The sequence below is a fragment of the Pelodiscus sinensis genome, chromosome 7 (assembly GCF_052426305.1).
Source record: "Pelodiscus sinensis isolate ZL-2025 chromosome 7, ASM5242630v1, whole genome shotgun sequence".
NCBI classification, from domain to species: Eukaryota; Metazoa; Chordata; order Testudines; family Trionychidae; genus Pelodiscus; species Pelodiscus sinensis.
Genome location: NC_143058.1, coordinates 6,085,620 through 6,157,708, shown reverse-complemented (window position 1 = coordinate 6,157,708; position 72,089 = coordinate 6,085,620).

Genomic DNA, 72,089 nt, shown 5'->3' with positions numbered 1-72,089 from the left:
AAACGATAAGCATTTTCCACCCTGCAATGGGCAGAGTTATACAAATATTATGCCTTTATAGTCACCACAGGTAGATATTTGCTTCCATTTTTGAGCAGTGTCACCTGGTTTATCCAGATCCGACATTTCAGCTGTAAGGAAAACTGACAAACCTGGAAGAACATTTGGGAACAGAATATTATCTTTGGTACCACCCCTCTCCTGAAGAGGGGAGCAAAGAGATATATAGACAGAAGGTATATCTACAGTATGCTACTGTACGCATTCTGATTAGAGTGGTTTCAAAATAGATCCAAACAATAACATTTCCGTCTAAAGAAAAGTGTGGGGTGAGGTCGCATTGTGTTATCACAATACTTGGTATGACAGGAGGTTGTATGTGCAGGTTCTGGAATTTACCTTTGTGTTCATGCGTGTTTTTTATTTACATTTTTCAGGAGCTGGTTTTTTTTTTTGTCTAGTAAGTCTTTGAAGGGCCAAAATTAAGGGCTCATTCCTTTCACTGCCTTTCAGTTAGTGGGTGGGAAAAGCGGAGAACTCTTGCCCTCTGAATCTTACAACAGATCAGCCCCGCAAATGGTTCCCTGACACCCAAATGCCCATGCGGAACAGGGCGCAAGCAAGCAATGAGAAGAATATGCTTGGCACAGGAGGCGCTTGTTCACCCTGGGTAGTTTGATTTTCCCAGTCTGGGTATGAGCAAATGCAGTGTGGTTCAAAGATACGTAGACGTGTATTTCCGTGTCACATGTGGCCTTGTGTGTGAGGGGGAATAGGGGTGCCCCCCTCTGTCCAGTGCAGAGTTGATATATGCACATCACACACACATCCACACCTCCCATTGGATGAGACACATTTCATCGGGGACTGACTGAAGGCCCCTGATGGGGATTTGGCAAACACTTTGTTTAGGCCTCCCAAGCCTAGACTGGAGTAAACTCACAATGGGTGGCTCTGAACATCCCGCCAATAGTCTGCAGCCCCTGAGCAAGGCAAAGCTGGCAGCCCAGCCCTCTCCCTGCTGCTGCTCTGCCTCGCCTCTTCCATCAGTCCACATCTACAGTGTTTAAAGGCCCCTTTACAATATGACACACTAGTAAAATGGCCGAGTTTACGTCTAAATCAGGCCCCAATGCTTCGTGTGGGTGTGCTAGAGGTGGCCATAGAACACCCCCTATAACTCTGAGCTAGAAGAATAGGAAACTAAATTGGCTTGGTCCTAGATTCTGGAACAAAGTCAAAAGCTAGTGATGAATCATCACCAGTTTTGTCAAACTGAATTCTTCAGGAACTCTGAGCCAAGTTTTTAGGGTTTGGTATGTAACACATAGAATCAGAGAACACCAGAACTGGAAGGGGCCTCAAGAGGCCATCAAGTTCAGTCTTCTGCCCTCACAGCAGGACCAAACACCATCTAAATCATCCCTGATAGGTGTCTGTCTAACCTGCTCTTAAATATCTCCAGTGATGGACATTCCACAACCTCCCTAGGCAATTTATCCCAGTGTTTAATCACTCTGACGGTTAGCAAGTTTTTTCTGAATGTCCAACCTAAACCTTCCTTGCTACAATTTAAGTCCATTGCTTCTTGTTACACTGTTGACTCATATTTAACTTGTGGTCCACTATAACCCCTAGATCCCTCTCCACTGTACTCCTTCCTAGACAGTCACTTCCCATTCTGTATGTGTGAAACTGATTGTTCCCTCCTAAGTGGAGCACTTTGCATTTGTCCTAATTAACTTTCATCCTATTAGACTCACACTTAAACCTGTCCAACACATTATCAATAAACTACAGCCTATATTGGAACAGGATACTAAACTCCCAGAGGTTCTGGGAGACAGACCCATAGTCTCCTATAGACAACCACCTAGCCTCAAGATGATACTTACCAACAACCACAGGACATACCACACTAATACCAACACTGGTACCTTCCCTTGCAACAAACCTCGGTGCCAGCTTTGTCCACATATTCACTCTGCTGATACTATTATTGGACCTAACCAAGTTAGTTATAAGATCAAGAACACATATTCCTGTGCATCCAGAAATGTAATTTATGCTATCATGTGCCGACAATGTCCGTCTGCTATGTACATTGGACAAACGTGTCAGACACTTCGCCAAAGGATCAATGCCCACAAAACAGATATCAGACAGGATCACAAAGAAAAAACAGTTTCTTGCCATTTCAACCAGAAAGAACATTGTCTCAATGACTTGATTACCTGCATCCTGCTTCAAAGACCGTTTAAGACTACACTTGAAAGAGAATCCTCTGAACTGTTATTCATACTTAAATTCAATACTTTACGCCTTAGTTTAAGCAAAGACATTAATTATCTTACCCATTACAAAGATAGCGTCCCCAATTATCACCTCTAATATCATTAGCTCACAGACATTTACCTCCCCCCCCCCCCCAATCCCGCTTCTGTTCTGAAATTTGATTTGTCCTTTCAATGTGTGTTCATTTTTTAATTGTATCCTTTGGTATATATGGTTGTGACAATTTTCTTCCACTATTTGATCTGAGGAAGTGGGTCTGGCCCACGAAAGCTCATCACTTAATAAACCATCTTGTTAGTCTTTAAAGTGCTACATAGTCCTGTTTTTGGTTTCAGCTACACCAGACTAACACGGCTACATTTCTATCACCATTTCTCCAGTTTGCCCACATCATTTTGAATTATGGTCCTATTCTACGAAGCAGTTGCAACTTCTCCCAGCTTGGTATCATCTGCAAACTCAATAAGCTCACTCTCTATGCTATCATCTAAATTGTTGATGAAGATATTGAACAGAACCCGTCCCATGAGTGATCCCTATGGAACCCAATTTGTTATGCTTTTCCAGCATGACTCTGAGCCATTAATAACTACTCTCATTATTACTACCACATGGTGGGTTTCCATTTTGGAATTCGATTGAACTGTGAACCCAAAACTCAGCAAGAGACCTGATTAAATCTGCAGTGAAGATGTACCCTGACTAAACAATGGCCTCTTAACCCTTAACCAAAATGTTACTGTCTCGTCTATCCTAGAGCTCTCATAAAAGGGATGTCGTTGTGAAATCATTTTGGCCTCAACACGCTTAAGCAAATGCTTATCTTTCACTATGTGCTCAAGTCCTTGAAGAATCAATGGAACTCAAGCATATGCTTACATTTTAGACTGCATTGGGAACGTTAAGAGCATACATTATTACTAACAGCAATGATACATGGTGCGTCCTCTTTTCACCCTATAAAACACCAATCTGCAGGTTAACCTGCTCCTAATTTACAGCTGCCGCCATCCCTTGCTGCCTTAAATATTATCCAAATTTACTTTTCAAACACTCTGAAGCAAATATATGCCTAGTGGGGAATATTTTATCAGATGGACTTTTCAATGAAATATTTTATTCCTAAGGTGGGACAAATGGAAAGCAGCAAAAGAAATATGGGGGTAATAAAACATGCCGTCAGTGAGAGCACTTTGATAGCATCAGCAGCTGCATGGAGGACTCCTGGAAAAGAATAAATCGTGTTTATAAATAAGTGCCAGGAGGATCGCATTAAGAGATTTATTTAATTGAAAACTGTAAAGCATGAGAGGTTTTTTTTATCTTCTGCGGTTTAGCACGTTTTGTTCTTGTAAAGAAGGCAAGGGATAAGGCGGGGGGCAGTAGAAGACATGCAAACCTTGTGGTTCAAGTGCATTGTTAAAATAGAGGTAAAATCCAACCTGTCTTTTGTCCATCTGCTTCTGGCCTCAGTGGAATATGTCTACATCTAGAAGAACTCCACAGAAGTAAATGGAATGGTACATAATTTACACACGTGCAAATGGGACCACAGTCTTGCCTGGACTCTCCATGGACCAGGGTTTCGGGAACACTTGCCGTGCCCCTGGACAAGATGGGAGGGACCCAGCTCTGGGCCTCTGGAAGGGTCGGGACATTGGGTGGAAGGTCTGGGGGCTAGCTTCCCTCAGCCAGCACTTCAGGCATGTTGTCCATGTACTTAACAATGCACTTGAGTCTTGCCCACATGCTCAGGGTTTAGCTGATCGCCATATTTGGGGTCGGGAAGGAATTTTCCTCCAGGGTAGATTGGCAGAGGCCCTGGAGGTTTTTCACCTTCCTCTGTAGCATAGGGTACAGATCACAGCTAGAGGATTCTCTGCATCTTGGGGTCTTCAAAGTATTTGAAGGCTTCAATATCTGAGATATAGGTGAAAGGATTATTCTAGGAGGGGTGGGTGAGATTCTGTGGCCTGCACTGTGCAGGGGGTCAGATTAGATGATCATAATGGTCCCTTCTGACCTTAAAGTCTATGAGTCTATGAGTCTATATACCCGACAGCGATTTAAAGCAGTGGTGAGCAACCCATGGGACCCCCGAGGGCAGTGGTTCTTAAACTGTGTTCCATGGCACACCAGTGTGCCGCGAGGCAGTCGGAGGTGCACCGTGGAGAACAACAGAATTCAAAATGTCCGCCTTTTTTTTTTTTGGCTCACTAACTTTCCCCGGACCTTTCCCTTCCACTCTACTTTGCTCATCAAAAAAATCCTTGGTGTTCCTCATTAAAAAAAAATTGTTTGGTGTTCCTCGGTCTTAAAAAGTTTAAGAAACACTGCCCAAGCTGTCTTCCTGGAGGGGTCGCTGCGCCATGCCAGATCAGCCGCCATTTTGTTTTTTCGGCTTGGTGCCTGTGGGAGGGGCATGGTAGGGGAGTGGACCAGTGCTTTAAATTAAAGAGGCCTCAACAAAATGTTCCCAGCACCTTTTTTTGTTGTTGTTGAACCAAAATTTTCCCGTCCCTGGGGGTCACAAATTAAAAAAGTTTGAGGGGCCCAGGGCTCCTGCTGATGCCATAGTAACGGTGGCGGCCACCAGCAGCACCAGATCTTTTCAATTAATGGGCCCTACATCAATTTCTCTCTTTAACACCCCCGTTCCCACAAACACACACATTGGTGGCCTTGCCATGGACTATTGAGAGGCACCATGGTCTGGTGATTAGAAGACTCTTCTGGAACTCAGGTGAGCTAAGGTCCATTCTCATCTCTGTGGCCTGACCTTGGGTTTATGCTCCCTCCTCCCACTTCTTGTCTGTTTGGACTGTAAGATCTTTGAGCTCAAGCACAGCCTCGCACTGTGCATGTAAAGTCCATGCTACCACGTAGCCCTTATCTGGGGTGGGTCTGGTAGGTGCTACTCCAACACATGGATTGCTAGTAATCTATCTCCACTTCAGCTCTGGGTAGTGATTGGAAATCCTCACCAATGAAGAGCTTCTCGATGAGCAGTGAGAATTGAATGAGCGGTCTCGGTGACATGCTTTGTGGGCAAAGGTCTACATCATAACACTCCCCATTACAGATGGCGTTCACCGGTGATCCACTAAGCTTTGGAGTTGAGGAGCTGTTGAGTCACAACAGATTATCTTCCATCAAGGCCAGTTCTTTGAGTCATTTTCAGAGTCTTCGAGAAATAAAACTGAACAACAATGAATTGGACACTGCGCCTAATCTGGGATTAGTCTCGGCAAATATTACTCTTCTGAATGGGGGGATATGATGGAAAATATAGGAGTTTCTGCCTATTTTTTCTATACCATTCCTTTTTTGGTGTATTTCCCATCTTACAAATCGAGAATAAGGGCATTTTCAATTACATTAAAAGGTGGGAAGTTAAAAACCAGTAAGAGGCAGTACTTGTTCCACACAATGTTAATCTGTGGAACACCTTTCTGTAGGAAACTATGGAGCAAGTTTCAGAAAGGATTGGACATTTAAATTAATAACACAAATATCCAAAGATGTGATTATTTATATAAAATATTGTGGAAGGGATATTAAACATCATGTTTCCGGATTAAGCCAATCTTTAACCATTACAGAACAGGATTAGACGTAATGAGGGGGAAGAGATTATGCTACATCTCTCCTGTGGGATTCTTACCCATCTCTGCAGTACCTAGTGCTGTTCACTGTTGGAGGCAGGATATTGGTGGCCAGGAACAGGCTGTGGATGGTCTTGCTGAATGGGCAGAGATGAACAAGTCTAAAGCCCAAACCAGAAGCCAAGTTATCAGATCCAGGGCATGTGGGAGAGCCAGAGTGTCAGCTGCAGCTGGGCAGAAGCCAGGCAAAAGGGGTGGGGACAAGGAAGGAGCTCACAGTGGAAGCAGAAAGATAGCTGCAGACCTGACACACTGCAGGGTATGTATATATATGGGCCTGCTGCAGTAGTCAGCCAATCAGGGACCAGACTCATTAGCTGACTCACCTGAGGGTAATGAGCATGTGGATTTGCTATGGTTTATGGCGCTCGGTCCACTGGGCTCAAAAACCACTATGTAATCATTCATTCTCAGGCTGGGGACCAAGCTCAGGAACCCTCCAGGGGCACCTCATCTCCCTTATATAGCAGCACAAGAGACACCATGTCCTGGGTAATGCATGAGCTACTTGGCTGCCTGTGAACAGGACTTCGAGAGGGACAAGGAGCAGGGTGGGAAGGAGGCAGGGTCATCAGACTCCTTTTCACTCCAATAGGTCCACAGAGATGGGTGAGTGCACTGGAGAGAGCAACCACTAAGGGGCAGAGTTAAGGAGGTTTGAGATCTTAACTGTACAGGTTAAAAAGCTTCAGAAGTCTTAGTCCGGCACTCTCTGGTCTGGCAACACTCAGGCTGGCACGATTTTAGTGAGCCAGGTGTCCACTCATCATAGGTGTGGCCAAGTTTCCCGTGGTCCCATACAGTTTGTTTACAGCCACCAGTTCTGGCTCAGTGTTCTATGCTGTTATTTCACTCTAAGGTACCTGTAAATGTCTTCTCAGAGCCCACTAAGCAATGGAAGTATTGGTAATGCTGCTAGACAATATTGACCTCCCATAGTTTGGCAAATTTTCTTGTTCAGCACTGGTCAGGTCCTGGTACTGGACTAGAGAGGTTCAACCCATATATTTCTATACCTTAACATGCTTAGGTTTCTTTTCAATTTGACTAATTCTGACATTTGTGATTTTTATTGTGGCATTAATTGCATCCTCCCTGTAACGGTATAAGCCTTTAAATCGTAATTCTCCTAAATCTTAAGCTTAACATATTTATGCTTCTAGATAAAAACTGATACATAATCATCAGCTGCCTGAAATCTATAATAATGATGTTTTTTAATAAACACACAGTGTGCAAGTGTCCAGTTGGAGCTATAAATTAAATCGGCTTAATCACTATCAGGCGGTGGAGTGTGTGTCTCTCTCAGATCCATCATAAACCTACATCACCCCTTAGGGGTGACATGCTGACTAGAAATGCTATATGCATTCACTCCTCTAGTGCTACTTGAGGAAATTTATACTGAACCTAGCCGAAAATGTTTTATCAGATGGTCAGCGCGGTAAAATATTTTATTTCTAAGAAGGGTGAAAAGCAGGCAGCAAAAGAAATACAGCAGTAATAAAAGAAGCAGGCAGTGAAAAGGCTGTGGTATAATCAGCATAAATGTCACCCTTAACAGAATAAATTTTGTTTATAAATAAATACTGAGAGAATAACATTAATATATTTACCAGCAAAGGGGGAAGTGTGGTAATGGGGAAAACTGTACTTCCGCCACATTAGCACACTTTGCTCTTGAAAAGCAGAGGATGTGGGATTAGGCTGGAGTTTTTTAGCACCGGCTTGTTAAAAGAGGGAGGTAAAAAAGAATGACAAGGAATGTAATGCTATAGCTAAAGGAGAGACAGCATAAAGGCTAGGCCAGGAGACAAGACACATGGGTTTTAGTCTTGGCTTTGCTGCTGAAATACACCTGGGCTATGTCTAGACTACATCCCTTTTTCGTAAAAGGGATGTAAATTAGACGTATCGCAATTGCTAATGAAGCAGAGATTTAAATCTCCCCTGCTTCATTAGCATAAAAATGGCTGCCACTTTTTTTCCGCACGGGATAAGAGATCTTTCGGAAAAGGCTTCATTTTCCGCAAGATCAGCGTCTAGACTGGCGCTTTTTTCCGGCAACACTCCGTGCAGAAAAAAAGCGGCAGCCATTTTTATGCTAATGAAGTGGGGGAGGTTTAAATCCCCGCTTCATTTGCAATTGCGATATGTCGAATTTGCATCCCTTTTACGAATGCATTTTGAAGCAGTTGGAATAGAGGAAAGTGATCAGAATAGTCAACATGGATTCACCAAGTGCAAATCATGACTGACCAACCTGATTTCCTTCTATGATGAGGTAACTGGCTCTGAGGACATATGCAAGGTGATACATCTTGATGTTAGCAAAACCTCTGATACCGTCTCCCACAGAATTCTTACCAGAAAGTTAAGGAAGTATGGATTGGAAAAGTGGACTGTAAGGTGACTCTAAAGCTGGTTAGATTGCCAGGCTAACAGGTAGTGATCCACAGCTCGATGTCAGGTTGGCAGTCAATTTCTAGCGGAGTGCCCCAAGGATCAGTTCTAGAGCCAGTTTTGTTCAACATCTTTATAAATGATCTGGATGAGCGGAGGGATTAAACCCACAGCAAGTTTGCAGATGACACTAAGCTAGGGGGAGGAGGTAGATATGTTGGAAGGCGGGGTTGACCTAGACAAATTAGACGATTGGGCCAAAAAAAATCTGATGAGGTTCAACAAGGACAAGTGCAGAGTCCTGCACTTGGGGCAGAAGAATCCCAAGCATTGTTACAGGCTGGGGACTGACTGACTAAGGAGCAGTTCAGCACAGTGTGGTAGTCTGGATGCTCCACGGGAAGCCCTTGTCGACCGCCCTGGTAAACCTCATTCCATGAGGCATAACGGGGTTGTCGACAAGGGCTTCGCTTCCAGACTGCCCCGCTGTGCCGCCAAACAGCTGATCGGCACAGCGCAGTAGCCATTTTGATGTAAATGAAGTGGTGATTATTTAAATCGCCGCTTCATTTCCCTATGTCTAGAAACCTCATCTACATGGCTCCGTCAATGGAGCCATGTAGTCTAGACATACCCCAGGATATTATTTTGAAATACCTAAATTCAAAATATTAACCCCCAAAATAACAAAACCGAAATAGTGTGTCCACACTACAGAGAGCCTCAAAATTAGCCCAAAGCAGGCTCCATTCATGTAGATGGGCTGCCTCAATTGAGATCCCCAGGAAGTAGTTATTTCAAAATAGCAGCACCGGAGTTATAGTTATCCACACTAACACTATTTCAAAATGAGTGTTATTCCCTGAAAAAAACAGGAGTACAAATTTCAAAATAATCAGCCCACTATTTCGAAAAAAAACTGGCTTGGTAGTGTGGATGATCCACTTATGATTTCAAAATAACTCTCTAGGGTAGACCCAGCCTTAGGGACTAACATGTTTTGTTAATCTTTAAAGTGCTACCAAACTATTTGTTGTTTTTTAAGTTTATCCTGTACAGACTAACTCAGCTACCTCTCTGAAGCTTTTGAACATGCAAGGCACGGAATTTAGGTGTATGGAGTGGAAATCCATGAACTACACAAAGAAACTCACACAGATCCAAACAGACGTCCTCTTTCTTTATGATACCATCTACGGGTGTGTCTAGACTACATGCCTCCTTCGACGGAGGCATGTAGATTAGCCAGATCGGAAGAGGGAAATGAAGCCGCGATTAAAATAATCGCGGCTTCATTTAAATTTAAATGGCTGCCCCGATCTGCCGATCAGCTGTTTGTCGGCAGATCGGGGCAGTCTGGACGCGACGCGCCGACAAAGAAGCCTTTCTTCATCGGCACAGGTAAACCTGGTTTCACGAGGCTTACCTGTGCCGATGAAGAAAGGCTTCTTTGTCGGCGCGTTGCGTCCAGACTGCCCCGATCTGCCGACAAACAGCTGATCGGCAGATCGGGGCAGCCATTTAAATTTAAATGAAGCCGCGATTATTTTAATCGCGGCTTCATTTCCCTCTTCCGATCTGGCTAATCTACATGCCTCCGTCGAAGGAGGCATGTAGTCTAGACACACCCTACATGTTTTGTTAGTCTTAAAAAACAACAAATGGTCTGGTAGTCTGTACAGGATAAACTTTAAAGTGCTAACTCCTCCCCTTCTGAAGCTTTGTAAAAATATATGTAGATGAGCTCATGAGCTTTCGTGGGAACAACCCACTCCTTCAGATGACAAATATGGAACAAACATGGTTGTAAGACTTCTTTTTTAAAAAAATTTAACACAAAGCATTTCCACCAACCTCATTCTGAAAAATCCCTGAACATTTTATTTTGCTGATGCTTTCCAAGCCAATTCAGCCTGAGGCAGATAGTCCGGGTGGAAAATTTCAGCCTGAATTCTTGAAGCTTGGACAAAGTTATAAGCTGCTACAGACAAGATCATAAAACAGTGTTAGGCAAACCATAACTGCAGGAATTTTCCACCCGCTCCACATATAATGTTAAAATATCTTGATCTCCTGTGCACAGAAGAGAAACTCTAGTTTAGTGCAGATGGATGTACAGGATCAAAGAGCTAGATGTTACACACTCTCTTAGTCTCTGTGTCCATATTCCCCCTTTCTGATTCCTTCCTTCCCTGGTTCCCTCTTTGCCTGAAGATATATAATATGAAGGAGCAAACAGGAGGCATCTAAAGTAACCGGTGTCTGTTGTGAACATGTTGTATCATGTCTCCAACATGCAGAATAATATAAAATGGCCTCCCAGTCTAAAATGTTGTAGATCACACCTGACTTCTACTGTATCTCTCATCTGCTTCTGCATGTCTTAAACCGGAAAGTTAACACCAAAAGTTAATATTTAAAACAGGGGTGTCCAAACTTTTTTCAAAGAGGGCCAGATTTGATGAAGTGAACATGCGTGAGGGCCGACCATTTTGCCTGACATTCTTTGAACCATTAAAATTAAATGCAAATTAACTATTTTATGCAAAGTTTATTGCAAACGGCATACTTTTCATTTCGTCACATGGATGACAAATCTAAACAGGTGTTAAATCACTCTGCCTTTCATATCTGAAGGCCAGATGAAAAAAAAAATCCAGGAAGCTGAAATATATTTCAGGAACATTGTAAAGTACATTACATATTATTGGTAATAAAGGTTGTCTGTCAACTTTTAAGTTCAAAAAATATGAACAGGAACATAACACCAAGTATACATGTTGTGTCCAAATATATTTATAACTGATTTAGACCAACTGAAATTAACTGAGATTTTACAATGTATTCATCTCAATACATATGGATTCGTTGGGGGCCATAAAAGATAGATATTGCCAAATTACCTGGGGAGCCATATTAAACCGGAACACGGGCCGCAATTGGCCCGTGGGCCGGACTTTGGACATGCCTGATTTAAAGTAAAGGCATGACTGAATATACATATCAATTCAGATAGCAAGCCACCGTTCTGAAAAGAAGACAATAATGGGAACAGGAGCAGACAGGACACTTCAGAGAACATGGTTACTTCACAGCTATCTGTGTGACGGTACCCTCTCTCCCCTTTTCTTTATGAAAATTAGCTTATGAATATGAATATGCATAACTCAAAGATGTTTTAGACAAATACTTCATGTAACCTATCAATTTTAATGTTACAGTCTGCTGGATCTGTATGTCCTATTTTGGTGTGTGCAGTGAATTTTTTTGACAGTACTGCTCTGTACGCAGTACCAGCACTTCCAGTCAGAGCTTACCTGGAAAGAAACAGACATTTGCGCTCAAAGGAGCCGGTACGCTCTAACAGTTGGCTGGGCTGCGTGTCTTAAAGGGGCTGCATCTCTTAAAAGAGCAATGCCGGCACCACCCCGGCTTTTTTTTTTCTCAATGACTTTTCCCCTGGAATACCGGCACCATTTTTTTTTTTACAAAAAAAGCACTGGGTGTGTGTATCATGCTTAGATGTGAAGTTAAAAATATAAAGTGTGAGTCTGTTTACAGATTTAAATGTGATAGTGAGTCAATACTGGTGCACAGGAAGCATAATGGCTTGGTGATCAACTCAACATCTTGTACACAGCCTTGTTTGCCCTGGAAGTTGACAAGGTGGTTGGTCTACTCTAGAAAGACACGTGACCATACCACCTGGTGCTGGAATCCATTTTGAACCTAGTATTTTTTCACAAAAGGGGGAAGGTGTGTAAAACAAAGGTTTCTTGCCCTGGGAAGCAATCCCCTTTTGTCTTCCACTCAGGCCCGGCCCTAGGGCAAGGTACGCAAGGCAAATGCCTTGGACCCCGTGTTTTTGGGGCCCCGCGCTGCTGAGTATTCATCATCCAACGGCTGGGCCCAAAGCCCCGCTCCCAGCGTCCTGCCTTCGGCCCCGCAAACCCTTTGGCAGGGCCTGCTTCAACTGGCCTGGAAAGTTGCCAGGCACAGTCTAAAAAGAGGGCTGGAGACCCCAGTCAGACTAAAAGAGTTTGTTTCTGACGTGTTTATGCCAGAAATAAGAACAACTGTTTAGGGCAAGAACATGCATGTGGTAAGTTTCATAGGGTATGTCTAGACTACATGGCTCTGTCGACGGAGCCATGTAGATGAGTTTACTAGACATAGGAAAAGTTAAATAATCGCTGCTTCATTTACATCAAAATGGCCACCATGCTGTGCTGATCAGCTGTTTGAGGGCACAATGGGGCAGTCTGGATGTGCCACGGTTGACAAAGGAAGCCTTTGTTCACCGCTCACATACATCTCATTTAACGAGGCATACATGAGCGGTCGACAAAGGCTTCCCTTGTTGACCGCGGCACATTCAGACTGCCCCGCTGTGCTGCCAAACAGCTGATTGGCACAGCGCGGTGGCCATTTTGATGTAAATAAAGCAGCGATTATTTAAATTGCTGCTTCATTTTCCCATGTCTAATAAACTCATCTACATGGCTCCGTCGACAGAGCCATGTAGTCTAGACATACCTTTAATGAATTAGAACTAGCTATGCATTTTCTATAGTTTTAATAATTTACTTTGATCTGTCTGTTTTCACTTGCAAGCACTTGCCTTAAATTCTGCTGTTTGTACTTAATAAAAACACTTTTATTTACTATCAGTGTAAAAAATTGTTACCTTGGGGAGCAACCACTGTGCATATCTCTCTTTCATTGAGAAAAGGAGCTTACCTGATAAGTTTTCCCTGCGTAAAACATTTACACAGAGGAAGACAGATTTATTTGGGCAGTTTTGGTCCCACTTGCGGATTGGTTTCCTTGGTGTTGAGCTCTATAACTGCCTTCTCCCAGAGCTATACTGGTTCAGTGTCTGCACTGGATTTCCTAATCCTCTGCATTAAAGTGCTGGTGTCATTTTTGTTTCTCTACTTCCAGATGTGCTTGTCTGAATCCGCCTAACTTGTGTCATAAACGTATCTTAGGTCTAGTCTGATGGGGAGGTGATCGCTGTGATCATTAATCCTCCCTTCTGTCCTTCTCTGCACAGTGCAGAGAGAGTTTTACAGAAAAAAATACCATTCCAATCAGCAGCTGCATTACTTGAGTCTTGTCATCTGACTGAATCAGGAGACATTTTTCCCCCTTTGACCTTGAACAGCTACATTCTTATTCAGAAATGTCTGCTATCCAAGGGATATCAAGCCAAGCAGGTAAATGGGGCTTCTATTTTTCAGCGTGTAATAATTTCATTTTGAGGGAGTTATTTTTAATAATTATTGAGCTTTATGTAGCTACCCAGAACATAAGAACATAAAAATGGCCGTACTGAGTCAGACCAAAGGTCCATCTAGCCCAGTAGCCTGTCTGCCAACAGTGGCCAGTGCCAGGTGCCCCAGAAGGTGTGGACCAAAAACAATGATCAAGTGATTTGTCTCCTGCCATCCTTCTCCAGCCTCTGACAAACAGAGGCCAGGGACACCATTTCTATCCCCTGGCTAATAGCCTTTTATGGACCTAACCTCCATGAAATTATCTAGCTTCTCTTTAAACTCTGTTATAGTTCTAGCCTTCACAGCCTCCTCTGGCAAGGGGTTCCACAGGTTGACTATGCGCGGTGTGAAGAAGAACTTTCGCTTATTAGTTTTAAACCTGCTACCCTTTAATTTCATTTGGTGTCCTCTAGTTCTTCTATTTAGGGAACTAATAAATAACTTTTCTTTATCCACTCTCTCCACACAACTCATGATTTTATAGACCTCTATTCCTTCTATTATGGGAACTAATAAATAACTTTTCTTTATTCACCCTCTCCACACCACTCATGATTTTATATACCTCTATCATATCACCCCTCAGTCTTCTCTTTTCCAAACTAAAAAGTCCCAGTCGCTTTAGCCTCTCCTCATATGGGACCTGGAAATGTTGTTTTTCCAGAGCTTATCCTTTGTACATTCCGTCATGAATAATCTCTCTAGCGCACTTTAACATGGTGCTGTTTGAAATGATATTTCACTGAAGCACACTAGAGAAGCTTTAGTGCGCACCAAGAGGGCTAGTCCACTTTAGAAATCATGTGACTGTAGTTCCCAGTACTGCACCATGTAGACAAGCCTTTACATACAAGTCACCATTTCCAAGTGTGGACTTTTTGGTGTTTATTGGATAAATGTCGATTTCAGAGCGATACAGAAAAAGGGGAGCGTGCGTGTGATCAGTTCCAGCCAAAAATCAATAGCCTTCAAGATAAATCACAATCCAGTCCTTCTCACGTGTATGCTACTGAGCCCAGCTAAGTGCAGGTGCAAAAGTATGCAGTTCCCCATGTTTTCAAAGAGTATTTGCTCCCTAGCTATTCGCAAGCCACCCTATTTAGACAAACTTACACTTGAATACTTTTATATTGCTGCTGTAGTCAATGAGCATCAGCTAAATCCACACACACAACATCCCATTGATTTCAATGTGCCTCCTGATTTACACCATCTGTTCACTGTCTCCTGCTTGGTTACATCACTCTTTGCTGGTGTCAGATGATCTGTTCCAGAAGAGTGTGACTTTAGCAAAGGTTCTTTAAAGTTCCATAGGGTATGTCTACACTGCATCCCTAGTTCGAACTAGGGATGCAAATGGAGACAATCGAAGTAGTTAATGAAGCGGGGATTTAAATATCCCGCGCTCCATTAACATGATCTCGCCGGCGCGCTAGTTCGAATCACAGCTGATTCGAACCAGGAAGTGCGCGCCGGGACGCGTTAGTTCGGACTAAAGCCCTTAGTCCGAACTAATGTTACTCCTCATTTTTTGAGGAGTAACATTAGTTCGGACTAAGGGCTTTAGTCCGAACTAACGCGTCCCGGCGCGCACTTCCTGGTTCGAATCTGCTGTGATTCGAACTAGCGCGCCGGCGAGATCATGTTAATGGAGCGCGGGATATTTAAATCCCCGCTTCATTAACTACTTCGATTGTCTCCATTTACATCCCTAGTTCGAACTAGGGATGCAGTGTAGATGTACCCATAGAGAGGATTCTGTTCATTTTTTGCAAAGGGGTGAGCAATAGGCACAAAGACCCTCTAACACCTTTGCCCAGTCTGTTTTAAAAAGTACTCCTGCGAGACCTGGTGTGTCCATCTTTTGTACGTTAAATATGGAAGCAACAGATGGTCCACGATGTCAGTTCTGTCACTTTAAATGGGCACCCGCAAAAAAAACCAACTCAACAGGGTTTGATTATCCTGCTGATGTTTATCTTTAACTCCCAGTGTATTGAATGGATGCCGTTAGCCTCCAACAGTAGGAGATTGGGCCCCAGTGGGAAAACAACAATATCCCATCTGCCATTTTGGCACTGCATCATCCAAGGAATTAAGTCCCTTTGGCTATTAAAACAAAATAAAACAAACACGTTTTTATATTTTTCATTTCAAAAGGCAAACCAGAAACAGACTGAGTTCCCATATAGCCTTCACAAGTTACAATAATTAGGAGCGTGCTTCATTAGCAATTAATGGTGCAGTTAGCAGGCAGAGTAATAAGAAACAAATGTCATGTCTTCACGAGGGGGAAAGATGGACACTGTCAAAATCGATCTTCCAGAGTTCTATTTAGCAGGTCTAGCAAAGACCTGCTAAATTGAACTCAGAGCACACCCCCTTTGAATCCAGTACTCCTGCTCTTGGAAAGGTGTAAGGGAAGCCAACGGGAGAGTTTGCTCCCATCAGTCTCCTGCTGTGGTGCAGCGGGGAAACTTGACTTAAGGTACATTGACTCTAGCTACAAAATCAACTTAGTTGGAGTTGCATATCTTAATTTGACCTTCCCCTTCAGTATAGACCAGGACTAGGGTTCATTATGACTGCCAGGATACCAGGGTTACATAGTCCTGAGCTTCTGGTCCCTCAGCAATCAGAGTCCTTTCTGAAACATGATCCTCTGCCTCCAGTTCCACTCATTACACTACCAAGTGCATATCAAAGTTTGCTCTTCAACTTCAGGAACAACCACTCTGATGGCCTCGAACATGAAATTCAATCACCCTGTGCTGTATTCCATCTCTGTAATTTGTTTTCCCGTCTACATTGTGTTTGTTAAATTGGCTTCCTGTGAAGTAACAATAGTTCTAAAAGGCTTCCTTTGATATGGAAAGTGTTTATACAACATTTGCTCCCACTTGGCTGGTTGAAATGCTAGAGTGTTTCTTCCCTCATTCAGGTCATCTACCCAGGGATGGCTAGTGGCTCCCACATGCACATTTGCAAATCCCTGGGTGATCAAACTTTGTTTTGTTTCATTTTTTATGGAATCGACCTTTGAAATTCACTTCCAAAGCCTATTATGAGTCATACAGTCCCAGCTGGGGGGTTCTAAAGTTACGACATAAGATTTATCTGTATTACAAACATTCATTTTGTTTGCTTTGCCTTCTCTTTGATAACTTGTTCTCTAGAGTTTTGCTTTGTGCAGCATTATGTTATTTGTTACCGTGCACCATTTTTTGATGTCTCCTAACTAAATTGTTTTACTGTACACAGTGCCCTGCTATTATACCCAGCCATTTGCTGGTTAGACTATAACGATAAGAGATAACAATGAAAGAGATATATTGTCTCCCTCAATCTAAGGGTACGTCTACACTACAGCGCTAGTTCGAACTAACTTAGTTCGAATTAGTTAATTCGAACTAAGCTAGTTCGAACTAACGCATCTAGAACTAAAAACTAGTTCGAACTAGCGTTTTGCTAGTTCGAACTAGTAAGTCCACATTGAGTGGACTCTGAACAGGGCTTAAGGATGGCCGGAAGCAGTGCCGGCAGGGCATAAAAGGAGGACTTAGAGCATGGAGATGCTGTCTCAGGCTAGCCGAGGGCTGCGCTTAAAGGGTCCCGACCCCCACCCCGGACACACAGTTCTAAGGGGTGCCCCGCTTGCAAAGAAGTTCTGGCTTGGAGTGCCCTGAGTGCCCACACTGGGCACATCACACCACTCGGCCATCAGCCCGGCTGCACTTGCCGCAGGCTGCCATCTGGGGAGAGGGGGCAATTGGGGGGCTGCAGGAGAGCTTCCACCCCCAGAAGCCTGCAGAGCCAGCCCAGTCCTCCCCATCGGGGGCTCGTACCCCATTCCTCCCTCACCTCCTTCCACTTACCCTTCCCTAGCCCCCCTTCTTATTGATGTACAAAATAAAGATAACGTTTCTTCCAACATTGACTCTGTCTTTATTGAACAAAACTGGGGGAGACTGGGAAAAGGAGGTGGGAGAGGGGAAGAGAAAGGCTGGGAGAGGGGAGGGCAACTAACATGATCAGGGGTTGGGAACAGGTCCCAGATGAAGAAAGGCTACAGAGACTGGGACTGTTCAGCTTAGAAAAGAGGAGACGGAGGGGGGACAGGATAGAGGTCTCTAAAAGCAGGGGTTGGGTGGAGAGGGTGCATTCAGAAAAGTTCTTCCTGAGTTCCCATAAAGAAGGACTAGAGGACACCAAAGGAAAGGACTGGGTAGCAGGCTTCAACCTAGTAAGAGAAAGTTGTTCTTCAGAAAGCAAATAGTTAACCTGTGGAACTCCTTGCTGCAGGAGGCTGTGAAGGCTAGAACTAGAACAGAGTTGAAAGGGAAGTGAGATCAAGTGATGGAGGTTGGGTCCATGGAGTCCTATTAGCCAGAGGGTAGGAGTGGTGTCCCTGCCCAAAGTTTGTGGAAGGCTGGAGAGGGATGGCACGAGACAAATGGCTTGGTCATTGTCTTCGGTCCATCCCCTCCAGGGTCCCTAGGGTTGGCCGCTGTTGGCAGACAGGCTACTGGGCTAGATGGACCTTTGGTCTGACCCAGGACGGCCATTGTAAGCTCAGGGCTCAGTGTCGGGGGTCTCAGTGGACCCCCTTGATTTTCATGCACACCTGGTCCTGGGTGGCCAGGCTGGCAGCTCTCCTGCCCTAGCCGGCCACTTTCCTGTGCCTAGTGCGGAGATCGTGGACGAGGTCCACGATGTCCGCACTAGCCCAGGAAGGTGCCCGCCTCTTGCGGTCCAGGGCAAGCTCCCGGGAGCCGCCAGCCTGGTCCCGGCAAGAGGGGGTGGGCTGGGGGGCATCGGGTGGGTGGCTCTGTGCCGTGCCAGGTGCAGGGTCTGCTAGCTGGGTGCTGGCAGGCTTGCACCTGGCACGGGCACCGTAGCCAGCCCGTGCCCCTTTAAGGGGTCCGGGGCCGGGAGGGGGGCATAGAGTTTCCCTGGTGTTGGCCAGAGTGGCCACCAGGGAAACCTGGGGAGGGCTAGCCTCCCACTAGTTCGAACTAAAGGGCTACACAGCCCTTAGTTCGAACTAGCTAGTTCGAACTAGGCGTTAGTCCTCGTAAAATGAGGTTTTCCTAGTTCGAACTAAGCGCTCCGCTAGTTCGATTCAAATTCGAACTAGCGGAGCGCTAGTGTAGCACCTATTAAAGTTAGTTCGAACTAACGTCCGTTAGTTCGAACTAACTTTGTAGTGTAGACATACCCTGACTTCCCTAAGGAATCTCAGAGGGGTAGCTGTGTTACTCTGTGACTTTAGTCTCTGATGCCTTAAAGACTAACCAAAATACATAGAATTGTGAGCTTTTATAGGTAAAACCCACTTCATCAGATGAATTGGAGTGGAATTAACAGAAACCAAAAGAGATATCTATAACAACAGAAGAAGTATCTGTCAACTGTAGGACCTGTGTTAATGAGGCAAATTAAGTGGGCAGGATGTGTCCCACACATAGCTTTTGATGCGGAAATGCAGATGTTAATGGCAGGAGAAATTGGCTTTATTCTATAAGGAAGGCAAGGAGCTGGTCCTTCCATAGGAAAACGTGTATGTTTATTAGAGTGTTTGTGAGATTTATGACAGATTGAATCTCTCTAGTCCGGCACCCTCAGGACCTGACCGGTGCCAAACCAGAGAATTCACCAAACCATGGGAGTCTAGCAGCATTACCAACACTTCCACTGCTTGCTGGGCTCTGAGAAGACAGTTAGGGGTCAATTAGAGTTAAATAAACAGCACAGAATACTGAGAGCCAGGACTAGTGGCTGCAAAAAAACTTTATGGGATCCTGGGAAATTTGGCCACACCCATGATAAGTGGACATCCAGCTCACTAAAATCATGCCGGACCACGGATGTTGCCAGACCAGAGAGTCTCAATCTGAGATGGTTGTCATGGGAAGCCTAATCTACTCACCAGAAATACATTTTAGCCCTGCGCCTGCACTACTAAAACAAATGGGTGTAAACAGTCAATACTTTCTTACATCCTGTAGTGGGTTGGAGTGGCCACCCACTGACCCCGAAGAGGAGACGCCCCTCCCAGAGCCTTGGTGGGCTATTCCTAGCCCTAATGAGCCATCTGGCCGGAAGCCAAGGGGCAGGGCCAGAGAGGTGAAAAGCCGCCAGCCAGGCCAGTGAGGCGCTGACCACTGAAGAGGCCAGAGGACTCCTCTACACCGCGAGGAAGGGAGCGAAGCCATGGTGAGGCGGAGAGCTGGCATGGACCACCGGTCCCCCTGCTGCACAGCAGCCCAGAGGAACAGCAGAGGCCAGAAGGCTCCCCTGTACGCCGCGGAGTGGAGCAAATGCCTGGGGAGCAGTGAGCTGGTGTGGGCCACCGGGCCCCCTGCTGCAGAGTGGCCTGGAGGAACAACAGACTCCCCCAGACTCCCCAAACACCCTGTCAGATGCTGAGGAGTGGCCAATGGACCTGGATCCCGGTGACTCCGCGGGAGACCTACGAGACTGCCAGGTATGTGCTGAGGGGGAGGAGGGAAGTGGCCCAGGACGTAGCCATGCCCGGATCAGCATGTTTCGGGCTGGAGCCCCCACTGATCCAGCAGCAGTAAACAGGGCCGAGGCACAGTGGAGTGGGTGAGCCTGTGCCACCGTCACCACCCACCGCTTGGGTGGTCGCCTCCCCCTCTCTGCCATTGCCGGCGAGCTGCCTGCCACCCTCCTGAGCACGGAGAGCTCAATTGTGTAGATTGCCTTACAAACCGCTTTCCTGCGGCCCCGCCCTGAACCGGGGCTGGGCCTTGATAAACTGTTGGGCCTTATAAACTGTTTTGCCTGTTGCCCTGCCCTGACCCAGGGCTGGGCTCATGATGGGTTACCTGCTGCCCCGCCCTGACCAAAGGCCGGGCTACAAATGTTTACCAGTGACCCCGTCCTGAATTAGGGCTGGGCCCACCTAACTATAGACTTGGCTGCCCGCCCGGGACTAGGCCGGGCCTCTGACTATCATTTGCCGCTGTGGTTATTGTTTACTTCGGTCGCCATACCCTGTCCCCTCAGAGACTGATCAGGGCGTAGTGGGTTACAGTGGCCACCCACTGACCCCAAAGGGGAGGCGCACCTCCCAGAGCTGACCCGCTTTCACGTGCCTAATGCCTATCTTGAGCAAAATGAGCCGGTTTGGTTTCTAGCAATGAGTGTATCAGTTCTTAGCTCACGCCTGCAACCTCGGATGAAGCTGGCATTTGGGTTACCCGTATCACAACTGTTGTCCAGTCCTAACAGCGCATCTTGATTTCATCTCTTTCCTTTCTCCCAGGGTTAGGTACAGTTTTTCTTCATCACTTCTGGATAAGATGTCATCTAATTGTGGATAATGAAAAGAGAGATCTTTCTTGTGCTTCTTGAATTTGACATAGCAACATAAAAGCTCATATTTACAGTCCATTTGCATCTAGATATAAACACACAATAAACACCCGTGTGGGGCTGTAGTGGTGTGTGTGTGTAGAGAGAAGAATTCAACATACTTTATGCCAAGAATCTGCATACTTTTATTTTCCAGTTGCTGAGAAATCAAACTCTATATACTACAGAACAGCTATTTCAGCAAAGAAAAAAAAAAGTCCAGATAAATCACAAGAAGAGAACCTACCATTCAGTTTTTAACTCCTCATTAATAAAGTAATGTCAGATGAAGTGATTTATCTGGAAATCTTTCTTCACCCAAATGACATTACGGTAACGTCTACAGCTTTGGTTGCCATTGATTAAGCAATGCACTTCTTCTGGTTCACACTGACCAGAAAATAAAATTCTACAATAGGATTGTAATAACTGCTGAAACACCTGGAGGTTCCTTGCTGGATATTGAAGGAATAGCACTTGGAGATCTATTTGTCAGCACTGTCTTTGTAGACATGAGAGAAGCATGCATTTATTGTATTATAATATTGTAGGGCCTATGGGGGCAAACATTCCAAAGATGTTGCTAGGAGACTGATTTAACTATTTAAATGGTAAATCCTTCCAAAGATACATTGATCTCAACATCTGAAATATTTACATGAACTCTGGTTGCAGGTGGTCAATCTCCCACTACACCGCCCCGGTCAATCTTCCGGGGTTTGATTTAGTGGGTCTAGTGAAGACACACTAAATCAAACTCTGGGGGTGCCCCCATCAACACAGTTAGTCCCATTCATTAAGAGGAGGAAGGGAAGCCAACAGGAATGTTAGCTCCTGTCAACTTCCCCTGTGGGAATGGAGATTTAAGATATGTCGACTCCAGCTATGGAATTAACGTAGCTAGAGTTGCGTATCTTAGGTGGACCTTCCGCACTAGTGTAGACCTGGCCATACATGTATTGGAAAGGATTTGAAGATTCTAGTGACATGATTTGATTTCCCTCTGATTCATGCCCATTTTATAGTTCTGGTATTAGCAAGTACTCAATACGGTTTCCCTTAAACTCACACTCTCATTTCAATGGGGAAGGCAATTTCTATTTGCTGGACAGACAGAATTTGGAATAAATTTTACAAAATGTGTATATTTTATTTCCTACCAGGGGGAGGAGGGGGCATTGTGCCCAGAAAGCATAGTCATGAACAGGAATCAGAAGCATCACAGAAACTCTCTCTTTCTTTTAGGTGGGAAGAGATGGTTTTGAAGCTTTCTTCTGTTGTAACGAAGGGTTACAATACAGAAAGTACTGACAGCCACTGGTCCTTTTGGGTCATGCTTTAAGAAATCATACCAGTGAAAAAATCAGGAATAGAAGTTTTAAGTCAATGGACCAGATCTTCAGCTGATGTTAAGTCAAGTCCTTTATCAAAGTAAAATGGTCTATTTCCTATGTCTCTGGTTTCTATTTCTGGCTCTGACATTGACCTAACAGTGGGCTTGGGCACACAGTCCATTTCCCGTCTCTTTACCTCAGTTTCCACTCCCAACTTTTGTCCTCCTAGACTGTAATCTTTCTGGAGTAAGGACGTTTTCTACTGAGTGTTTGTACAATGCAAAGCACAACTGAGCCCTGATCTCCTGTGGGATACAAACAAAAGTTGCATGCTTGATTTTTCTATTTAATTCGTTATCTGCTTCTTTTGCCTGTAAACAACAAAAAAAAGTTTCATTCCTCTCCTGCAACTTAGCCAGACTTTTAATAACATTTATTTCAACAAAAATGCTGCCATGGCAGGTTGCTCTTGTGTGCGCACGTGATGAAAATTAGTCATTAATCAACGGAATCCCCCTAGAACCACTTTAACTTAATGAACACAAACGAATGATGGAAGGAAAAACAAATGCGTCTGAATTAGACAAAGCGGAAAGACTGCCAACGGAATAAGCACTCAGAAGAGACAACAAACTTTACAGCCTTTTTTTTTGGTGAGTTCCTTGTTTTTGGTTTATTATTCAGACTATTAATACTAATGATTTCAGGGAGAGGACTTCCATCTTGTGCAGAAACTGAATATTGTATGACCCAGAAATAAATGGGCTGTTTCGGATGCTATTTTCTCTCCCAGGAAGTAGTGCTGAAGAGCAATTCCTTATGCTTCTACGTCTTTGCTCACAATAGACCTACTTAAAAACTGCTCAAGGGGGTGCAGCAGCAACCCACTACTCAGGGGCATGGCCCTTAGCTTCCCACTTCTAAGGATGAAAAATGGACCAAGAGAAAAAGAGTTATGGGAGGTGGGTTAAGCAGCACAGTTCAAGGCACAAGTCCATCTACAGATCTCACAGTTAGAAAGAAACTTTTCCTGCGGGTAGGTTATTCCATAATGTTCTACTTTAGAGGGTCTTCCTCCTCTTCTGGAGAAGAATGGCACTGGCCAACGTTGGAGCCAGAATATGAGCCTGGATGCAGGATGACAATGCCTATGTTTCTCTCGGCATTGGGAAGCTGGGGAAATGAGTTGCATTCCTGGGGAGAGGTTTGTGACAATTCTGCAGCATGAAGGATCATTCACTCCAGCTTTGGGATACTAAGATATCGAGATGAGTATGAATCCCGGGTCCTGTCGTGCTTAGCGTGTACAGTCCTCAACTCCTCATGAAGTGAGAGGCTAAGGAACATCAAGATGGAACGTTCCCTAAAACTTCACAGAAGCTCAGCATCTCTGGCTTTCATAGGGCCTGATCCTACTGCATCCTCAGCATCCTCGATGCCCATTGGCTTCCATAGAAGAGGAGGGGCATATTCTGAGGAATCGCTCTGGCTACAGCAGGGGTCTCCAAACTTTTCTGCCCGAGGGCCGCATTAACTATCAAACAGCAGTTCGGGGGCCGACTACACACTTGAGGTCCAAATAAAAACCAATCAAAAAATGGATGTTGTTTTTAATTATTTATTTAATATTATTTTATTCAGTTATTATTTAATAACACATTGATACACTACACATGAACACCTGTATTAGTGTGAATGGTGAAATTGTTTCCTGGATGCCAAAATAGCAGACATTTCTGGCTTTAGAAATCACTGTTTGAAATTGGGGGTGGTTCAATATGTTCAGCCTAAGACACTCACACTTGAAGAGATGTGATCGCTCTCCTATCATGCAGGGAATGAGGTGACAATTTGTAACATAGCCTCATGGAACAAGGGGCATGCATTTTAATGGGAAAAGCTGGTTTGAAAGCAGACACGTAATCACTGTGCCACAGCAACCAGACCGCCTCCTGCAATGGGCACCAGCTCCTCAGCCCCGCCCCCGGAGAAGTAGCCCCTCGCTCCTAGCCCCTGAGAAACCACCGTCGGGTTTCCTCCCCTCCGTCCAGCCTCCCGCGATCCTCTGCCGCCGGGTCTGATCCGGAGCCCGCCTTCGAGACCCCCCTTTTTCGCCCGCCCGGCCAAGCGGCACGCGGAGCCGTCCTTGACCTGGGCTACCTGCTGTCCCGTGCGCGCGCTGGGGCCTCGCGCAGCCGCCTGCGAATCCGTTTCTCCCGCTGATGCCAATGCTCGGACTCAAGCGCCTCAGGGATAATCTCGCCGGCACGCGGAAGAAGGCGGGGCCAGACAAAAAGGTCTCCACAGGCCGGATGAGAGGGCCTCGCGGGCTGCATCCGGCCCGCGGGCCGTAGTTTGGAGACCCCTGGGCTACAGCATTGGTGTAGTAAAGTGGGTGGCCTTAGGTACATAAGACTGGGTCAGACAAAAGTAGCCCAGTATCCTGTCTGCTGACAGTGGCCAATATCAGATACCCAAGAGGGAGTGAACACAATAGGTAATCATCATGTGATCTCTCTCATGTCATCCATTTCCAGACAAACAGAGGCTAAGGACACTATTCCTATCCATCCTGGCTAATAGCCATGGATGGAACTAACCTCCATGAATTTATCTAGCTCTTTTTTGAACCCTGTTAAAATCCTAGTCTTCACAATATCCTCTGGCAAGGAGTTCCACAGGTTGACTGTGCTAACACTGGGCCTGGCTTTTTTTGTATGAAGAAAACCGTTATTGTGGAACAGGAAGAGTTTTTATAGTATGTTGCGGGGGGAGACGGCTCAGAAAGAAAAAGGCTGAGAATCCCGGTTTAAACTGAGTTGTTTGCTTTATATGAGCTAAGGACAATAATCCCCAGAATTAAAATGGGCTTCATTAGCCATAACTTTTTTATTTTTTTCCTTATGTTCTGTGAGGCGGAGCAGTGAATGACTCTAGTTCTAGCACACTAAGAACTGGAGAGAAAAGACCGGTAACTGCCCCACAGGAGAATTTGAGCAAAAGATCCAAATTCCTTGGCTTTTTATAATCCTGTGTACACTGGTGTGTTCTTACGCGGAAATGGCTGCTCTTGCTCAAAAACATGCCGCCTGTCTACACTGACCGCATGTTCTTGCACAAGTTAACTGACGTTATACTTTAGAAAATCAGGGCTTCTTGCACGAGAACTCTGACGCTCCCTCTCAGGAAGAAGCCCTCTTGCGCAAGAGCTCTTCCAGAAGAGGCCAGTGTAGACAGGCAACATGAATTTCTTGTGCAAGAAGCCCCTCTGGTTAAAATGGCCATCAGAGCTTTCTTGCGCAAGAGAGCGTCTACACTGGCATGGATGCTCTTGCGCAAAAGCACATGCCAGTGTAGACGCACCCTTGTGGAAGACTATTTGTGCAAGAACTCTTCCACAAAAGAGTTCTTGAGCAAGAAGCTGCCAGTGTAGACGTAGCCTTGGAGTTTGCAGCTGAAGAGCTTTTACCCACCAGCATCCTCTCCCGAGGACAGAGAACTTTGCCAGCTTCTAAAGGCCTTGGACACATTGCTCCAGTTGGTATCAAATGCCCTTTCCAGCTGGATTTGCACTGAGCCTTTCAGCTCTAGCTGCAACAGAAAGGGAGGAACTTTTTAAGTGCCTTTCTGTGCTCCTTTGTCTCCGGGAGCATTTTCAACACATCTTGTATTTTAACTTCTCCCTCCGATTTCTCTCGGCATATGCCAAATATGAAGCCACCCACTGCCTACCAGAGCCAAGGAGACAGACACGGGAACAGGCCAGTTGATTCAGGTGACAGACAGAAAGCGAGGGTTGGTACACAGGACCGGATTCAGTTCAAATCTAGACACTCTCCCTCTATCAGCAAATGGAGAATTTGGCTCTACGTGCCTCATTATATTCCAACATGCCACATGTCTCCTCTCAGCTATGGCACATCTGTGTGAGCAAGCGAAATCTGTTTACCCTACATTAACAGCATAACCTTTCCATTGATTTCCTGAGGTAAATGTTAATATACACCTGAAATTAACACTAGCTTCCAATGCCCTCCCTGTGGAGCAAACAGCAATTTACGAGATGTGTCAATAACAGGTGCCCTTAGAACAACATCCCTGACCCTTGCCTCTCTCCTTGTTCGTACACCCCTGCCAGCCTGTTCCACTAAAAGAGGGTCCTTTTGCTGACCGGCTTTTTGAGCTGTGTCCCGTTACTGGCCTTGGTTCCACAGATCCTTATGTGGGATACTGTGAATTTAAGTAGAACAAGAGCATTGTAATAGGATGGTTTTCCCTGTGGGCTGAATAGATGCAGGTTAAGCCAACCTTGATGATAATATGAGCTCCACCTGAGAGGAATCAGGTGATTGTAGGGTGTGGGTTTTTTTCAACAAGGGAACAGGAGGGTGTGGTGAAAAGGGGAACACTGGACTGGAGTTTGCAGAGACTGGAGAAAATACTCCAGGTAAGAAAGTCTTGGAGAGACCTTGTCCAAGCAAGGTGGGTCCTAGAAAGCACTTGGACGACAAACAGGATTCTTGGATTGTGGAGAATTATGAATGGTCCTTGCCTTGGAAGGGTGGAGGAGGGTGAATTTTATTTACACTTCATTGTATATTAATGAACCCATCCCCTAAGGGGGAACTGATTATTTGACCAAGAAAATGCCTGAAGTGAAGCATATATGTATGGTCCCACAGGGGAAACTGAGGCAGGCTGCCTGTATTGTGACCCTAGCAGGAGGATGCACAGGAGCTGGCCTGGATATAAGTATCAGGTGTGGGGAAAAAATATCTCGGCCCTTTGTGGGGGTTGCTAGTTTCTACTACCCCATTAATTTCTACTATCTACTAGTTTATACTATTCCTTTAATTTCACAAGTTCCATATAATCATCCAACCTTTGCTTCAGTACATTAAAATGACTTGATTATGCCAATTCAGATGGAAAAAAAATCCACTCATCCTATTCAAAACTCTATCAACTTATGTGACATGCAATTTCTTTCTTCAAATCTGTCCCCCCTTCTTCTAATCTCTCCAACGCTTTCAACCATATCCCCAAGGTTAATTTCACAGAATAATTGCTAAATATTTCAGTTAGGTCACCTCTTCCTAGTTTTATTTGCCAGGCTAAACAGTCCTATTTTGTCAGTCTAGTTCTAGAGTTTCACAATATTTGCTGTGCGTCTTTAAGCCCGAACTCCTGGACTCTGTTGATTACAATCCAGCTTTAAAAAATTTCTTTAAAAAGAAATTAAAAATTCTCAAAAAAAGTTAATTTTATTTTTCACAGAGAAAACCTGGAAGCATGAACCCTCAGGGCTCAAAAGCCAGAAGGACCCTTAATTTTATTTATAAATATGCTTTCAAGTCAGTCTTCAGATTTTTGGAGGCTTTGGGGTTAAGGGTATTGAAAATGCTCAGTGCACTGATTTATATTATTTAGGCCCTGAATATATAGGTCTCCACTCAAGTTGCCCCAACTTCAGTATTTTGTTGTTTTCCCGTCCCTTGATTGTCGACAAAGAGCCAGTGTGGACTCTGCTCTTTGTTTTGTTGAGAGAACTGGCTTCCGTCAGTATTCCACAATGCCTGCCCTGATGGCTCTGCTCAGTGTTTTGTGAGCTCTGCTGCCCTGCAGGCATGTCCCCTTCCCCTTTCAAGTATCTGACAGCTGAGTGAGTTGCTCCACTTGGAGAACGAAGAACAGCTGATCTTTGGAATGCTCCTGTTCTGCCCTGTGCTAGGAACACCACAGCAGGCAGACGGCTACTACATGGGGAGGGGACAGGCTGATGTGCTGCTTTGGCATTCCTCAACACAGAAATCTCACAACGCTACGTATGATGCTGCTCCCAGCAGCTGAGGAGGCTGTGGGAGAACTCACAAGATCAGCTCTGCCTACCCACAACACTGCACTGAGGGATACAGACCCACAGTGCATTGCTCTCACTGTCGATAATGGTGCCACCAATGTGGACATGATCTACTGACAGAGGGAGCAAGCATGAACACCACATGGTGATTTCTGTTTTGTGGACTTTGGGTGTCAATGTAAGTTGTGTTGACAAAACTTGGAAGTGTAGACAAGGCCATAAGCACTTACTGATTTCCATTTCCACAAAAACCAAAAGGTGAACGCAATAACTGCAGGCAAGGCTACGTTGATTAAAACATCGTAATATCACAACTGCACCTTGTCCCCCCCCTGCAATTTAACGATCTAGATATGGAAAGCTCCATCAAATGCAATATCACAGGGACCATCCTCTAAGCTATGACAACCAGGATCCTTCAAACAAATGTCAGCAGAAACCACCAGTGTGTCAGAATGGACAAAAAGGCATAGCTTGGTGGGAGACCGATTGGTGCATGGTTCCATGGGTCTGTGCCCATCATTAATTTTTGAGTTGCTGGCTGAACACAAACACACCACCACAAAAATGCCACCAACACTCACACACAATTTTGTTCTTTATGACAGCTCACCCTTTTGTTCTGTCCAGGTCTCTCAGAGTCACCACCGCCAAAACAAATTGTTTCAACTTCCGCTTTTAAACGAGTTTTTATTAATGATTAGAATCATAGAATCATAGAATCATAGGACTGGAAGGGACCTCGAGAGGTCATCGAGTCCAGCCCCCCGCCCTCAAGGCAGGATCAAGCTCCGTCTACACCATCCCTGACAGATGTCTATCCAACCTGTTCTTAAATATCTCCAGAGAGGGAGATTCCACCACCTCCCTTGGCAATTTATTCCAATATTTGACCACCCTGACAGTTAGGAATTTTTTCCTAATGTCCAATCTAAACCTCCCCTGCTGCACTTTAAGCCCATTACTCCTTGTCCTGTCCTCAGAAACCAAGAGGAACAAATTTTCTCCTTCCTCCTTGTGACACCCTTTTAGATATTTGAAAGCCGCTATCATGTCCCCCCTTAATCTTCTTTTTTCCAAACTAAACAAGCCCAGTTCATGAAGCCTGGCTTCATAGGTCATGTTCTCTAAACCTTTAATCATTCTTGTCGCTCTTCTCTGTACCCTTTCCAATTTCTCCACATCTTTCTTGAAATGTGGCGCCCAGAACTGGACACAGTACTCCAGCTGAGGCCTAACTAGTGCAGAGTAGAGCGGCAGAATGACTTCACGAGTTTTGCTTACAATTATTAATTTATTATTATTTGCAAAGAACATTTGGAAATGCCAGATGAGATGTGATGACCCTCTAATGCTCCCTCAGTTGGAACACTGTTCTAGGATGTTGGAAACCCAGGCTCATACTGCCTCATTCAGAATTTGAGTCTTAAATTTCACAACTTCAAATCCCTACTCTGAATTTGGCGAAGTGGGGACTTGGACCAACAGCACCCACCCTCTATAGGAGCACTCCAAATCTAGGCTGTAGAAGGCTCAGGCATAGGTCTCTCAATCTCTCCATCTGAAGTGGGTACCTCTTGCAACAAAACTTTTTTTTTTTGTGACAAGACTAGAGGGGTTTTTTTAAATGAAAGTGAAATTTCTGATCCCATACTGTAGCTCCGGGCATTGAGGTCCTGGATACAGACTAACTGCTCTTACCTTAATCCAGTGCATAGGGCAGGAATAAAAACAGTTTTACAAGCAACAATTTGTCATCATCAAGTTGTAATAATGGACACGATCCTAAGTAGAAAGTGACGATTTTTCTCTCCATTAGTTAATACCCTTTAACACCAGTATCCTTCCGGTAACCCTGTATGGCTGCAAAACCTGGAACACGACGCTTATAGAAGTATTAAAGCTGCAAACCACTCAAAGAGAAATTTGAAAGACTCATGGTGGATATAAGTAGGCTACAGCATGTTACTATGGACGATTTGCACACAAGAGGCAGTTTCAATGATATCGTCCAAGTTATGTATGATCCGAAAGGAAGATAGGCTGGCCATGTAGCAAAACTGAGTATATCCCATTGGTATCCGGAAGACATTCACAGAAGGAAGGCTTCCAGCACTTTGTGTGGATCCTTTATGGAGGATTCATGGAAGGTCATGGATGAGCACTGCACAAGACAGGATGATGTGGAAAAGTTACGATCTGCATCGGTGGCAAGACAATCCGCATCGACAAAATCATGGACCTTCCAAGTATTCCAAGTAAGTTAAGACCCTACTAAAAAATAAAATCTTTCTTCTGCATACTAACAAGAATGGATAGGCTCAAAAACACACACAAACACTAATAATAACACTCCCCACTCACCTGAAATGCCCACAACTTTCAGCATGCTTTCAGAGAGAGGACAAGTTGCAATTGTGTCTGTAACTCAGTTGTAAAAATAGGCATAAGTGACTTGCCGAGGTCACAGTACATCTTAGGTGTTAGAGCTTGGATCAGATTTCCTGGGGCTTGCATACAGAACCCAGCTATTGTTTCTAATAATGCACCTGTAGCTCTACTACCGTAGTCATTATAAATTTCCATCATCAAAACAGAACTGTGATATATGGGGCCGTATAATGATTTCTTGCCATCTAATAATTGCATCTTCTGCATGGTTGAACTTTCCTAAGACTAGATATAGCCTGTGTTTCCTCCCTGCATAAATGGGTCCTCAAAAATCAATGAAACCTTAGGAACATAAACTGAATATCAAGCTTTTTCAGGTTTATTTGGGTTTATCTAAATAGTAAGATATTCCTTCTTTGCTCAAACACACAGCTAGTCACAACAAAAATTCTCTGAATTAGTGTTACTTGTCACACTGCTGTTAGCTAACAGGTACTCTGTTATGGATGTTTGCCCCAATTCATTGTTTTTAACATGTCGGGTGGGGAGTTTGTTTTTACAGTGAAAACTCATTTTGTTGAACAACCACCAATTAGCGGTAATGAAAGGCCTGAAAATGAGAACACAGAAGCAACTGAGAGTGCCATTAGACGAGTAATCAAATAACTAACCAGACAACAGGCCCAGGGAGTCGTCTCTGCTATTGCTACCAGCTGCTACTACAAAATCCCAAATTCCTGGAACGAAGTGGGAAGATGCCAGGGCAGGGCATTCCAAGAGAGGCTATTTGCATCTGTTCTGTTGGAGGTTGTGACTTAAGCGCCTTATCCGTCAGCCCACCAAGCTGCTGCGCCAGCCAGCCTCCAAAGCGGCCGGCTATATTGATCCTATTCAGCGCCTACGGTCATAATTGGCCTTGGTAATTAACATTAACTTACCCATGAACCTTCAACAAACCAGCTATTTCACAAGAATGTGCAGTTCCCCTTAGCTCCCACCAGGTGGCCTCTTTCAGTAACTTTCTTGGAGTAAAGAAAAAGGACTATGGAGCACTTTAAAGACTATGATTGTCTGTATCTGTGCAAGTTTTTTCATATGTCTGATGGATTTCCATTCCAAACAGCTAAATGTAGTGCCTTGCATGTAGAATAGTGATAGAAATGTAGCCGTGTTAGTCTGGTATAGCTGAAACAAAAAACAGGACTATGTAGCACTTTAAAGCCTGCATAGTCCTGTTTGTTGTGTTTCTACTCCGAGAAATGTAGCCGTGTTAGTCTAGTGTAGCTGAAACAAAAGAGAGCAATACATAAATCTACTTGGAAAAGAATTTTTTGAGGGAGGATGGCAGGGTGTGTAAGGATAGGAAGAGAATGAACAGTGATAGAAGAGAGTGTGCTTGGTTATTACAGCTTACAGCCTATGCTTAACACTTTGGCTCATCCCTGCCTTCTCTTAATATTATTATTTATAAATAGGGTTTGATAAAGATACTCCAGTGTAGACCCAGCAACTCCTGTTTATGTCAATTGAATATTGGGCCCTTTGTGTAACTAGAACGTTCCAGGGATGAGATACTCAGAGCTGGTTCATTTCCACCATAGTGTCCGGAAACGCCCCGGATTTCCCTTTGGAAACAGGTTTCTGACTCGGCTCCCTTTGGAGAGGCAGGAACCGCCCACATCTCCGGTCTGTGGATCCCACGGTTCAGTGATGATCTTGCTCTTTGGCAAGGAATACAATTTTTCTCCCTCCTCCTTGTAACACCCTTTTAGGTACTAGATCGATGCGGGGGAGAGAAGAGGCGGAGAGAGGCTGGCTTGAAAAGATCAGGGATACAATTTTCAAAGAACATCCAAGTTATTTAGGAGCTTAAGGCCAATTTCCTTAGTGGCAAAGGCATTTGGAGCCTTAGCCCAGCTTTTAGAAGCTGTGTAGGTACCCAAAAATGCAAACAGGAGGTCTGGTTGGATCTGTACGAGTGCTTGATGCCCTAGCTGTCATTCAGTTTGCTGTATCAAGGCTAGGTGTTTTGTTAATTATTATCGTCATCCATGTGTTAAGTTACTCATGGACCTGTTTATACGGTGGAACCCTGAGTTAGGCAAACAGCATGAAGGCAGATGCAAAGAGAAGGGATAGAGGAAGGAGGGACGAGGGTTAAGAAGGAAAACTATTTAATTCCACCTTTAAAACCCTATTGGAAGAGCCCTGAAGTAGGAATTTGCATGGGTCTGCAGTGGAAGAAAAGAACTTTAGGTGTCCCTTCCATTGCTTGTCACATCGAGAGAAGCATGGAAAGGTGGTGTCGCAGCCCTGCCTCCTTTCCATACCGTTGGGTGCATCAGATCTATGCGGACATGAGCAAGTTGCATACCAGAGAGCTCAGAAAGGGAACCTGTCTTGTCGCTTCCCTTTTGGAGTGTGACTCAGAGCCAGTCCACCCACAGGGCAATCAGCCTCGCCCCAAAGGTGGCCTAGATCGATGCTCAAATATCAAGAAAAGCCCCAGGAAATGTCAAAGTTAAGGCTGCACACACACCCCCAGCTCTAACTCTGCCACTGGTGGGCCTGCTTTACAACACAGTCACCAGCTACACAATCATGCACAATTGTTCACAATCGCCACGGCGACCCACAATGAAAATGTTCAAAGTGATGAGTTACCAAACACAGACAGGCATTTATGGGACCTCTTAATCAACCTCCAGATATTGAATTTATTCCCAGAGCCCTGGTTTACAGTAGGGCTTTATTTCGACATAACCCCCCCTTAGATTAAATTTACAATGTCTATAAAGTGCTATCAGACCATATGCTTGCTGGTTTTTCTGTAACAGACTAACTCAGCTACCCCCTGAAGCTCTTGAAAATAACGGGTCGCTGACTGTGAAATTGGTACTCCTGATTTTCTTGAGGAATAACACAAATTTTGTAATAGTTATTTCAAAATAGCAGTAGTGTGGATGCTCCGGTGCTGCTATTTCAAAATAATGACCCCTCCAGAGTCATTTGAACTAATTACTCCCCAGTGCTCCCTGGAGCTCTAAGTCTGAGGGAACATGTCCATGTTAACGGAGCCTACCTTGGACTAATTTTGAGGCTTCCCTGTAGTGTGGAGAGGGTAGGTCAAATGTGTTACATCGGGAAGTATTAAGTGCAATTTAGTAATTTTGAAATACTTTCCTGGTGTAGACATGGCCAAATTAATAGAGATTCACATATTATGAGATTAGCCTCTTATCTCTGATGCATGCTCATTTTCTATTGGTTAAGCTTCTTTACTCTTGATTTAGCTCATCTTTAGTCAGTTAGCATTATTTCTCCCGATTTCTTCTCCCTACTCAACAAAACCTAGCAGGTTTGGAATACATTGCTACATCTTCCTAATCCTATCTGATGATCCACTTTTTCTGGAAATTTGCCCTTTAATGACTCCCTTTCCCCTTCCCCCATTTCTAGTAAGTAACAGGCTAAAAATAGCTACTTATTTGCAGGCTGGATGTTTTATAGCACACTTTCTATTACACAACCAGAAATTAACATCACTGAGCTCCTATCTTAGATTGAGTGTGAGGAAGGAGTAATTAGAAGAGCCTAAACTCCACAACTAATTGCCCGTAGTTAATACAAATGTGAAGTCACATCATATTTTGGTAGAAGGAAGGATCACCATATGGTTTAGCTCCTAGTTTGGGACTCTGGAAACTTATGATCCGTTCCTGGTTTACAACATTTTCCCTGCATGCTCTTGGCCAAGCCATTTAATGTCAGGTCTCCATTTTATAGATGGATACAACAAAATTTCCTTTCTACTCCCCTTCTTCTGTCTTTTGTATGCAGGCACTAAGCTCTTCAATGAAGAGTCTGTCTCTTACTGTACATGTGTACAGCACCTTGCATAATGGGACCCCATAGAACCCCAGGAATGTAGGACTGGAAGGAAACAAAAAAAAAGGAAGTTTTTTCTTCATGCAGTGCACAGTCAGCCTGTGGAACTCCTCGCCAGAGGATGTTGTAAAGACCAGGACTTTAACAGGGTTAAAAAAAGACCTGGATAAATTCATGGAGGTTGGCTCCATCAAAGGCTATTAGCCAGTATGGGTAGAAATGGTTTCCTTAGCTTCTGTTTGTCTGGAAATGGATGACAGGAGAGGGATCATGTGATGATTACCTGTTGCGTTCACTCCCTATGGGGAATCTGGCATTGGCCACTGTTGGAAGACAGGATATTGGGGTAGATGGACCTTTGGTCTCTCCCAGTATGGCCGTTCTTTTGTTCTAATTCAATACATCATCTAATCTAGTCTCTTGTCCTGAAGCAGGACTAAGTATTACCTAGACTAACAGGTATTTGTCTAAATTGTTCTTAAAAATAATGTTGTTCCTCTTATCTAAATCTCCCTTCTTGCCATTTAAGGCCATTACTTCTTGGCCTCTCCTTAGTGATGAAGGAGAACAATTTATCTTCCTCCTCTTTTTAACAACCTTTTACATATTTAAAGACTGGTATGTCTTCTCTTCTCCAGACTAAAGAAACCAATTTCCATCAACCTTTCCTAACGGGGCATTTTTTTTTAGACCTTTCATCACTTATCATTGCTCTCCTTTGGACTTTCCACAGTTTCCCACATCTTTCCCAAACCAGGGTACCTAGAATTGAATACCATACCCCATTTCTGGGGATTCATTAGAGAGTTACTCTCAGACAAATAAAGAAGAAAGGTGAGGGATCCATAAACAGAGGAATATAATAAATCTTATTTAAGCCTAAACTTGCCACCGAACAAAGGCCTTTGGTAACTTTAGCTTGTATTATGATTAATACACATTCTCTGAAAAATAAGGCTTTTTTAAAGACTATTCAAATTAGATACACATTAAGAACATAAAAACATAAGAACGGCCATACTGGGTCAGACCAAAGGTCCATCTAGCCCAGTATCCTGTCTGCCAACAGTGGCCAGCACCAGGTGCCCCAGAGAGGGTGAACCGAAGACAATGATCAAGCGATCTGTCTCCTCCCATCCTTCTCCAGCCTCTGACAAACAGAGGCCAAAGACACCATTTTATCCCCTAGCTAATAGCCTTTTATGGACCTAACCTCCATGAATTTATCTAGCTTCTCTTTAAACTCTATTATAGTCCTAGCCTTCACAGCCTCCTCTGGCAAGGAGTTCCACAGGTTGACTACACGCTGTGTGAAGAAGAACTTTCTTGTATTAGTTATAAACCTGCTACCCATTAATTTCATTTGGTGTCCTCTAGTTCTTCTATTATGGGAACTAATAAATAACTTTTCTTTATTCACCCTCTCCACATCACTCATGATTTTATACACCTCTATCATATCCCCCCTCAGTCTCCTCTTTTCTAAACTGAAAAGTCCCAGTCGAATTAACCTCTCCTCATATGGGACCTGTTCCAAACCCCTAATCATTTTAGTTTCCCTTTTCTGAACCCTTTCCAAGGCCAAAATATCTTTTTTGAGGTGAGGAGACCACATCTGTGCACAGTATTTAAGATGTGGGCGTACCATAGTTTTACCCAGGGCAGTAAGAGATTCCATGTCTTATTTTCCATCCCTTTCTTAATAATCCCTAGCATCTTATTTGCCTTTTTGACCGCCGCTGCACACTGTGTGGAAGTTTTCAGAGAACTGTCCATGATAACTCCAAGATCTCTTTCCTGATTTGTCGTAGCCGAATTAGCCCCCATCATACTGTACGTATTGATACCCCAAATTACTAAATACTTCTGAAAATATAGACTATCAAAGGACACTCTCTGCTGAGTGAAACATACAAATAATATTTAAATATGCCAATCACTGTAGCCTCTGTGTAGCCATCTGACAGCACAACGCAAATATCCCTTTAGACTCTATTTTCTTTATATCAATTTTGGTTGCTTCTTTTCTAAAGATACTTTTCTTCCCTCGCATAGTTAGCACACATTTATCTCACTCGATCGGCAAAGATTAAAGACTCATACTACCTAGTAATCCAATTACCCTGCATGATAAAAGCAAATGTAACTTTGGTCAATGCCCACAAAACTCGAGGAATCCATCACAGCAGAAAATGAAATCCAATTAATTGCACGCTTTGATTTAGCCTTTGTGCGCGTCGTTACTTCATTATTTTTTAATGCATATGTTTACCGCTACTTTTAGGGGAGATTTTGTGGATTTAAGAACAGTGGCTGTGTAATAAACAGCTTATTTTTTTTCAAATGCAAGAAATGGAGGCAATTAAATCAGGATTGACTCAGAAGGAAAGGTTAGAAGAACTAATTGTACAAAGCTTGACTATGTAGCACAAAGGGGAAAGATCAGGATATTGGTATTTCAAAAGAGAGTTATTTGGGTTGATACAAGGAGTTATCATAGTACAATGTTTCTTATTCATAGAGCTCAAAGTACTTCACAAACATAATTAGTTCCCATTTTACACATAGGGGAAGATACTCAGAGAGGAAAGGCCAACATTCTCAATATTAAGTGTCTAAATCCATCTTTAATGCAAAAAAGGTCTGATGTTCAGACGTGCCAAGTGCCTGCTCACAAACCTCTTTGGGGAAAATGGGAGAGCTGGATGTGCAAATGTGCCCGTAACAGGGTGTGACTCACTGCCGCAGCGCCTCCTGCTGGCCCCTTGGGAATTAGCTCATTTCAGCCCTGGAGCTCTCCCTTCCGGCCAGTTTCGCACCTACTGTTTCCTGTTCATTAATTTGTGGTTCTGCTACCTTCCATTAGGAACTGCATCCCTCCCAGAATGTGGCTCATCCCTCTTGGTACTGCCCTATCACAGTGCTCCCACATTCCTCCTCAAGGAACTCAGAACCCCCTATGCCCACCTTGCCTCAGTGACCTGTCGTCATCTAGCCCCTTACCTCAGGAAACAACTGCCATCTGAAATGGCCATTCATCATTGGCAAGGGGTGCAGACCTGCTGCCTTTTGCTCTCCTGGCTTCCTCCTGCAGCTCTAATACCCTCAGGCCTTGCCTCAGGCCCTGCAGCCTCAGGCCCTGGGAGTGAGGTCAGGTCAGAGCTCCCCAGCTCTGCCTGCCTCTCCCCAGCCCTGCTCTTTCTCAGGAAGCCTCTAGCTTCCCTGGCAGCCAGGCCAATCCTGCTCTATAGATGGAGCAAGACTGAGTGTGCTCAGCCTGGCCAGCCATCTCTTTATACAGCCCTCCTGGGCTCTGATTGGCTCCCACAAGGCCTCTTGTGATTGGACCCTAGCTTCAGCCCTCTCACAGGGCTCTTTTAACCCTTTTTATGCCTGAAGCGAGGTGACCACTCTACTACAGTGCCCAATATCAATTTAGGTAACTAAATTATGGTCCCATTTTTAAAATGTTGATTGATGGGGAGGTCTACATGCTGATGAAAAATCCACAGAACCCAGTCTCAGAGCCTGGGTCAGATGACTCAGACTTGTGGAGCTTGGGCTGCAGAGCTAAACATTGAAGTGTGGAAGTTTGGGTTTGGTTGGAAAGTCAGTCTCGGAGACACTCCCTGCTTGCTGGCACTCAAAATTCCCAAACGTCTACACTGTAATTTTCCAGGCCAAGCCCCGCGAGCCCAAGTCAACTGACATGGTCCAGCCATCATCATGCGGCAGGTCTCTTACCACAGTCCAGACGTACCCAGTGTGATTTGCCCGTGGTAAAGTAGCAGAGCTGGGGACAGAAGCCTGATTTAAATTGCCAGCCATACTACCTCAGATATGGGCTCCTAAATTTGCCAGAATGGGTGGAGATGACCAGAGGACAACTAGTCAATCTCTCAGCAGCTTTTGAATTTTCAAAGGTTGGTTTTGTTCTGAGAATGAAACTGGAACCTTTCGAATGATCCAACAAAAATGGAGTTGTGCCAAAGGGTCTAGGAACATAAGAACGGCCGTACTGGGTCAGACCAAAGGTCCATCTAGCCCAGGACCCTGTCTGCCGACAGTGGCCAATGCCAAGGAGTGAATCGAACAGGTAATGACCAAGTGATCTCTCTCCTGCCATCCATCTCCACCCTCTGACAAACAGAGGCTGGGGACACCATTCCTTACTCAGTCTGGCTAATAGCCATTAATGGACTTAACCGCCATGAATTTATCTATTTCTCTTTTAAACCCTGTTGTAGTCTTAGCCTTCAAAACCTCCTCACACAAGGAGTGGCACAGCTTCGTGTGTCGTGAGCTGTGTCAGGTTTATTTGTGCTGTTTATTTCTTTTCCAGTGCCTCACAATCTACATTGCTATTTATAGCTGTAGGCTATGTCTGGACAGTGGCTCCAAGGAATTGGGGGCATGGAAGTGGACACAACCAGAAAGGGATTGTGAGTAAATACATGGAAAATGTGTATTTAGTTGCGATCAGGGTGTTTTTCTTTGTTTTGGTTGTTTGGTTAAACTTCTCTGTGGCTTCGTCTACATTACTAGTTCTTCAGGCAGAAAATATGCTAATGAGGAACTCATTAGCATAAGTTGTGATCTCATTAGCATATTTCCTGCCATTTCATTTTGCGCCAGGGTTTTTTGCGCAAAAAGGAGGAGTGTGGAAAGAATCTTGTGCAGAACAAGGGGGTTGCGCAAAAGAAAAGGTCCATGCTGTTACTTTTTGCGCAAAAATCCCTTGCATAAAAAGAAATGGCAGAAAATATGCTAATGAGATTGTGATTTATGCTAATGAGTTCCTCATTAGCATATTTTCTGTCTGAAGGACTGGTAGTGTAGACATAGCCTGTGTTAATCTATGCATTCCCACCCCCATTCACTATTGTGAGCTATGTCTACACTGCCTCTTTTTTGTGGAAGAGGCAATGCAAGTGAAGTGCTCGTTAGCAACTTCTCATGCTTCATTTGCATATTCTTTTCCAATGCTTTTTACAGAAGAGTTTTTTGCGCAAAAAAAAGCAGTGTAGACAGGTCCGTTTTGTGCAAAATCTCCCTTTTGCGCAAGAACCTTTATTCCTCAAAAAAGAGGTTTACAGGTTCTTGTGCAAAAGGAGGGTTTTGTGCAATATGGACCCGTCTACACTGCTTTTTTTTGGTGCAAAATCCTCTTCCACAAAAAGCATAGGAAGAGAATATGCAAATAAAGCACGAGAAGTTGCTAATGAGTGCTTCATTTGCAATGCCTCTTCTGCAAAAAAGAGGCAGTGTAAACGTAGTGTAAGAGAGTACCTGGAGATAGTCTCTGTGTTTTAATTTGTTTTACTGAGTTACTCTGTAACACCTAGCAACTAAGTAGGTTGTATCAAGTATATCTTTTTGTTTTGCTAATAAAATCATCTTTTTTAAGGTGATGATTGGATTTTTGTGTCCTGGAAAGAAACAGGAGGTCTCTGTGGGTGTGTCTAGACTATATGCCTCCGTCGATGGAGGCATGTAGATTAGACGGCTCGGCAGAGGGAAATGAAGCCGCGATTAAAATAATCACGGCTTCATTTAAATTTAAATGGCTGCCCCGCTCTGCCGCTCAGCTGTTTGTCAGCAGATCGGGGCAGTCTGGACGCGCCGCGTCGACAAAGAAGCCTTTCTTGATCGGCACAGGTAAACCTGGTTTCACGAGGCATACCTGTGCCGATCAAGAAAGGCTTCTTTGTCGACGCGGCGCATCCAGACTGCCCCGATCTGCCGACAAACAGCTGATCGGCAGAGCGGGGCAGCCATTTAAATTAAAATGAAGCCGCGATTATTTTAATCGCAGCTTCATTTCCCTCTGCCGATCCGTCTAATCTACATGCCTCCGTCGACGGAGGCATGTAGTTTAGACGTACCCTGTGTGTATCTGCCTAGCCTGAGAGGTCAGCTATCAGAGATACAGTTTGTTTTCTGTGCTTTTTGTTTCTTTTTTCAAGCTCTCTTGTGGCAGAGGAGTTTGGGGAACCCCTGGGGGAAGGAAGTCCAAGTGCTTCCTTCCTGGGTTCAAGAAGAAAGGGGTTGCACTTGGGGGTGGCAACTACCTCCCAAAGTCAGTGAATCTATGACTCTGGGGAGTTTTTGGAAGCAGAGGTTATAAAAGCAAGGTATTTAAGGTCTCTTGTGGGCTCCCATCTTCTGCACTCGGAGTGCCAGCATGGGGAACAGCCCTGACAGAGGCTTAAAAAATTAAAGGTCAGTTTTCAAAAGTGGCACTGAAGAGCCGCTCATGTTCCAAGGAGCCTAAGTCTCACTCAAAGTCAATGGATCTGAAATGCCACTTTTGAAGATTTTTGCCCATGAATCTTGGAGGCTTAAAGGACTAGAAGACAAATACCAAAAGAAACTAAAATAGGCTTCTTTTTACAAATCATGATTTTTAAGCCAATCTCATGATTGTGGGGGAGGCTGAACAATCATCTTGGCACACTTGGGGCAGGTAATCCTATTTATACCTTTTAAGTATTTATAACACCACCACCAATGAGTGTGGCAACCTCTTTTTGGTAGCATATTGCAGACACCTTTCAGAAGTCTGTGTCTCTCTCTCTCACACACACACACACAATTTAAAGCCATTTCAGTTTTCAACGATATTCAGCCAAAATCCTATATAGATTTCTCTTAAATTCACATCAGTGACTGTGTCCTTCAATGCCCCCCACCCTCCGGATGTCAACATCGTTTCAGAAAACCAGAAAACCCAAAGCATTTTTTCTGCTAAAATATCAAGGGTGAATGAACTTGAAAGGTTAAAGGAAAAAAACAACCATAGTGGTAACCTTACCTTTGTAATAGTTCTTAGACATTCATTGGATTTCCATCCCCGCATTTTTTATATGTTGACTACTATTTGAGCACAGACTAAGCACAAGAAAAATTACTAGAATAAACTGACAGCTACTGTAGTTATGGCTGTTGAATTGAATCCTCGGGGCAAGATTTAATATTTAAAACTATATTTAAATAATGTTAAAGTTGGTTCTGCTACCTTCCATTAGGAACTGCATCCCTCCCAGAATGTGGCTCATCCCTCTTGGTACTGCCCTATCACAGTGCTCCCACATTCCTCCTCAAGGAACTCAGAACCCCCTATGCCCACCTTGCCTCAGTGACCTGTCGTCATCTAGCCCCTTACCTCAGGAAACAACTGCCATCTGAAATGGCCATTCATCATTGGCAAGGGGTGCAGACCTGCTGCCTTTTGCTCTCCTGGCTTCCTCCTGCAGCTCTAATACCCTCAGGCCTTGCCTCAGGCCCTGCAGCCTCAGGCCCTGGGAGTGAGGTCAGGTCAGAGCTCCCCAGCTCTGCCTGCCTTTCCCCAGCCCTGCTCTTTCTCAGGAAGCCTCTAGCTTCCCTGGCAGCCAGGCCTTTCCTGCTCTATAGATGGAGCAAGACTGAGTGTGCTCAGCCTTGCCAGCCATCACTTTATACAGCCCTCCTGGGCTCTGATTGGCTCCCACAAGGCCTCTTGTGATTTGACCCTAGCCTCAGCCCTCTCACAGGGCTCTTTTAACCCTTTTTATGCCTGAAGCGAGGTGACCACCCTACTACAGTGCCCAATATCAATTTAGGTAACTAAATTATGGTCCCATTTTTAAAATGTTGATTGATGGGGAGGTCTACATGCTGATGAAAAATCCACAGAACCCAGTCTCAGAGCCTGGGTCAGATGACTCAGACTTGTGGGGCTTGGGCTGCAGAGCTAAACATTGAAGTGTGGAAGTTTGGGTTTGGTTGGAAAGTCAGTCTCGGAGACACTCCCTGCTTGCTGGCACTCAAAATTCCCAAACATCTACACTGTAATTTTCTAGGCCAAGCCCCGCGAGCCCAAGTCAACTGACATGGTCCAGCCATCATCATGCGGCAGGTCTCTTACCACAGTCCAGACGTACCCAGTGTGATTTGCCCGTGGTAAAGTAGCAGAGCTGGGGACAGAAGCCTGACAGGGCGGGGGGCTGGACTCGATGACCTCTTGAGGTCCCTTCCAGTCCTATTATTCTATGATTTAAATTGCCAGCCATACTACCTCAGATATGGGCTCCTAAATTTGGCCAGAATGGGTGGAGACAACCAGAGGACAACCAGTCAATCTCACAGCAGCTTTTGGATTTTCAAAGGTTGGTTTTGTTCTGAGAATGAAACTGGAACCTTTCGAATGATCTAACAAAAATGGAGTTGTGCCAAAGGGTCTAGGAACATAAGAACGGCCGTACTGGGTCAGACCAAAGGTCCATCTAGCCCAGGACCCTGTCTGCTGACAGTGGCCAATGCCAGGGAGTGAATTGAACAGGTAATGACCAAGTGATCTCTCTCCTGCCATCCATCTCCACCCTCTGACAAACAGAGGCTGGGGACACCATTCCTTACTCAGTCTGGCTAATAGCCATTAATGGACTTAACCGCCATGAATTTATCTATTTCTCTTTTAAACCCTGTTGTAGTCTTAGCCTTCAAAACCTCCTCACACAAGGAGTGGCACAGCTTCGTGTGTCGTGAGCTGTGTCAGGTTTATTTGTGCTGTTTATTTCTTTTCCAGTGCCTCACAATCTACATTGCTATTTATAGCTGTAGGCTATGTCTGGACAGTGGCTCCAAGGAATTGGGGGAATGGAAGTGGACACAACCAGAAAGGGATTGTGAGTAAATACATGGAAAATGTGTATTTAGTTGCGATCAGGGTGTTTTTCTTTGTTTTGGTTGTTTGGTTAAACTTCTCTGTGGCTTCGTCTACATTACTAGTTCTTCAGGCAGAAAATATGCTAATGAGGAACTCATTAGCATAAGTTGTGATCTCATTAGCATATTTCCTGCCATTTCATTTTGCGCCAGGGTTTTTTGCGCAAAAAGGAGGAGTGTGGAAAGAATCTTGTGCAGAACAAGGGGGTTGCGCAAAAGAAAAGGTCCATGCTGTTACTTTTTGCGCAAAAATCCCTTGCATAAAAAGAAATGGCAGAAAATATGCTAATGAGATTGTGATTTATGCTAATGAGTTCCTCATTAGCATATTTTCTGTCTGAAGGACTGGTAGTGTAGACATAGCCTGTGTTAATCTATGCATTCCCACCCCCATTCACTATTGTGAGCTATGTCTACACTGCCTCTTTTTTGTGGAAGAGGCAATGCAAGTGAAGTGCTCGTTAGCAACTTCTCATGCTTCATTTGCATATTCTTTTCCAATGCTTTTTACAGAAGAGTTTTTTGCGCAAAAAAAAGCAGTGTAGACAGGTCCGTTTTGTGCAAAATCTCCCTTTTGCGCAAGAACCTTTATTCCTCAAAAAAGAGGTTTACAGGTTCTTGTGCAAAAGGAGGGTTTTGTGCAATATGGACCCGTCTACACTGCTTTTTTTTGGTGCAAAATCCTCTTCCACAAAAAGCATAGGAAGAGAATATGCAAATAAAGCACGAGAAGTTGCTAATGAGTGCTTCATTTGCAATGCCTCTTCTGCAAAAAAGAGGCAGTGTAAACGTAGTGTAAGAGAGTACCTGGAGATAGTCTCTGTGTTTTAATTTGTTTTACTGAGTTACTCTGTAACACCTAGCAACTAAGTAGGTTGTATCAAGTATATCTTTTTGTTTTGCTAATAAAATCATCTTTTTTAAGGTGATGATTGGATTTTTGTGTCCTGGAAAGAAACAGGAGGTCTCTGTGGGTGTGTCTAGACTATATGCCTCCGTCGACGGAGGCATGTAGATTAGACGGCTCGGCAGAGGGAAATGAAGCCGCGATTAAAATAATCACGGCTTCATTTAAATTTAAATGGCTGCCCCGCTCTGCCGCTCAGCTGTTTGTCAGCAGATCGGGGCAGTCTGGACGCGCCGCGTCGACAAAGCCTTTCTTGATCGGCACAGGTAAACCTGGTTTCACGAGGCATACCTGTGCCGATCAAGAAAGGCTTCTTTGTCGACGCGGCGCATCCAGACTGCCCCGATCTGCCGACAAACAGCTGATCGGCAGAGCGGGGCAGCCATTTAAATTAAAATGAAGCCGCGATTATTTTAATCGCAGCTTCATTTCCCTCTGCCGATCCGTCTAATCTACATGCCTCCGTCGACGGAGGCATGTAGTTTAGACGTACCCTGTGTGTATCTGCCTAGCCTGAGAGGTCAGCTATCAGAGATACAGTTTGTTTTCTGTGCTTTTTGTTTCTTTTTTCAAGCTCTCTTGTGGCAGAGGAGTTTGGGGAACCCCTGGGGGAAGGAAGTCCAAGTGCTTCCTTCCTGGGTTCAAGAAGAAAGGGGTTGCACTTGGGGGTGGCAACTACCTCCCAAAGTCAGTGAATCTATGACTCTGGGGAGTTTTTGGAAGCAGAGGTTATAAAAGCAAGGTATTTAAGGTCTCTTGTGGGCTCCCATCTTCTGCACTCGGAGTGCCAGCATGGGGAACAGCCCTGACAGAGGCTTAAAAAATTAAAGGTCAGTTTTCAAAAGTGGCACTGAAGAGCCGCTCATGTTCCAAGGAGCCTAAGTCTCACTCAAAGTCAATGGATCTGAAATGCCACTTTTGAAGATTTTTGCCCATGAATCTTGGAGGCTTAAAGGACTAGAAGACAAATACCAAAAGAAACTAAAATAGGCTTCTTTTTACAAATCATGATTTTTAAGCCAATCTCATGATTGTGGGGGAGGCTGAACAATCATCTTGGCACACTTGGGGCAGGTAATCCTATTTATACCTTTTAAGTATTTATAACACCACCACCAATGAGTGTGGCAACCTCTTTTTGGTAGCATATTGCAGACACCTTTCAGAAGTCTGTGTCTCTCTCTCTCACACACACACACACAATTTAAAGCCATTTCAGTTTTCAACGATATTCAGCCAAAATCCTATATAGATTTCTCTTAAATTCACATCAGTGACTGTGTCCTTCAATGCCCCCCACCCTCCGGATGTCAACATCGTTTCAGAAAACCAGAAAACCCAAAGCATTTTTTCTGCTAAAATATCAAGGGTGAATGAACTTGAAAGGTTAAAGGAAAAAAACAACCATAGTGGTAACCTTACCTTTGTAATAGTTCTTAGACATTCATTGGATTTCCATCCCCGCATTTTTTATATGTTGACTACTATTTGAGCACAGACTAAGCACAAGAAAAATTACTAGAATAAACTGACAGCTACTGTAGTTATGGCTGTTGAATTGAATCCTCGGGGCAAGATTTAATATTTAAAACTATATTTAAATAATGTTAAAGTTGGTTTCCGCCACAAGCCAACAAATGCCTGGCAATTCAAAGCTAAGGATGATACTTCATCATTGATGCTCATAACCCAAAAGGAGGGAAAAATGTGTAAATTAAAAACATAATTTCTGCCTCTCCTTTGCATTCTTTGGGATTTGTTAAAAAGAGAATGGCATTTTAAGCACAGCAGTTTGTGTATTACATGCAAAAACAAAACTCCGGCATACATTCAGGCAAAATTAAGTTTTCAAAATAAATCAGAACATTTAAAAGCTGAGATCCCTATAGAACTGCAAAATATGTCCTATTACAAATCCTGCTTTTGTGGTATGTCTAGACTACATGGCTCCATCGACAGAGCCATGTAGACGAGGTTTCTAGACATAGGGAAATGAAGTGATGATTTAAATAATCACTTCTTCATTTACATCAAAATGGCTGCCGCGCTGTGTTGATCAGCTGTTTGGTGGCACAGCGCGGTAGTCTGGACGCTCTATGGTTGACAAGGGAAGCCCTTGTTGACCACCCCGGTAAACCTCATTCCACGAGGCATAACGGGGCGGTCGACAAGGGCTTCCCTTGTCGACCGTGGAGCATCCATACTAATGTGCTGTGCCGCCAAACAGCTGATTGGCACGGTGCGGCAGCCATTTTGATGTAAATGAAGCGGTGACTATTTAAATAGCCGTTTCATTTCCCTTTTTCGAGTATACTAATCTACATGGCTCCATCGACGGAGCCATGTAGTTTAGACATAGCTTTGGAGTTTCCGTCTGTACCTCTCAACCTGCCGAGTGACAGAGACCCAAAATCAGTGACACGATATTAAAATCACCGAGAGCATAAAATGATGGAAGAGCATTTTCTATGATGTAAATAATTTTGTGTGTGCAACCCTGATTTTCATTATTAAAAACAGTATCTGTACTTACAATCCTTTCTCAGGATGGTAAGCACTAGTTGCCTATATTAAGGCTGTAGATCTGGTTTTATAAATGGGACTATATCGATACATTAAACGAGAAATCAAGAACAGAAGGTTCTGCAGAGATACAGCGTGGGTGAGTTTACATAGATTTGCATTTCCTGGATTTTGTAAATGTATTGATTTGATCTGTGCAGTTTCATAATGGTGTTGGTTTGGGTATGTGTGTATGTTGGGGGGGGGGGAGGAAGAGAGAGAGAGAGAGAGGGGTTGCTTTTAGTTTCCTAACACTTCATAGTGCGGGCTAAAACACAGGATCAAGATTCTACCATGCTAGGTTTTGTACGAAGGAAAATGTGTACTGCATGAATTTTGAAATCTGGCCTACGTTTTTGAATATGCTCCCGGAATTACAGGCTTGTTATATTTAGTCAGGGAATCGAGTTATCTCAATTGGCCAAGGGAAATGTGAGTTTCCAAACATGTTTCCTGTGTGATTCACATGATTCCAAGCTACAGGTTTTACCCCTATAAACCAGAACGCTCTGATCCGGCAAAATCTGTGAATCACCATTCTCAGCAAATGGGAGCTGTGATCATCCATACCTGCAGAAGTGCTGATAAATATAGCGGCAGCAACCCACCAAGGGCTAACCTTGGCAAACAGCTACTGCTTTATTCCCCACCCCTGAATTAGGCTCAACTGTTTTTGACAGTGAGGACGATGACTCATTTGAGCAAATAACCAAAGGAAGTGGTTGGTGGATTCTTCATCTCTTGAAGTATGTCTAGATTACATGCCTCTGTCAACAGAGGCTTGTAAATTAGACTACTCGACATAGTCAATGCAGCGGGGATTTAAATATCCCCTGCTTCATTACAATAAAAATGGCTGCCGCGATGTGCCAGCTCAGCTGATGGTCGGCACAGCACGGCAGTCAAGACGGGGATCGGTCGACAGGGAACACCTTTGTCGACCGCTCCTGTAAACTTCGTTTCATGAGGCATAAGGGAGCGGTCGACAAAGGCATTCCCTGTCGACTGATCCGCGTCTTGACTGCCGCACTATGCTGACGATCAGCTGAGCCGGCATAGTGGGGCGGCCATTTTTATTTTAATGAAGTGGGGGATATTTAAATCCCCGCTTCATTGAGTATGTCGGGTAGTCTAATTTACATGCCTTTGTCGGCAGAGGCATGTCGTCTAGACATACCCTTCATGTCCTTAAATCAAGATTGGATGCCTTTCTGGACCATCTACTTTAGTTTAACACAAGTCATGCTTTAGCCACACATAAAAGATGGGTTTCCATAAGGGGGTAACTGGATTAAGATGATCAAATGGCCCTTTTCTAGCTCTCAAAGTTTTTTCATCGATCAGTGAATGTATTGTGCCCTCCTGGAGCAAAATCCCTCCTTCAGCTCCTGGGTTTTGTCGATCTTCACCAATTGCAGTTAAGGGCAAACAGACACAGCCAGGCCTTGTACAGGCCCTAAACTTTTCCACTCTCCATGGTTTATAATTTGTTGACGTGTTACTTAATATAAAACCGATTCCATGTTACTCCTAAGAGGGTTACTCTGCTCTTCATAGAATCATAGAATCATAGAGCTGGAAGAGACCTCAGAAGGTCATCAAGTCCAGCCCCCTGCTCTAGGCAGGACCAATTCCAACTAAATCAACCCGGCCAGGGCTTTGTCAAGCCGAGACTTAAACACCTCTAGGGATGGAGACTCCACTACTTCCCTAGGTAACCCATTCCAGTGCTTCACCACCCTCCTAGTGAAATAGTTTTTCCTAATATCCATAATATTCATTTAGCATAGGAACAGCCGGGTTTGTACAGTGTCACTATCCATTCACATGGGTCCCCGGGGAAATCAAAACTACCCCAGATCTTTCACTGAGGACCTAGCACACATCTGATACTGTATGAGCACTTTGCACTGGTGTAAACTCAAACGTAGAGAGCCGATTTCTGATCTTAGAGGCGCCCAGCTGATTTTGCATCCGATGTCCTGCATCCAATGTCCTTTTCCCAACATCTATGCTGGTAACTCCTTGTTCACTGAAATCCGAGGAAAGATTTTGGCAAATGAAGAATAGAAGAATCTGACATCTAGATATGGGAGAAGTAGCGCACCCCCAGTTTGTACAAGGGGATCAGTGGGGCTGAAAGTCTAGCGCAGATCGAAAGCATCACTCACCATTTGCTGCTTGAAAACATGAAATGCTTGTCAGAAAACATAAGAAGCTGCCAAAGAAAAGGCGGCTTGCTAACACTGAAATGGTGCTCCTATAAAACCCAGCCCGTAATCACTAGAAAAGAGTGCTTTTAAGATAAGTCATTACAGGACAAGAGTTTTTCTGCACCACTGGAAGGCCACTCATAAAATCACCTTGGAGATATTTGCATTCTGGTTGCAGGAGATAAAAGGTTCTATGCAAAATCGAAGGGTTTCAAGAGGCAGGAAGCATCAGCAGCAATACATGGATTCTGAGGGCATCATAAGTCAGACACAAGGGAACCGACTACCATAAAAAAATCCCACAGATGGGAGCAGCGTTTGAATAAAACATCAAAGTTTCTGAATCTTAGACCTAGATCTAACATCTATCAAAGTCAATGGAAAGGATCTGTAAAGTTGCAGTGAGAGGGGGGTCTAGGTTGGATATTAATAAAAACTATTTCCCTACGAGGGTGGTGAAGAACTGGAATAGGTTCCCCAGAGAGGAGGTGGAATCTCCATCCCTAGAGGTTTCTGAGTCCCGACCTGACAAAGCCCTGGCTGGGATGATAACTAAAAGCAAGACCAATGCCAACTCAGAGGGTTGGCCACTTCCAACCCTATGGCCTGGTCTACACTACAGTAGAAGGTTAAATTAAGATACACTACAGGCGGCCCCCGACTTGTGACGCGATCAGTTCCTGGGGAAGCGTTGCAAGTCGGGGGCATCGTAACTCAAACCCACATTTATGATAGATGCCGTGCACCATCATAAATACAGGCTGAGAACGTAAGTCGGGGGTTTTTGGCCCCTTCCACACTTAACAAAATAGTCGTAAGGGAAGTGTCGCAACTCTGGCTGTCGTAAGGTGGTGGTTTCCTGTACTCCAGCTACATTGATTATGTAGCTGAGTCGACTTATCTTAAATCAAGTTTCTGCGCTGTCCACGCAGCAAGAGGTCAACGGGAGCAAACATTCCTGTTTGTTTCCCTTACTCGTCATGAGGAGCAGGAGTACCGGCACAGTTGGGTGCGCCATTTGAAGACTCGCTAAATCGATCCACAGAAGATCAACCACGGCAGCATCGATCTTCCACATAGTGAAGACGGCATGGCCTATGGTTCTATGAATCTATGATCTCATTGATGGATGGTAGTGGGCTTTGGATCAGGCCTTGGTGAACCATTCAAGGAACCCCGATTTGGAGCGTATGAATTTCACGGGGTTTGGAGTTGCAGATAGTTTTGAGAGCTCTAGTCACAAAATTCTGTGACAGATGGCACAAACCCGGGAGCTTTGGCCATTTCAGCTGGGCTCATCCTTCTCCAGCTGCCCTGATGTTTCTGTAAGTCACATTTAAAGGCTTCTACCTTCCAGCCCAAACTGGAGGAGGGAAGACAAGGGGCATCCCTGTACAGATCCTCAACTCCTATATACATAGCTTTAGGCTAACCTTGCATCCCCCTACTTTGAGGCTTTCTATGATCCTTCATGTGCATTGGGTCCCTTTATGAGGGCATCAGAAGCAGAAAATAATTGTGGTCCAGGATGCTGTAAGTTAATTATACTTCCTTTCCCATCCTTCCCTCCCACTCCAGTCTCTCAGCCAACCCCCAAATCACCTGATAGGCCAGAGGCTGGGAGCAGGCATAGCAAATGGCCCATATTCTAGTTCTGTGCCAGCCAAGGAAGCCTCCAGCATGGGAGTAATTCGCAGGGAGCCATTTCTGCCCCTGAATGGCTACAGCCCAGATAACCGAGGTCCTATGCAAACAGGGGCCAATACTCAGCTGGTGGAAGCAAGCCTACTTCCATCCAGAGGGACGACATCAACTTCCACCAGTTGAGCAATCTCTGCAATCTGTCTGTCGAGTGCTCCGGGACGTGGTGTGGACAGGTGCTGTAGGCATGTCAGTCGTTCTTAGCATTATTCTCAGACTTAAGCATTATCCATCCCTTATAGAATCACAGAGCTGGAAGAGACCAGCCCCCTGCCCAAGGCAGGACCAATCCCAACTAAATGAACCCAACCAGGGCTTTGTCAAGCCAAGACTTAAAAACCTCTAGGGATGGAGATTCTACCACCTCCCTAGGGAACCCATCCCGGGGATTCCCCTCCTAGGGAAATAGTTTTCCCAATATCCAACCTAGACCTCCCCTACTTATTTCAAAGATGTATTCAGTGTCTGAGACTAATCTAAGCTAATGGAAGCAAATCTGGCTCTTATGGTAGTATTAGCCAGAGAAATTCTGAAACAGAAAAGCTGTACCAACAAAGGAGAGAGAAAGAAAGAGAGAACATAAGAATGACCATACTGGGTCAGACCAAAGGTCCATCTAGCTCAGTGTCCTGTCTGCTGACAGTGGCCAATGCCAGGTGCCCCAGAGGGAATGAACAGAATAGGGAATCATCAAGTGATCCCTCTCCTGTCACCCAATTCCAGCACCTGACAAACAGAGGCGAGGGACACCATTCCTACCCATCCTGGCTAATAAGTATTAATAGACCTAACCTCCATGAATTTATCTAGCTCTTTTTCGAGCCCTGTTAAAATCCTGGCCTTTGCAACATCCTCTGGCAAGGAGTTCCACAGGTTGACTGTGCGCTGCATGAAGACAACCTTCTTTATGTTTGTTTTAAACCTGCTACCTAGTAATTTTATTTGGTGACCGCTAGTACTTATATTATGGGAACACGCAAATCACTTTTCCTTATTCGTTGTTTGCAGTTCAGTGAACGAGGAGTTACCAGCATAGATGTTAAAAATGGACTCTGTCTGGAAGGATCGCAGCACACTGGAGGCAAAAGCTGCTGTGCAGATCTAAGATCAGAAATCTGCCCTTTGGAGTTTACATCAGTGCAAAGCGCTCATACAGTATCAGATGTGTGCTACAGGTCCACAATGCTGAGACGATTGATCCTACAGCTGTCAGGTTATATTATAGCCATAAACAAGACACTTCTGGGATCGCAAATGTTGATCTACTATATTTGCCTGTTGAGCTCATTTATGCCAAGCTTCATTTCCCACTTGCTCCCTTTTCAAGCAAGCACCTTTGTGTTTTCTCCCATGCTTGGGTGGGTGCTGCCATCAGGCATGTCTACACTGCTTGCCATTAACAATTTGTGTCTATCCTGTGCCAGCTGACTCAGGTTTGTGGGGCTTCAGCTGTTCATTGCAGGATCCTACAGTCTGGGCACCAGCCTGAGCTTAACAACTACACCTTAATTAAACAGCCCATTAGCCTGAATCCTGTGAGTCTCCATCAGCCGGTAGGGGCCAGCTGCGGGCATCTAACTGCAGTGTAGACAAACCCACAACCATCCACAAAGCTCACTCCTTATCCGCTTTCCCATCTCTCCTCAACGCTTTCCTTTTCCATGATGCAGACAAAACAGGCAAAACTGAAAAAACAACAAATAGACTAATAGCACCTTAAAGACTAACAAAACACGGAGCTGGTATCATGGGCGCAACCCTCTACGGCTAGGTCTAGACTGGCCTGATTTTCCGCAAATGCTTTTAACGGAAAACTTTTAGCGTTCTTGCGGAAAGAGCATCTAAGTTGGCACGGACGCTTTTCCGCAAAAGCACTTTTTGCAGAAAAGCGTCCGTGCCAATCTAGACACGCTTTTCCGCAAAAAAGCCCAGATCACCATTTTCGTGATAGGGGCTTTTTTGCGCAAAAGAAATCTGAGCTGTCTACACTGGCCCTTTTGCGCAAAAGGACTTTTGCCCGAACGGGAGCAGCACAGTATTTCCGCAAGAAGCACTGATTTCTTACACGAGATCGTCAATGTTCTTGCGGGAATTCAAGCAGCCAATGTAGACAGCTGGCAAGTTTTTCCGCAAAAGCAGCTGCTTTTGTGGAAAAACTTGCCAGTCTAGACACAGCCTACATGTTTTGTTAATCTTTAAGCTGCTACTTGTCTACTTGTTGTTTTTTTAAGGTTTGCCTGTTACAGACTAACTCGGCTACCCCTCTGTAGCTAGCAGACAAAACATTTCAGCCCAGCGAGGTGGCTGGGTTTGCTGAGATGGCTACTGAACATGAAGCTGAAAAAAGAAGGGGGTCATGGCGGCTAATCAGCTGAACGTGAGCTGCCACCACAATTCAATGGGCTGATGTGAACTTTGGAGGCATAAATAGGGGAATCCTGACTAGGAATGGAAAGGTTATTTATTTTTAGCACTAGTACCACTGCGCCTGTGCACAGTTCTGGTGCCCACAGTTTAGAAAGGATATTAAGAAACTGAAGACAGTTCAGAGAAAAGTCCCTAGCAACTTACGAACTAAATAAGACCTAGTGAGAGGGGTCATAGATATCCCGTGTCTTGCAAGCTCTGTTGTGTGTGGCAGGGGGAACTGATCATGGTAGGGGCAGAGAGAGGTCTGCAGGTTTTGCATCTGTTGTTCTAGCAGAGTCTGGGACCACTTTGAGTTGGTGTGTCCTGGTCTGTGGGGAGCATCCTTTGGCGAAGAGCTTGGAGAAGTTAGGGTTTGGGGAGTTTTTTGAAGACCAGCGAGTCAGAAAAGATGTCTTTCAGGAGGGGGTCCCCAGCATGTGTGGGTGGTAGTTGTTTGATGCTACCCCATATGAGTCTCGGTGTGGGGTGACAACTAGGGGTGTGCAGGTGGAGGGGGTTTATTTCTGTCTTGGGGTATTTGGGCGTTCTTGTGTCTTTCGGGGAACCAGCTGGAAGATACTGCCAAATCAAAAGCCCAAGCAAAAAAGTCTCATTTCATTTCAAATGAAGAGATTAAACAGGTTTAGTGCCCCTCCCTCAATGTCTTTATCATCTGGAATTGTCACGGTTATTTTCCATAGCTGATGGCAGGAACAATACCTGATTTATCTAAATGGCTCAATGCACGTTCCATCCCATAACATCTAGAGTCCTCTTTCCTGAGGAGGGTATGGGCCATGAGGCAACCCCCACCCCCACCCCAGGCTCCTCCCTGCCTCTTCCTGTCTCTTTCCTGCTCCCTTCCCCACTCCACCCCTTCCCTCATCCTGTTACATCCTCCCGCCCCGCTCTTCCTGTCTCTGCTTCACCCCTACCCCATCCCCATTCTGGCCTTTCCCCAAAGCCTCCAACCCTTCCAAATGCCAGTGAGACTTGGAGCCAGTGAGGCAGCACAGAGCCAGTGGCTCTGCTACCAGCATTGCGCTCCCTGTAGCCGAGGGCGGGGTGGACTGGAGTGGAGCGGGGCTGGTTTTGCTGCCACCGGCCCTCACGCCACTCAGGCACTGCATTTCCCTGAAGCTTGGGGGCCTCCAAAGCACAAGGCAGAGGGCGACGGCCTTGAACCACCTCATGGGTGGAACAGCTCTGTCTCTCCCTCTTTGCTGCTGTTGGAATAGCTCATCTCACTTGCTTCTCCTGCCTGCTTCACACATTACACAGCATCTGAAGTCATGAAAGCATGAGCACGATTTTCCCCTGTGGGGGTAACTGTTAACCTGTGGAACTCCTTGCCAGAGGAGGCTGTGAAGGCTAGGACTATAATAGAGTTTAAAGAGAAGCTGGATAAATTCATGGAGGTTAGGTCCATAAAAGGCTATTAGCCAGGGGATAAAATGGTGGCCTTGGCCTCTGTTTCAGAGGCTGGAGAGGGATGGCAGGAGACAAATCGCTTGATCATTGTCTTCGGTCCACCCTCTCTGGGGCACCTGGTGCTGGCCACTGTCGGTAGACAGGATACTGGGCTAGATGGACCTTTGGTCTGACCCAGTACAGCCGTTCTTATGTTCTTATGTTCTTATGTTCTAATGCTTAGTGAGAGGCTAAGCTCTCTTTGGAAAGTCGAGACGGGACATGTTCAGAACCCCGCCCCCCCCCCCCCCCGCACCGAAGGACACTTGAACAGCCCACAAAAGCTGCTGCCTGACCAAAGTTCTCCTGTGCAGCGGAAAGCACAACTGAGCAGAACAAAACACTTTGACAACATTTGCAACGGGGGTGGAGGAGGATCTAGAGACACAGCTTAGCAACCCAGGGCTCAGACTATCCGTGTGAAGAGCTGATGCCAAAAGATACACAAAGGAATCCACTTCCAATAAACAGTGAAAAACTCAATGGGGCCCTTCCAAACGCACAAACAATAGGGCTTCCTTGTGCGTTTTTTTGTTATTCTGAAGCACCACCTGACACATTTCTATTAAGTAGCCACAGCTAGATTGATAACAACAGGTAGTCCTGTGACTCACTTAATCAACTGAGTTGGTTTCTATTATTTCCGCTCCAAGATATATAGAACAACAAAAGACCCATGTTAATGAGGCTAGTCAAGTGGGGGACGTGTCCCATTCATAGCTTTTGAGGTGAAAAATGTGAATGTTAAATACAGGAAACATTGGAGATCGTCACTCAAAGAGGTGGTATGGAATTTCCTGTATTATGGTGCGAGATTCACTTGGAGAATCTGCTTGCTTATTCAACGTGTTGAGATTCTGGGATTGGAGGTGCCATCGGAGTGAAAGGTACTGTTATTCCATGGGAAAACACAACTGTCCACTGTGACAAATACCAGAAGTGATCCTTGGAGGCAATGATATTTATGTTTCGTTGGACGTGACAGGCAGTCGAGAGCCCTTGTATGACACAATCCATCATGGAGACATCCCCTGGAAATTCATCTAGCCTGGCCATTTTCCCCATCACTTGGCTTTAAAGCCTGGGGAGCTGTCATGTTCAAACCTCCACAACAATTTATTCTTCAAAGGCCCAGGCCTGGGCAGCACACAAGTGCCATCCCTGTGACTCCCCAGTCCTGATCTCTCCTGGAATTTAGATTTCAGCTGTCAGCTGTAGGTTAAACCTCTCACAGAAATGTCATTCCATGCTCTGCTAACTTCTCCCCAGAGTACCTGCTTAAAGCCTTCGTACTCCCGATCTGTATGACAAAAGGGAAACGATACCTAACTAGCATGCCTATTTCTTCAGCTATCGCAACACTTTCCACAAGCAAGTGCCGGTACCTAATTGATACCAAAATTGGGCTTCTAAGTCTCCTCTCACATTCACAGTTTCTACACCAGTGTAATCCCATTGGCGTTGGAGGATATAATGCTTGGCGTCTCTAATGTGTTGAGCTATATTTGTGGCGTGGGAAGCAAGAGTCTTGCAGTGCTGTTCCCTGCTTGGTGGAGACACGTTTTTTTAAGAGAGATGGAGGTTTCAAAGCCTAGCATCTTGCACAGAATGAGGAACATGGACTGAAAAGTTGTGCTTTTTGTTTCCATACACACCCTGAGGGACAATCTATACAGGCCCTGTTTTCCTCAGCATGGGGCCAGGCCCTTGCTGTGACGATGTCTCTGAAGCCTGAGGGGCAATACAAAAGCAGCCTCCACAGGCCTTCACAATCTCAGGACCCAGTAAATATCCTATTGAGTAGGGTGTGAAACTGCGGCCTGAGTTAAATCTGAGGTATTTTGATGGCTCCATCACTGCCATTGGTACCAAAGACCTCACAAACAGTAATTTAAGCTACCAACTTCCCCTGTGGGATCAACTAGTGTTGTTACCTCGGGGAGCCAGTGCACAGACAGAATCCAAAGGCCTGCTCCCAAGGCCATTCTTGCCAATGGAAGGACTCCTGAGGGATGGCACCATCTTGCTAATGTGTCTTGAACCTACAGAAAGAAGTTAAATCCTCTTTTATCTGGGCTGCCTCATGAATTATGCCACTTTTTCTTTTTATGGAAATTCCCTTTCAATAGTGGAGATATTTAGCCCCTGGGACAACTTACCAAGGGATTCACCATCACTAGATATTATTCAATTATGACTGGATGTTTTATCTAGAAGGCACAGAAATCATAGAAGGACTAGACGGTACCTCAAGAAGTCATCTAGTGCACCTCCCGGCAATCAGCAGGACCCGGTAAACCTAGATCATCTGTGCGGGGATATATAACCTATGTCCTAGCCTGGTAGGGGTTAAGGAGCTGTTCTGGGCTGGAGGAAATATTTCCTGCCACAATTGCAAACCATGCCAGAACGGGAGGAGGAGTGGAAGTTTGTAGCAAAGCTGAAGAAGGTCTAGAGAAGAGTAACAAAAATGATGAAAGGTCTAGAAAACATGAGCTATGAGGGAAGACTGAAAGAATTGGGCTTGTTTAGTTTGGAAAAGAGAAGACTGAGAGAGGACAGGAAAGTGGCTTTCAAATACCAAAACGGATGTCACAAGAAGGAGGGAGAAAAATTACTCTCCTTAACCTCTGATGATAGGAAGTTTTTCCTAATGTCCAACCTAAATCTCTCTTGCTGCAATTTAAGCCCATTGCTTCTTGTCCTAACTGTCAGGGTGGTTAAACACTGGAATAAATTGCCTGGGAGGTTGTGGAATCTCTATCACTGGAGATAATTAAGAGCAGATTAGTCTGCCATCTATCAGGGATGATCTAGATGGTGCTTGTTTCTGCCAGCAGGGCAGTGGTCTAGTCTTGATGACCTCTGAAGGTCCCTTCCAGTTCTAGTATTCTATGATTCTATGAAAGCTATAATTTGAACCAAGGTTTACAAGTCCCCGTCTAGTACTGTAACGAGAAGACCATTCTTTCTCCTATTCAGCTGGGCTTTTAGCTTGGGCCCATTTGAGGGCTTACCTCTTATTTCTGAGTGTCTTCTCTTTGTATAAATGTATATAGTTAAGAGACAAGATGTCAGGAGCTGATCCCGAGGAATACAGGTACATCTACACTTGCTCCCTAGTCCAAGGTAGGGATGCAAATGTAGGCAACCGCAATTGCTAATGAAGAGGGGATTTAAATATCCCATGCTTCATTAGCATGATCTTGCCCGCACGTTACTCCACTGAACAGCTGATTCGAACCAGGAACTGCGTTCTTGGATGCGTTCGTTCAAACCAAACCCCTCGGTTTGACCTAATGTTGCTCCTTCTAGCTCAGACTAGGGAGCAAGTGTAGTCGTACCCAGGATTTGTGAGAGCAACAGAACTCATTGTGCACTCAGTAAGTGACCTCTTTCTGGCAGCTCTTTAGATCCGCCCTATGTGGTTTCTGAAATAAAACCATTTCAAAATCGAGGAGTTCATTTGCACTCGAAAAGGCAGGACCAAACAAATGTCCTGACTAGTGAGCAAGATTTTTAAAATTCCCTTTCAAATCCAAACATTGTCAGGGTTTCACTGTTCTTTGACAAATATTTGTGACTCTATCACAAAGGTGGAGAATCGAGGATTTTTTTCCCCGGACGAGTCCACCCAGCTGCTGACTGTTCCACAAGGCAGCACTGCAATTGAAAGACAGAGGTTAGTGGTGTCAAAAATATTTTCACTTTGTGCAGCTCCTGCATTAAAAAATAAATAGAGTTTTAAATGAGCTACCTTCTCCCACCGCCTCCCTGGCACCTTGGAGATCTGATTTATTTTCTGATGTTTTCCGCCAGGGAACAAAGTAACTAAAAGGGCAAGAGCAATGCCACCACAATAAAACATGCGGCGAGAGATGATTCGCTAGCCTGGTTTAGTTTGAACCTCTAACCCGTGTTTATCACTTATTCAGCAGAAACAGCACATCTGTGGGGGAGCAGCTGTAATTTGCAAACATAGATAAACTTCTAAGAGGCATGCTCATCCCAAACTGAATATGCAAATGCATCGGGCAATGTCATTTGTCTTAATATCATTCGAGTTAAAACCTGCCGTCTTTTGAAGAGCTCTCTTCTCTACTTCATCCAGCCTTTTGCTGTCTGTTGCATTTTGCAGCCAGACCACACAGTAATACGGGGAGAACACGGGTTTATACATTTTCACTGAGGAGAAAATGCCACTGGAAGAGCCCACCAGCATCCCTACCTTCGGGGGTCCACATGTCCTTCCTACCTTCCAATGGTGCCAGCTCTATCCCTTGTGGTAGCTGCCACCATGGCGAGCAGGTCTCTGGCACTCAACCTCCAACTCTCGAGGAGCAACCAGAGGAGCCCCACACCCTACCTACCTACCTACAGGAACCCCCTTATCCTTCCTATCTTCCAAGGGTGTCAGTTCCATGCCTCGGGAAGCTGACGGTGGCTGCCCCCGGGAGTGGGCAGACTCCAAACCTCAGCCACCGCCAGTCTTTTGCTCAGTCACCACCATCTTCTCCAGCCCTACCTTCCAGGGATGCCTTATGTTGTTCTTATCCATTCATAAGTTTATCAATGTCTGTGCCATATTTGTAGCTAGAGCACATCTCTGTGGTAGGAACGGTTGGCACTGATCAAACCTGAGATAAGATTTCCCTTGTTCTACATCTTCACCACTGTTGCATTTTGACACTTTTATCTATTATCCCTTTTCCAAGATGCAATCACTTTGTCTTCTTGGCATTTGTTCTGAGTTCATCCATTTTCCAAGAAAGTGAAGAATATTATAAACTCAAACGTGTCTGCCTCTTGTATGATATCATCTGCATAAATTAAGGGGCTTAACTCTAGACCCTCCAATGCCACGTCCTGCAATTTGTCTCACGTTCCTAATGTCTGGTTTAAAACCCATGCCAAATAAAGTCCAGTTTACAAATAAGACAATGGAACAAGTTAGGAGAGTAGGGCATGAAATCAGGTGTACAGAATTGGCTGTCACTCAAATGATGGCGAGAACATCACAGAATGGCGAGAACATCACAGAATGGCGAGAACATCACTGAAGAAAAATAGATGATGAGACGCAGTGGTGGCCCGTCCATAGAGGCAAACTAGACAGTTGCCTCGGGCACCAAAGTTAAACGACATTGAGGGGTTTGAAGGTGAGGACGCCTATCGCTCGCCAATTTCGCGTTTTGCCTAGGGCGCCAGTTGCCGGCAGCTCATGTAGGGCCGCTCCTGATGAGATGCCAAAAACTAATGTCAACACAACCAAGCTCAGTCTGACATAAGGTTAGACCACCAGCTGGAGGGCAAGATATCGTCTGTAGGGACGTGTCCATGCTGGGCAGATTGGAGAAACAAGTCATGACTTGAAATAAATGGCAACTCTGTACCATTTTCCTTGTCTGTTTTAGGATGAAAACAAGAAAAGGAAGAGGATCATGAATAGATGGTTATTTCTCTTTCTATGAAAAAATAAAGTATTGAAAAAACTTCAAGGAGACTGGTGGCTGAGTAACACATTTATTAGGGTAGCAGGGCATAAGCTTTCATGAGCCACAACGCACTTCCTCAGATGCCAAAGAAGAAAAAAAAGAGACACAGACACGGCAGTGTGACGTCAATTAAAATGAGCACTGATAGCCCATTGCCTCCTACGTATTTTTTTTCTTTTCTTCTTCAGCATGGAAGTAAGTTGTAGCTCACCAAAACTGATGCCCTATAGCCATAATGAATTCATCAGTCTTCAATGTACGACCGGACTCCTTGTTGTTTCTGCTGAAACAGACTAACATGGCGACCTCTCTGGAAAGTATTGAAAAATCCCATCGTTCAAGAGGTTCCCATGAGATGGCTGTTTAGGCCAGATTCTCAACGGGTGAAAAGGGACATTGCTCCATGGAGGCACCAGACCCAGGTCCCTATCATCAAAAGGTATCCAACTCCCATGGATTTCCTTGAGAATTAGGAGATCTAAATAACTTTTGAGGAGCCGAGCCCTAGTTGTTTGCAAATTTGACAGGTTAGATTTAAATGCAGGAAGCTAAGCTGAAGATTCAGCTGTGGCCTTGAGATCGGTGTCTCTCCTTCAAGTCCCTCTTTAAAATTCTCTTCTGCTATGATTCCTCAAATCCCTCCCCCCAAAATGTAACAACACCAACTGATGTGCTGAGATTACTGCCCATCATGCTGTCCAGTGCTGGCTTGTTATTTCATTGTTTTTCTCATGTGTTGCCTCCATGTATTGTCATCTATTACCTTATACATAGATCCAAAGTTTCTTGGGGCGGAGGGAGAGTGTAGGACTGTCTCTTTGTCATGTCTTCTTCCCATGATTAGGATGTTAGGGCCTTTAGGCCCTATCCTAATAAATAATAAATTGTGATACTCTAAGTGGTGAAAAAGGGAGGTGTCTTCTAGTAGCCTTGTTTCCAGGAAAGGCCTGGCCAAGACCCTCAGAGAATATAAATAGACTTCAGGGCAGGGAACTGGACTCAATGACCTCTCAAGGTCCCTTACAGTTCTAGTGTTCTATGATTCTATGAGGATCAACAGTGGTCGACAGCTGAGATTTTCTTATCTTCAGCTGCAGCAGTAGGCATCACACTTCCATGGGTGCCTACAAGTGAGTGCTTTAGAATCAACGGTAACATGACAACATCTTTTATACCAACCAGTTGATCCTAAAATCATGGTGCTGAGCTCAGGAGCTATAGCACAATGTCATGTCGTGACTGAAGAAACACAATTGAGGGATTAGGGTCTCCAGGTTTGCACAGAGCAAAGTCCCCTCCTCATTTCTTATTAAAATCTAATTTCTCTGAAGCACTCAGGGTATGTCTACACTACCCTCCTAGTTCGAACTAGGAGGGTAATGTAGGCATACCGCACTTGCAAATGAAGCCCGGGATTTGAATTTCCGGGGCTTCATTTGCATAAGCGGGGAGCCGCCATTTTTAAAACCCCGCTGGTTCGAACCCCGTGCAGTGCGGCTACACGGGGCTCGAACTAGGTAGTTCGAACTAGGATTCCTATGGAACGAGGTGTACCGGTAGTTCGGAATAGGAATCCTAGTTCGAACTACCTAGTTCGAGCCCCGTGTAGCCGCGCTGCACGGGGTTCGAACCAGCGGGGTTTTAAAAATGGTGGCTCCCCGCTTATGCAAATGAAGCCCGGGAAATTCAAATCCCGGGCTTCATTTGCAAGTGCGGTATGCCTACATTACCCCCCTAGTTCGAACTAGGAGGGTAGTGTAGACATACCCTCAGATAACGTTTAAATGGAGGAGAGATAGGACTGCAGAGGAGCCTTAAAGCCCAAGACAAAAATATTAGGACTGGTCTATACTAGATCAGGCAGGTCAGCTTAGGGTATGCAACTCCAGCTACACAAAATGAGTAGCGGGAGTCAGCTTAACCTTAAGCCAAGCTGTAGTGGTATCTACGCTGCCCTTACTCCTCACTGGTGGAGGAGTACCGGATATCAGGAGTGTCTGCTCTCAATGTTCGATTGAGCGGGTCTATATTAGACCCACTGAGTTGAACACTAGACGTTCCGGAGTGTCGATCTTCTTGTACATGTAGACATGTCCTTACTGAGCCATTTTATGGAAGAAGGTGAAGAGGAGAAAGAAGGAACAATAGACCCATCAGCACAACGCATTTCACAAATAATTTGCAATTTTGCTTCTGGAGGGAGATGGATTCTGGCAAACAGCACTTACAAGGGGGCAAATGATTAACATGCCAAAGGGCTGCTGCTGACCGGGAGAATGATAGCCAATCTCACCTTGCGTCTCCAAAGTCGACGCTTTTTGGCTTGGCTGTCTGTGGGTGCCCGAAGGAAGTGGTGAGATAACCTTTAATGGGCTGAAATCCTTTTAACTGCACCTATTTGAAAGTAAAGTCATCAAATCTGCCTACAGATATATTTCCCATTAGACTACTCTTTTTTGATGATTTCTTTTTAAAAAAATACCAATATTAGCCATGTGATATGTATATATTTTAAAAGGGGGTTGACTTGGACTTACCTGGATACACTGCATCCAGAGAAGACAAACTGAGACTCAGGGTATGTCTACACTATATCTTATTTCGAAATAACGCGTCTACACACAAAATGCACTTTGAAATAACTTGTTGCTATTTTGAAATAGTGTGTCCATACTGATTGGACGCTGAATATCATTTAAGGCCAGCTGGAACTGGTTCCAGCAGGGCATCAGGTCAGAAGTTACCTCGTGGCCAGGGCAGCCAGCAGGGCACCCTGGGAAGGGCTAGAGGCTCACTATTTTGAAATAAGCATCTACACAGCACTTATTTCGAAATAGCAATTTCAAAATTGGTGCTATTCCTCATGGAATGAGGTTTACCAATTTCAAAATAAGCCCTCTGCTATTTCAAAATAACTTTGCTGTGTAGACGTACCCTCAGAGGCACAATGTTTTTCCTGGTCTAGAGGCGAAGTAATCTGCTATTGGTCTACACCAGTAAAGGATGAATTCCTAGGTACCAGCCAAGCTACACTGGCCAGCCCATTGTGGGATGCAATGGAGACTCCATCCACTCCCAGACCACCTGCTCCAGATCCGGTTTTAATACCAGCTATGGTTAGACTTTCCCCTGTGATGCGAGCTGTGGGAAATACAGCCAGCAGAGTGGACTTAGGAGGAATCTAATTCCCTTTGACAGAGATGTCTCTCACTGCATGCATTTACAGCACTTCGTCTAACCTAGATCAGGACTCCACCATACTAAGTGGTCACAGCATCACTTTGTAATCCCACATTTATATTTTCTCTTCTCTGTTCTAGGAGGTGAGTAGCTGATTCTTTAAATAATCCTAATAACAGGTTCTGACCTTCAGTTTAAAGCATGCACATTTTGGAAACCCTCACACAGGTACTTCCATTGTCCATTTCAGCTGGCTCATTTCAATCCCACCTTTTGACTCTGAGGCTGTTCATATCACATTTACTCTGGTGTCGATAGGAGGTTCAAAACTTCCTGGAAGATGCTTTTTTTAAAAGGATGTGCTGGTGCAATATAAGATTTGTGATTATTAGAAGTGTATTTGTATCCCCCCGCAGTTGATCTTCCAGCTTTTTAAATTGGGTCGATTGCTTGCTGATTTGTTGAGCCACTAAGCAGTAAGACATACAGGTGTGAGTTTGGGGCTTACCAAAAAGATTTTTGTGGATGCTGATACAGTGTGTATGGATTTTATTAATATTAGGAACCTATCCCCAGAGCTTTCCAATGGAAACATTTTACATAAGTACAAGAAATAAATAAGTAAACTCCTTTTACCGAAGGGTAATGATCTCCTTTACTCAAATCAATGTCTATTGACTTATGGCTGATGCTTTTGTCCATGTGTATTACATTGGCTTGGACTGACGTCTTGGCTCTACTGCCTCAATTTACAAGTGTGCTCCTGGGAAGTATATGCACCATTCAAATATGTGCTGAAGGCGACAGAAATGCTGATTTCACATGCAGTGTTGGCAGCTCTTCTCACTCAATATTTAACAGTCTTTTTTTTTTTAGACACATGGATCATTTTCCTCAGGCAAACACACATTCCAGGAAACAGAACTATAGAGAAAAAGATGCAATGCTTTGTCAATCCCGGCATGTTTGTAACCTAGACAAAATTTTGGCCTAGGCCATAACAGAGCGCTTAGTACAATGTCAGCGGGTCCCGTCTTGTTAATAGTAATAATAATACCTCAGGCTTCTATAGCACCAGCCATCAGTGGATATGAGAGCCCTGGACAATTATTAACGTGTCAAACCCTTTTTTTATATGGGGGAAACTGAGGCAGGGAGAGTTGCTCATGGTCCCACATGAAGCCTGGAAAGAGAATCCACATCTTCCGACTCTCTCCGTATAAACCTATCCTCTTCATTGTTGCCATACGGAGCACACTGGCTCCTACACTGTTTAATATTGACTTCTCCTTCCCGCTTCAGCACGCATGCCGTGATGTGGGGGAGGGTGTCTCTCCTGGCGCTAAGGTCTGCTCCACATTGCAAGAGTCAGAGCAGAGATGAAAGGGAAGGAGATCATCTAAGGGACCTGTCTGCAGAAGACGCAGTCCTCGTGGTGCAGTGTAAATACTCTTCAGCATCTTATTACCCATTTCTCCGATTCTTCAAAGAATGGGGACTTGAAGAAGACCGTTGGGCCAGACTTCTGCTCCTCGTCTAGTGACAAGGTCCTCCCCCTCATTCCTTGGTGCTGGAAGTGGGTCTAATTATACTAGGTTTCCAGGGGAACTGGTTTTGTGCCTTGTATCAGGTGTGTCTGATTCAGGGATGGGTGCTAGCCACAGGGTTGTAACTAACTAGAATATCGCTGTATTCTGGGGAGCTATCCAGAAACCAGAGAGAGGCTGTGTCTCCGTCTGCCCTGTAACCCTGCATCCATCAATACATTGTTGTTGTAGCTCCTGCAGAAAATGGGCAGCATTGTGGTGGTGTGTCCTGCATCTCCCTTGGGTGAAGAGAGTTAGGATGCCACCCCGTTCCCTTATTCTTGGGTGTCATGTAATCTTCCCATGTCCTGGTGGAAGAGAGACATAAAAAGGGGGTTGCGGGGAAGGGATCTGGGTCTTAACCCCAGCCGCTATCAACAATTGTGGATTCCTTACCCTCTTCCCCCCGCGAGCTAGGGTTATTCTCAGTCCTTGATGCTGGGGCCAGGAGATTTCTTGATCTGCAGAAACAGGGTCTCCCTTCTTCCAGTTCTCTGGTCTTGCAGCAACACACCTCCGAACTCCAGTCCTCTCTCCTTCCTCATGCCACACAGTCTGCCTGAAGTGTGTGTATGTGTGTTTGTGTGTGGGAGGATGGTATTAGGTTCCTGGCAGGGCCTTAATTAACTACAGATGCTTCAATTAGCCTGTAGTAGCCTTCCTTAGTCTACAGTAAGCCACACCTTAATTAGCCTCATGCTTATGTGTCTCCTCTCTTCTGCCGGTCTCTGGACTTGCTGTATCACACTCCCATGCAGGGCCTCTCAGAAACACTCTGCCATCATTCAGGTTCCGTCTTGACTGTCTATGCATCGCTACAGCCATGGTCCAGCAACTCTGAAACCAACAGCTTGTTAAGTACATACCAGCTACACTTCCACCAATGTTGGTTACTACCTGCAGGGTGACCCCAATGCACTCCCAGTCTTAAATGTCCCCCACCATGTTTTCTGCATTGTCCTGCCTTCTTCTTCATGAGTTAGATATGAGGGGTCTGTCAATATTCCACAGCTTGCTACGTGACCTGGCATTACCAGTCAGCTCCGTTTCAACACAAACCCTGGATTCATTTCAAATAAAACAAAAAAAGTGTATTTAACTACAAGGGGAGAGATTTTGAATGTAAGTGAAAGGTATTTGTCCTAAATGGTTACAAGTGAAATAAAGAGAAAATGCTTTCTAGTAGCTGACATTTAACAAGCTAATCTTAGTTCAAGTGAAGATCCTTGCCACAGGCTCCCAGCAACATAAGGGTGTGTCTATATGGCAAAGTCATTTCGGAATAACGGCTGTTATTCCAAAATAACTATTTGAGTGTCTACACAGCAATTCCGTTATTTTGAAATAATTTTGAAATAATGGATAGCTTATTCTGACTTCCATAAACCTCGTTCTACAAGGAATAACGTCTATTCTGAAATAACTATTTCAAAATAAGGTGTGTGTAGACGCTCCACTGTTGCTATTTCGAAATAGTTCCTCACCAGCGCCATTCCTCTTGGGGCTCTAAATCGAGATAGCACATCTACATTAGGGAAGCCTGCCTTGGACTCCTTTTGAGGCTTCGTTGCTGTGTAGACATGCTATTTTGTAATAAGCTATTTCAGAATAACTATTCCGTAATAGCTTATTACAAAATAACTGCAGTGTAGACGTAGACTAAGTGACCAAATTCTCAGGTCAGCAGCTCCCCCAAAGTCAAAGAGCGCGTTCCTTTGTCATTGTCGGTGAGAGAAGGAGAACGTGGGACACACTCACCCTTCACTTTTTATAGTTCAGTCACCCTTCAAAATGCATTTCCCAGAGGGATACCCATAGATAAGGTTTATTCCAGCTGTAAGGATGGAGACAAGGAGTCTTATGGTGAAAGAGATTCCATATTGTTGGCTGACATCAAGATTAAGCTGTTCCTGCCTCTCTCTTTTGGCCAAAGAATGGCTGCTTGATAGGGGATTGCTAGCAGATTGGGTTCCAAAGGCAGAGACACAGCTGTGGAGAACCTTAGCAGGCCAGCAAGGGAAACCTGAGCTGGAAGTGAGAGCCAACGATTCAGGGCGTGATGCAGTCAGCGACGCATGGGAGGAAGGTATTAGCTATTGCATTATAGGTATGTGAGAGGAGTAAGAGAATATAAGAGCATAAGAACGGCCAGACTGGGTCAAACCAAGGGTCCATCTAACCCAGTATCCTGTCTGCCGACAGCGGCCAATGCCAGGTGCCCCCAGAGAGAATGAACAGCGCAAGGAACCATCAAGTGATCCCTCTCCTGTCATCCATTTCCAGCCTCTAACAAAGGACACCATTCCTATCCATCCTGGCTAACAGCCATCGATGGACCTATCCACCATGAGTCTAGCTAGCTCTTTTTTGAACCTTGTTAAAGTCCTGGTCTTCGCAACATCAAGAGGAGACCTGAGAAGATGATGGTGCCATAGTCAAGGTGGCAGATCAAGTATAGCGGAGTCTTTTAATCACAGGAGCAAAGTGGAGGGGCTGGAGGTTTCAACTTGGCTCCTGAGCTCATGTCAATCAACATGAATGACAAAGGATCTCTGATGTCTCTGCCATGCAAGGTTCTGCCCCCATCATTTAGGGTATGTCTACACTACAGCGTTATTTCAAAATATCTAATTTTGAAATAACACATCTACCCAAAAAATGCATTTTGAAATAGCTTTTTGCTATTTTGAAATAGCGCATCCACACTGAATGGATGCTGACTTGCATTTAAGGCCAACTGGAACTGGTTCCGGCAGGGCATCAGGTCAAAAGTTACCTTGTGGCCAGGGCAGCCAGCAGGGTACCCTGGGAAGGGCTGGAGGCCCCCTACACAGCGCTTATTTCGAAATAGCAATTTTGAAATTGGCGCTATTCCTTGTGGAATGAGGTTTACCAATTTCAAAATAAGCCCTCCGCTATTTCGAATTAATTTCAAAATAGCAGTTGGCTTGTGTAGGTGCTAGGAAAGTTATTTCAAAATAGGAGCTGTTACTTCGAAATAACTTTGCTGTGTAGACATACCCCTACAAAACACCAGCCAAGTTAGGTTACCTTTGCCTCTGCCATATTCCGCACACACAACACAGGTGCCCTTGGCTTTTCCAACCTCCAACCCAGCCATTGCTCTCACAAACGTGATCTAATTGAGCTGTCCTGTGTGTAACCATTCCAGAGAAACGGTGATTTCTGCAATCAGCGGAGAGGAAAGAGGCTGGGGGAAAGAAAATAAGCCACAGCCACAGATAAGGAGATTTTATTCAGCTTTATTTGACAAGTTTTATTACACTGAGAAAACAGAACATATCTAATCTCTTTGCAGCTGCTGCAGCCCTGCAGGCTTTATTACTTAAATCCCATTAGATATAAAATTGTTTCTATTTGTCAATAGCATGATATCTTTTTTTATTATTATTATCATCAGAGAGTCTTGTGAGTGTGGCCAAGAACATCATTTCTGGTCTATCTTCTTACCAAGCAATGAAGTTACCCAATAATTTTTGTCCGCTTAAACATCCAGCATTAAACAAAAAAAAGAGAGTTGTGTGCTCTTTAATAGACCTGCAGTGACACTAAATAGTGCTCAGAAAATGATGGGGAGTTCTATTTCAAACAACTAATCTGTATTAGACGTTACATGAATTGCAAATTTCTGCAAGCCACCCCCTTGTATCAATTATATCAATTACAGGAGCTCCTGGAGTCCCCAACGGCAATTACAGCCACACTGTGCTAGGAGCTGTACAAATTCAAAGCAAAATAGTCCCTAGGCCAAAAATCTTATAACTACAGCTGGTCAAACAATGTTTTAATATGCAACATGTTGTCAAACTTCCATATTTTCCGCAGAAAATTCCAGTGGTTTTTTTTTTCTATAGAAATTCAATGCCCCGAAAAGTTTCAGCTTGAAATTTCCATTGTGGTGCAGTGCGTAAGAAGATAAGAACAGCCCCTCTGAATCTGGGCAATCTCTTTACCACATCTCTTCACTCGTGTCAGATTAAAGGTCCATCCAGCCTAATAGTCTGTCTTCCGACAGTGGTCAATACCAGGTGGCCCAGAGGGAATGAACAAAACAGGGAATCATCAAGTGATCCCTCCCTTTTACCTCAGTGTTACCCCACTCTGCAGGGGGAGGGGGCTAAGACTCTGTGGGCAGAGGAAGTCCCGCCCTTCTTCCCAGACTGGGCATGCTCCAACTGCTGGAGCTGTATAAAAGCCAGAGGAGCAGCTCGGTTTGGGCGGACTGCCGGCAGGGAAGGAGCTCAGGCCGGATCTCCTAAGCATTCCCCGTCGCAGCCCCAGCAGCCGCAGCCCCAGCGACAACCCTGACACCAGGGATAGAATCATAGAATCATAGAATAATAGGACTGGAAGGGACCTCAAGAGGCCATCGAGTCCAGCCCCCCGCCCTCAAGGCAGGACCAAGCTCCACCTACACCATCCCTGACAGATGTCTATCTAACCTGTTCTTAAATATCTCCAGAGAGGGAGATTCCACCACCTCCCTTGGCAATTTATTCCAATATTTGACCACCCTGACAGTTAGGAATTTTTTCCTAATGTCCAATCTAAACCTCCCCTGCTGCACTTTAAGCCCATTACTCCTTGTCCTGTCCTCAGAAACCAAGAGGAACAAATTTTCTCCTTCCTCCTTGTGACACCCTTTTAGATATTTGAAAACCGCTATCATGTCCCCCCTTAATCTTCTTTTTTCCAAACTAAACAAGCCCAGTTCATGAAGCCTGGCTTCATAGGTCATGTTCTCTAGACCTTTAATCATTCTTGTCGCTCTTCTCTGTACCCTTTCCAATTTCTCCACATCTTTCTTGAAATGTGGCGCCCAGAACTGGACACAGTACTCCAGCTGAGGCCTAACTAGTGCAGAGTAGAGCGGCAGAATGACTTCACGCGTTTTGCTTACAACACACCTGTTGGTAGGAAGCAGTCCAGGGCGGAGGTTTGTCCCTCCAGGAGCTCAGCACGTTTTGGCGGGATGCCCCACTGAGCAGGCCCTGGGTTGGGGCCCGGTGGAGCGGGAGGGCCTGGGTCCCCCTACCTCCCTGCCCTGCAATACTTGCTCCCCTGAAGGCCAGGGGAGACTCACTTAAAAGAGGGAACAATGCTTTTCAGGACTAGGCCTACCAGGCTGTATTCCCCCTGAGAGAGAGGACAGTACTTTTGGCTAGGCGTTTGGTCTGTATTCACTCTGAAGAGAGGGAACAGGACTCTGGGACCAGGCCCATGTGGCCGTATTTACTGTAAAAAGAGGAAATTGTATTTTAGGGACCCCCTTGTTCTATTGCAGGGGCAGTGTCATGGCTCCTTCCCCACTCTGGCATGATAAATGCAGAAGTGGGGGCCAGCAAGTGTACCCCAAAGCCTTATCTACCAGGCTTTGGTATAAAACTTCCCCCAAAATCTTAAAAACCTAGATCTTGTGAATAAAACTTCCGCTGCCACCACCCAAATGTTGATAAAGAAATCAGGGGAAAGATCATTTGGGAAATCTCACCCCTAAAATAAAAATCAGGGCACACAATTAACCACTGCCAGGTTAATAAAAAGAAAAGAAAGAACTTTTATTATTACAACAATATTCCCGTTGCAGGCAGAATGACTAGATGGGAAGGTAACAAAATATACTCCTGGAGAAACTCCATGGGCCTAGAACATAGTTACAAAGAAAAGCCAAAACATCTTTTAAGCAGTGCCAGATCTCAGATCCCATACCCAACCCTTAAAACAATAAAGCCTAACGAAACTACCTAAACTTTACCCTACTCATAGAAAATGAAGAATGGTGTCTTGGGAGAGAGAGAGACATGCTTGTCCCTCTCTGTAGCTGCAGAGAACTCTCCCAGAGAGACAAAAGGGAGAAAAGAAAAAACCCAAATTCCTTTGTCCCAGTTTAAAAGTCCCACCTACATTCCTACTGGTCACTCCACCTGGCTAGGTGTAGTTAACCCCTTAATCCCCAGGCTGCTGGCTAACCCTCATAATCATGACAGGCAGGGTCCCCTACACTCAGCTTCTGACAAACAGAGGTTAGGGACACCATCCTTGCCCAGCCTGGCTAATAGCCACTGATGGACCTATTCTCCATGAACTTATCTAGCTCTTTTTCAAACCCTGTTAAAGTCTTGGCCTTCACAACATCATCATAGTTCAGGTACCTCATTCTCTGCTGTAACTGCATTCCACAGTTAGATGAAAATCTCCCATGATGCACAACGGTCTCCCCTGCTTCTGGGAGAGGGGAAGCAGAGCATCCGGATAGGCATGCCAGCAAGGTCGGGGTGACTGGCTCGCCGGTCCCAGAAGGGGTGGGGCCAGGTGCATCACAGGCACCCGGAGTGTGAGACTTCCCCCGCCAGCCCTCCAAGCTGCCTGGTGATGATTGGGAGCCCCAAGTCCCGTTGAATTGTTGGTCCCTAGGGCAGCTGTCAACTTTGATCCCCACCGTCAGCAGTCCTGATGAGGGGATCCCTGCCCATGACACATGCCAGGAAGTGCACTGCTGCCCATAGCAGAAAATAAGGATACGAGACAAGCTCACTACAATTCCCATGCGGTAGCATTACAGCATTTCCAAATCAAAACATTGTGGGTCTCAGCTAACACATTTGCTTGTGGGGTGTTTCGATTTTCAACAGCTCAAAACATTTACACCCATATTTTCTCCTGAAAAAAATTGTTTGGATGGCGGGTTTTCAACAGGTCCCCTTTACACACTAAATGCAGAGGCAGATACACGGTGTTAGGCCATGTACTCTGTATGCTGTGCTCTCAGGTGGCCAGGTAGGAGAGATTCAAATACCACCCAGCTGGTTAGCAGAGCACCCAGTGCTAGGTTTTGCATTTACCAAGGGTGCACATTCACACATGCCTCAGTGCACATAAATAAATTTATTGCGCACATGGATGGACAAGATGAGGGAACCCTGGTGGGAGGGATATTTTGCGGAAAGGGACTTGCTTATGGTCACACAACAGAGCCAGAGATTTGAATGCTTGTCTCCTGCAACACAATCCCAAGCTTCCACACCCCTTCCTAGAACTCCTCAAGAACATTCATCCCATTTCAGGGGGAACATTCACATTCGTTATCATAGACACAAGGCACAAAAGTGTGAGAATCCTGTCCAGACTAGGCTATAAAAGTTTACACAAGTGACTAAGCCACTGATCTGGGAAGTGTATCACTGAGGGGAGAGGTGGTTTTTCCCTCTTCTCTTTTCCCTACTGTTTTTATTGATGGGGTAATCTCTCTTGTGCTTTTTATTGGTTTAATTTTCTTTGTGTTGCATTGGTTTTATGGAACAAATTCATCCCTGCTGCTTCCCCAGGAAAATTCGCTAGGGAGCC